The sequence below is a fragment of the Microchirus variegatus genome (genome assembly GCF_963457635.1).
Source record: "Microchirus variegatus genome assembly, chromosome: 8".
Classification (NCBI taxonomy): Eukaryota; Metazoa; Chordata; class Actinopteri; order Pleuronectiformes; family Soleidae; genus Microchirus; species Microchirus variegatus.
The window spans coordinates 7866021-7938109 of NC_139809.1; the positions used below are offsets into that span (position 1 = coordinate 7866021).

Consider the following 72089-nt stretch of genomic DNA (forward strand, 5'->3'; position numbering starts at 1 on the left):
TCATGAATGACATCTACAAAGAACTACTGGTTGCAGTACCATAACATGTCTGCAGGTGGAGCCCAAGAGCAAAAAGGGCTGGAAAACTTTTATTTTTTTGAATTTTTCTATTATTATTATTTTTGGTCCAAAATTTGACAAAAACGGCATACTATACTGTTGTCCAAAATTTGAAAAAAATATTGTACCCAAAATTTGACAAAAACGTCGTACGATACTGTCGTACAAAATTAAAAAAAAAAAAAAAATGTACCCAAAATTTGAAAAAAATGTTTGGTCCAAAATTTGAAAAAAATGTTTGGTCCAAAATTTGAAAAAAATGTTTGGTCCAAAATTTGAAAAAAATGTTTGGTCCAAAATTTGAAAAAAATGTTTGGTCCAAAATTTGAAAAAAATGTTTGGTCCAAAATTTGAAAAAAATGTTTGGTCCAAAATTTGAAAAAAATGTTTGGTCCAAAATTTGAAAAAAATGTTTGGTCCAAAATTTGAAAAAAATGTTTGGTCCAAAATTTGGAAAAAAATGTTTGGTCCAAAATTTGAAAAAAATGTTTGACAAAAAATGTTTGACAAAAAATTTGAAAAAAAATGTTTGACAAAAAATTTGAAAAAAATGTTTGACAAAAAATTTGAAAAAAATGTTTGACAAAAAATTTGAAAAAGATGTTTGACAAAAAATGTGAAAAAAAAATGTTTGACAAAAAATGTGAAAAAAAATGTTTGAAAAAAAATGTGAAAACATTTTGAAAAAAATGTGAAAACATTTTGAAAAAAATGTTTGACAAAAAAATGTTGGTCCAACATTTGACAAAAACGTCCAAAATTTGAATTTTTTTTTACAAATTGAGTATAGCATGTTATAGCAACCTACCTAAGGAAGTGATATCAATGAAAACAAAGTGAGGACCGGCCAAAATGTCCTCACTCCGTAAAAATGACCTCACTTTGTTGGTTAAAAACCCTCACTGGTCCTCGGTATGCCGCAACTACAAGAACACACACACACACACACACACACACACACACACACACACACACACACACACACACACACTCACACAGACACACACACACACACACACACACACACACACACACACACACACACACACACACACACACACACACACACACACACACACACACACACACAGGCAATAGGTCATGTAGAGATGCTGTCAGTGTTTTGGTAATTACTCAGAATTCCTCAGGAGGGCCATAGAAGCGCTTCCCCAGAGCTTTGAGCCACTTAAACAATTGTTAGGGCTGAAAGTTGATTTGGATCCAAAAAAAAAAAAAATTGTGAAGGTTCAATATTGTCTCTCTTCATTTGCCAGAGGCGGAGAGGCGGAGAGAGAGAGAGAGAGAGAGAGAGAGAGAGAGAGAGGAAAACAGTTTGTGATGAGCTTACGAGAAAAGCCATCATAATGTCCACGAGAGGATGATAACGCAGAGTGGATAAAACTCTACAAACACAATTAAACAGGACAAACGGAGGCGGCGGCGGAGAGTTTGTTTGCCGGACGGATCATTTTAATCAGCAGTGGATTCGCTTTTTTATGATTATGTGATTACATTATAACAGTACACACACACACACACACACACACACACACGCGCGCGCGGTACTTTCCAAAATCCACTCAATCATGCATTGGCTCTCCAGATGTGTATATGTGTGTGTGTGTGTGTGTAGAATGAGTGTACATGTCTCTGTATGTTGACCATGTGATAGACTGCTGAACTGTCCACTCATCCTGTCCTCATCACAGCTTCACATGTGACGTGAATGCACCATAATAAAACCACAGCATTCACAGCGACTATAGAGAAGTAGCTTTTTCCCCATTTTTTTCCCCCCACACCTGAATGCAATCTCCACAGCACCCATTACTTCTGTAACCTTGGCGCCTCCTGATCCTCTTTCTAAAAAAAGATAAATGTAATCAGAACATGTTACTCCACTAACTCATTTTACCACTGCAGCTTAGATTTACAACCTTACGCTTATACAGGACAGGGAAAAACACTTAGAGCTGCACAACTGCTGGTCAGAGCGGACAAGTATAGTTTTGGGAAGAAGGTTCAGTTGCTTGCAGTAATGTAAAGTGGCTCCTGAAGAGTGGGGAAGAGCAGCGACTTGAAGCCGAGCCACGGCGGTTATTGATTGGCTATTGAATGAATGGCTGCAGTCGCTTCCAGAGGTATTTGTACAGTAACACCGCTTTTAATCTTTCACTCTCTATCCTCGTTTCTGTTTGTTTGTACGCTGGAAATACTTCAGGACAAACTATGATGTCGTGAGTCATGAGTTGGATCAAATCAGGATTGGTTTGGGGAAATGTCAAATGTCACGATACAAACAGGAAAGCCTTTTTTCATTCAGCGTTTGCACCGTCAATGGGTTTATAAGATTACATTCTGACTGATATGAGCATCTGTGACATAAACATTTAAATATGACTTTTCTAGTTTCTAATTCTTTGTCCTCCCATATAATGATGATGAAACACTATCTCTGTTTTACGGCTATGTTTGCACTTTATACTGTTATTGTGAGCTGCTTTAACAAGTGAATTTCCCCCACTGTGGAATCAATAAAGTAATCTAATGTCAGAAAAGAGCATCATATGCTGTGGCTTTAGTTTTTACTTTAAAACCAACACAATTAGAGTCACACTTTACAATAGTAGTGTGTACAGCGTTTCCTCTGTTGACCGGGACGAGTCATTACGACAGTAAAGTCTCTGATGTGAGATGAGGGAATCACTCCATGCCCACAGCTGTGCTAACCTCTGTTTTTCCTCATGTTACATTGCGGCCTACGTGATTTATTTTTTATTTTTTAATCAAAGAAACCATGTCCATGTCCAGAGTCATGGAGAGTATTGCAGTAGTGCTCGCCCCAATCTCAGATGGGACAGATGGGATTTAATCAGCTAACAACACAGCCACAGCCTTCCAGCTGGCAGAGAAGAATGAAAGTGTGGCTACTGAACATCCACACCTCCGAAACCAACAGTAATGTTCTGTCGCTGACCACACACACACGATATAGCTGAAACAAACTGATACTGCAAAATGTAATTTAAACTGTAAGTTTTACTTACATCTAAGTATAAAGTCCCAATCCACTTCTCGATAACACAAACACAGGCGTGTTCACACGTGGACGAGACAAGCTGCTGAACGTCAAACTGAGGAATGAGATTTAAGTGACTCTGAAACAGCTCGTTTGTTAGTGTCTGACAAGATGATTCGAGTATTTCACAAACTGCTCTGATCTACTTTTCGATTTTCATGAACAACCTTCTCTGAAAGAAGAGAAAAATACCCAGTGAGAGCCAGTTCTTTCACTGGGTGAACATTGCCTTGTTGATGCAAGAGGTCAGAGGAGCACGAGAATCAGATTCTTTTGAAACGATAGGAAAGCAGCAGTTATTCAAGGTACAAAATATTTGAAGGTACAACATGTGAAACCTTGAGGTAAGACATGTTCAGGTTTACATAATACTTAATAAAGCGACTGGTGATTATATAAGAGTCAGAAAATCACTTTTCATACCCCCAATAATTGATGATTCTGACACTATACTCCCAGAATGCATCATATGTATTTCCCCCAAATGCTGAACTATTACTTTAAGCGAATACTTGATAATACAAACAGTTGTATGTGTCGTCAACACGGTTTAGCGCCTGATCATTTCTTGGCTACTCAGCAGCAGAGATACGACTTGTCTTGTAAATCTTTCGTTTACGATTCTCTGACTTGAAGCAACTGTGACAACAGACATTAAACCAAAAATATTGGCAAATCACTGCATTATCTCCTCCGGAAACACAGTATGAGGTGTGATACAATGATGTTTATGTGCGGACGTAAGGGAAGGAACATTCTGAAAATGGCAGCATGCTCGCAGATTTCCTAATGTATTAGTTAGCTTTTCTTCTGAGGGATTTAATCCAAGTTAACACTCATCGTGTGTGTGTGTGTGTGTGTGTGTGTGTGTGTGTGTGTGTGTGTGTGTGTGTGTGTGTGTGTGTGTGTGTGTGTGTGTGTGTGAGAGAGAGACAGACAGGGGAAGTCCATGACAGAGTAAGAAAGAGAGTAGGTGTTAAACGAATGGCTGAGATGATTGTAAGTGCCGGAGGAGGAATTGAATTCTGAGCAGGTCATATTTCAGCTCAGCGAAGAGGCGAGAAAACAGCAACAAACACACACACACACACGCACACACACACACCCACACGCACACACACACATAAAGCTGCCAGCAAAGGGCTCAGAGTGTGATATCATATTAAAATAATTGAATAGTTTGCGGTTTTTAAGTCTCACTCAAGTGTTTTTCTAGATTCTGAATGTTTTTAAAATAACAATTGTGTTTACTTGTTAATTCACGTCTCCTGCTTTTTCACTTGAGCGATAGTCCGGAGGAGCATTGTACCACGCAAACACACCTGATTGTAGACATTCTACATATTTGTGGAATCATTACCTGTGTGGTTTCTATGGGATTAACCAAACAAACAAGCATTTAATCCATATTCTCTGGAAATAAATAGAGGAGTGTCTCCCAATAACTTTTGCTTTTGATGTGAAGAGGTACTTCCTGACTCCTATAGGTGCAACTGATTTAAAATATCACACATTCTGCTTCTGATCTGACGGGACTGCACGATTCTTCTGAGCACTAACCAACACTAGAAGTGACAACATATCTTCTTGAGCATCAGAATGAGGAGGAAAGTTTATAAAGTGAACATGGCACGATTGTTGATGCCAGATGGGCTGATCTGAGCATTTCACAAACACCACTCACCAGAGTTTACAGAGAATGGTGTTAGAAAGAGAGAGAAAAAAAACACATCCAGTGAGTGGCAAAACAATGCCCTGTTGATGCCAGAGAGAAAATGACCAGACATCAAACCTTGAAGCAGATGGGCTACACTCATGTCACTATGATAGGTGTACTATGTATGTAGACATTAAAGCACAATACCCTGATTCAGAATACACACACACACAGTCATTTATCTCAACTTTGCTCAGGACACGTTTGCCACCGAATCGTGCTCTAAATTCACACCACAGTCCAGAAGCTGCTCATCAAACCTGCGCTTACTTTAAATGTTTAAGGCCACAGTTGAGAGCAGGAGTTGAGAGCAGAGTGGTGCTGAACGGACAGCTCCCGCTCCCTGAACCCCCCCCCCCTAGGATTTCCAACTGAAGGCTGAGATTGTGAGCCTCACACAGCCCATAATAACCTGCTGCTGGTTCAGCCTAACACTCACAACCTCATCAGCAGTATTTGGGTGGACAGGGAAAGCTGTGCCAGATTTGAAAAGAGCCTGACATCCTGTCCGCTGAGCTGCATTCACAGGCGCAGCTAATGCCTCACACGCTTTAAATGAATCCTGCCACTGTCAACAAAGAAGCAGAGCAAAGACCATGGGGGGGAGAAAAAAGACGCATGCAAGTCCGTGTTAGTGAATAAAAGACTGCAGGAGCCCGGAGACTGGGGCAGGTGCTCGACGGGGCCAAATGGCCTGAGTGAGCAGCGCATATCTTACCCGGAGTTTTCTTTTGGTGCAGTAGGGAAGAAGGAGGAGGACGAGGAGAAGGAGGAGGAGGAGGAGGAGGAGGAGGAGGAGGGGGGGTAGACCAACTCCACCGCTCTCCCTTCTTCAGTCGCCTCTCTCCATCCAGTGACAGCGGTGCCGGTCCACAGGCTGTGTATCCCGGGAGGAAGAAGAGGGGAGGAGGGAAACGGCGTTGATGATGCACACTCCTCCGGCTTCAGCGCTTTCAGACGTGGCCCGGCTGGAGAGAGGAAGAAGAGGAGCAGAGGGGTGAAGGAGAGGAGGAGGAGGAGGAGGAGGAGGAGGAGGAGCGAGCTGTCCGTCTGATTCTGCTGCTGCTCGCTGGAGTCCGTAAAGCTGCTGCGAGAGGCATTTCTGTGCGAGTCGAAGCTCAGCCACAGCCGGAGCGACTGCAGAAACAAAGTCCCTCCCCTGCAGCGCAACTTCCCCGGGCCGCTCAATAACACGACCACCAACCACCAGCAGCGCCTCCTCCACCCTCTCTGACTGTGGCTCCTGCACTGGAGGAGACACACACACACACACACACACACACTGATGTTAAAGCATGGTTTCATTATGGGGAGGAAGTTGGTGCATTCAGGGACACCCAAACTTTTCTCAAGTCTCCTTCATCCTCCCTCAAACTAACACCCACAGAACCTCCTGCCTGACCCCCAAACTGCAGTGATTCATTCCCAACAACAAACCTCAACTCCTCCTCATCTCCTCCTCAGTTGGGGATGATTCAGTGTCTGCACTCAGGTGGGCTGCAGGGCGCAGTCACAACATCCTCTCATTCCTCTCATCCAGGCTTTCTAGAAGATCAAATTAAAGCTTGGTTAAAGAACTTCTTCCCATCATGCAGTGGAAACTCAACACAGCACACTAAGGACCACATAAACCTCACTAGATCGCCTCCAACTAATTCAGAACACTGCTGCTCGACTCCTGTCTAGATCCCACAAATGTTCCCATATCACCCCTGTATTAGCATCCCTGCACTGGTTACCTATAAGTTTCAGGATCCAATTTAAAATCCTCACTCTGACATATAGAGCCATCAACGGTCAAGCCCCTCCGTATTTAGAAGATCTCCTTTCTCTCTACTAATCTGCAAGGTCACTGCGATCTGTGTGCGATATGTTGGTGTGTTTCTTAAATGTGCTGCTGCTTTTGTTGTTTTTATTCTGTATTTTATTTTTATGATGATTTGTATGATGTATTATTTTTATTGTTCATGTATCTTGTGAAGCACTTTGTGAGTTTCCTCTGTGAAAAGTGCTATAGAAATACAATTTACTTACTTACTTACTTACATAAGGCAACACAAAGACGTTTCATTAATAGTCGCATAATCAGTTATTGACTCTTGATTAAGATAAACAGCAGCCAAAAAGAAGTTCAAACCAAACGTCCCCAATGTCTGTGACATCTTAAAAATGAAATTGTTCTTGGAACCTGAAGTTTACTTCTGTACCAAAGTCCATGGAAAAAATGTTTTTTTGAGCTTGCAGGGACACGAGAGCTGCTGCTGAACCACTGCGTCGTTGTGTAAATTTGTGCGACCTTCAAACACCAAAGTGACAAAACAACACATGAGAAATGATTGATGGAGGCTGCAGCAGTGGATTAACAGCTCCTCTGTGCCTTTAAGTAAAATGGCCGATTTTCTCCATAGAGACTTTGGTGCAGGAGAGTGAGAGGTTTACCAGTCAAAGGCAGTCTAATGGCAAGATATAAGGCTGAACATATAAGTATGGTAGACTTAAGGAGCTGTGGATTCTATCAGATAATGCTTTTGTGAAGTAGTATTTCCTGACTGTGTGTCAGTACCAATCTGAACCATCTCTGAATATGTCATAATGTCTGCAGCTAATAATTAAATAGAACTAGTATATATATATATATATATAGTGGAGTATTATTAAATGACAAAATCAGTGACGAGCAAATACCTCAACATCTTAATGAATTAAGTGCAGTACTCGTGTGATTCCACTTTGCACTAACTACTCCCCTCTCCACTCCCTCCCTGCCTCCTCTGACTATTTCATCCATCATTCATGACAAACATTTACTGCACCTCTGCCGGCGTCTGCATCCCAAACACACACACACACACACACAAACACACACCTCCACAGTCAGTTAACGATTACCTGGAGGACAAGCCGTTGACAGGAATTTAAATGGAAATTGAAAAAACAATTTAAAATGGAAAATCAGCTGTCATCAGCGGGCTGTAATATTCTTTCATCAAAGTCTGTTCAAGGATATTGTTCTTTTGCAGCGTGCACAGAAAAGTAAAAAGGAAAAACCTCTTTGGATTTCCCTGCCAATTTATTTTGATATTATTATTTATTTATTTATTACCTCTGCCAAGGACCTCGTTTGACTATTTTGTTTGTCTGATTTTGAGCAGCATAAGTAAAAAAGAAAAGAGGAAAGGATGGGTTTAGACCAAAATTTCAGGGGATGTAGTTAATGGATTTCGCTGGTGATGTGGACGTGGATCTGGATTCAGGACTTTTTAAAACTCTAGTTTTTGGAAAAAATATACAATTTCAGTACACCTTAAGCTGTGTGAAAAGTGTAGCTTCTTTGACTATATGACTATAAGGAATGACCACTGAGGCTCCCCTGCAGGTCGTCTAACCCCCACTTTGCTCTGACCTCATTCGCCAAGAATATTGATTCAGTAGTTGTTCGATTGCAAAACAGGTAATAAAAGTTATTGGAGCATCACACTGGATCACACAGACCGATGAATGTCATGATTTCAATCTCACACCAGTGTCAGACCTCAGCTACAGCGATGACACTCATGTGGGTGTGGATAAAGACAGAAAAGGTACATGGTTGAAAGGGAGCTGAGAATAACATAACATAGCAATAACATTAACCTCATATTTAAAATGAGGTAAATCTGATGGGACATAATAAAGTTAGTTTTCTATTGCTATAAAGGCACAGAAACAGGTGCTGCTTAATGGCTAATTGTGTTTTATTTTTGTTTTTCCATTTTAAGAGACAACCATTAGTTTGAGATAATCCTTTCTTTTCTGACCCAGAAAAGTCTGTAAGTCTGTTTTTTTTTTGTCTTTTGAATGTCTCCCTCTGGTGGTGGAACTAGAGAAGTGCTACAGGAAGAGAAATAACTTCATTGTCCAATACAATCAGCACACAGAGAACCAACCTTTCTGAGATCAGCCTGTTTTATCTGCTGGACTAAAGACGAACATGACTTTAAAACTCATACTTACCGAAGTTGAAGTCCTGCTTCCTGTTGTGGGCTCTTGGTTAAAATTAAAACATCAACTAATGCAGGGAGAGCAACAATACTCAGATGAAAGGGTTAAGTAATTAAAGTAACAGTAAGTAAGGTACTCTAAGTAATTTCCCACCTACTTTCTGCAGCAGTAGAGGTGCTACAAAAATTATTATTTACATTTTTTTGAGGTATTGCTGGAGTTTAAAAGGAGATTAAGATGATGCTTCAAATCACTGAAATGATTTTCCACTGTAAATTAGTCAAGGATTAATCAACAGTGAAAGGTTTGAGGATTTGCCAACATCACTTCTGGACTGGAAGGTACGGTAACACATAACGTACACACAGCATAACAAAAGACTTGTGCGACAGTGGAATACATTTTAAAAATGGCTAAAATTAGAATAAAACATTTTGCTCTCGTTGAAACTTTGGGAAAAATAAGGAGGTTTGTAGAGCTGCAACTAACGATTATTTTCACCATTAATCGCTTGGTCCATAAAATGTCGGACAATGCTAAAAAAAAACATTGAACAGCGTTTGAATGATTTCTTTAGATCTGGAGCAAAGAAACAAAGAAAATATTTATATTTAAGAAGCTAAAACGATCAGATATCGTGTTTTTATAATGACAAATCCTTCAAAAGTAATCGTTTCAGTGATACAAATCTGTCCAGTTACTTAAGTTACATGAAGCTACATAATAACCTCTCCATAAAAAGTCAAATAAGGCAGAACACAGCACCAATAACAAAGCGGCACAACGTGTATCTATAAAAACATATATTTATTGTTCTGTTACTGTTGGTTAACTCCATCAACAATAAATGGCGGCAGACCAGGAGACATTTTGTACACATTTCAATAGAAAGCCGTTTGGGAGAGAGCTGCTGTTTGAAAAACCAGAGCAAAGAGACAGAGAGAGAAAACACAAAAGCAACATCTTGAACGCTGGGTCTTAATGGTGTGTTCTGAAAAATCATCCTTCAGCCTCTATTCAAAGTGGTTCATCTCCTAAGCAGGTCGATTCTTCTTAAAAGGGGAGAAAAAATATACTGTACATTATTCTGCATATTAATGCAACTGAAGAGTTAGTTGTTTCTTATTTGTTAATATTCATCCTCTTGTTTAGGACAGTGATAACTACTCACCTGAACAACAAGCCACGTTTGAAGAAACTTTAAAAACGAATCAATGATATTTAGACTCCAAAGACAAAAATACAGGTGCTCTGTACTCGACAAAATATTGGGTGGATTAAAATAGATAAAGGTTGTTTATATATTTATACTATATATATATATAAAGACTTAAATCTGTAAATACAAAGACAGCCACCAGTGCCGTCCACACACATTCCTTTAGCACGCAAACCCTTTTTAACGCAGCGATCGCAAACTCACACCTGCTCTGTCTCATTTGCACTCCGTGGACCGTTAAAGAGAAACAAAACACAGGATCCTGATCCCAAAAAATTAAATTTTCACACCTCCAAACAAAAAAAAAAAAGATGAGCTTGAGTTTCAGTTTATGGATATGAAGAAAGAGATAAAAACAAATGTAACTAAAAGCAGATTATTATGTAAACTTCGATGCAGCGTCAGTTTGAGAACATTGTCCGCTTGGAAGCAACCGGAGAGGAAAACTCTCCTGCCCGAAAAGATGTTTTTCAACCACAAATAAACCCACAATGTGCACAAATGATTCAACAGAGAAGTTGTGAAGCTCGTGTTGCCTTCACTGACTCCAGATTGCTATTGATTGATCAATAGTTTGCAGCTCGTCTAGTCAGTCAGGTGAAAAGGCGAGGAGGAGGATGGGGGAAGATGGGGGTAGTTTCTCTTCAAGGCTGCGGCCGATTATCACACAAAAAAACTCTGCATATGTGAGACAAAAGTGGTTCCATTGGAAGCTTGAGCGTTTTCAGAAGTTAGATGAGACCAGGTCCAAGTGTCCATTTCAGTCCAGGCAATTTTTTTTTTTTACATTCCACACACTGCAAAACCAAGTCATCTCCAGCTCCTCATATTCACAGGGACTTGTCTCAGTCTCTCTTGCATCGCCATCATTTTTCATCATGTCTTCAGTCGACTATAGAAGAGCCCCATCGCTCAGACTGAATGTGCAAAAATGTCGTCTGTAACGCAGAACCATTTGAAAAACAACTTGACAACAACAACAACAACAACAACAACAGACATAGAATAACTCTTTTTTTTTTGCAGTCCCCAAAAACATCTCTGTCTCTCTCTTTCCTGTCCACCAGAGGAAGAGCTTTACACTGAAATTCACTTTGTGATAAAAGTCACAGGATTGAACTGAAATGAATCAGTTTATGTGCCACAAAAAAAATAATAAAATAAAAGAGAGAGGATTAGTTAAAACGACGGTATAATGTCACTACCTCCAAAGAAAAATAACAGAACATAAGATAATTGCACAATCTCTAATAATGCAAACACCAAGCCAACAGCCGGGGGGCAGCGTGTCCCATTTTCACTTCAAAGCATCTAAATTGTGTTAGCTCTGACAACTCTGCAAAGCCAAAGTTAGCTCAGTGTTCATCGTCTACCTCTGTCAACATTTAGAAAGTTCTGTGTGTAATTAAGCAGAATTTAAAGATACAGAATGAATTGTAGATTAAATGTTTGAATTTGTGTCTCAGCTGTGCAAACACTGGGACCAACTAATGTACTAAAATCATGTTTTACTGTACTTTGCAATGAACGTCTATGTTGGTAGATCTTTGGCTTTCATGTAAAAACATAATGTCACTATTGCATCAGTCTAAATTCAAAGCAAAACATCTCACTCTGATTACATTTTGAAGTGAGTTTTGACCTTTTTCTTTCCCCCTCGTTGCCTTCATTTCACACATGACCTCTCTTCATTTCTGTTTACTCTCAAATATTTTCAAAATCTTCATCGTTGCTTAAATTTCAAACGCTTTTTTTGCGAAAAAGTCTTCAATAATTGGGATAAAAATGTCTCACACTTCCAAACATCTAAAAGTGGAGTACACCTCACGGTTCTTTAAGAACCTGCAGAGGAAAAGTACATCATCTGCCTCATCAGCTTGCTTCAGGGTTTTCTGTTCGTCTTGGGCTAAAATCGAGCGTCATGCAGCCGCTTCATGAGCGGGACGTGAATATTCCTAAAGATGTTTGATGGTAACAAAGCCTCTCACTGTGTGGACTGATTTGTCCATGAAGATTACAGGTATTACACAACCAGGCAATTAATATAAAGTGAGGCGGCTGCTGCAACAACAACAAGGCTGACTATTAGCTTAGAGGGACCACATGGGAGCAAGTTGGATCAGTTGCCAGGGTAACAGTCAGAAAGAGGAACTCAGAGTGGCTGCGAGTGAGTCAGATGGAAGGCGTGTGCGTGATGCGTTTGAGTTTGGTTCTGTGCTGTGTGCGCCTGCTGGTTCTGCGACTGAGGATGAGGCTGCGGCTGCTGCAGGATGTGCACCACTCGGCTCAGCGTGTCCGTGCTCGCGAAAGCCAAATACTGGCAGCAGAGCCAGTCCTCCAGGCTCACGCCACAAGCCGTGTCGAGCGAACGCTCGGCAAACTTGATCATCATCAGCGTCCGCTTCAGGTCCAGCCAGTTCTGGAGGATGCCGTCGCGCTGGCTTGAAGTGGCCCCGGTCATGGGGCCCGTGCTACTGCAGCCCAGGGCCTGGAATAAGTCCTCCCTCGGCCCCCAGAGGAGGCACTGCAGGCAGGCCCGCGCCTCAGACATCCGGATCCTCTCAGAGGGGTTGACAGTGAGCAGCAGCCTGGCCAGCTGCTGGAGACCCTGTGAATAGAGTGATCTGACAGGCAGCGGCGGCAGGTCGGCCCACGTGTACTCCCTCTCCTTCAGCTCTGGTGCCTCCTCAAAGGGATTGGGCTGGTGCAGCATCTCATAAATGAGAATCCCCGTCTGAAACTCGTCACATTTGCGGTACTGAGTAGCTGTGACGATTTCGGGCGCCAGTCGCGACTGGTCCCGCAGCGTGCTGGGGTCTGTCGCTATGAGAGTGTTCTTCTGCTTCGCTTGGGAGAAGTTACTGATGATGAGGCGGGCGGGGCATGTGGTGTTGGCGGCGGCGCTGGCGCCGGCCGGGGTCGCACCGGCATTGTTGCTGTTGTTGTTGGGCTCAAGTAAGTCCAGGTTCCAGGGGTTGCCAGGTTGGCAGTTGACCAGCAGCAGGTTTTCCAGTCGCAGGTCGCAGTGGGTCACGTGATAAGGTTTCATGTGCTCCAGGCCAGAGCACAGCTGGAGAAGGAGGAGGCAGACCTGACGCTCGTACAGCTCAGGGTTCTGCGTGTGCCGGGCGACGCCTTCTCGGACAAAATCTGCCACCGTCTGGAAGGGGACCTCACGTGTGATGACCACTACTCGGCTCCTCAGGAAATTGCCAGCGTTCACGTGAGATGCTGCTGGCGTTTCATCGAGTTTACCATTCGCAGCTTTGGAGTCTTTTGGCTTGTGTTCAGTTTTAGTTTCTTTCTCTTTCTCCTTCAGCTCATTTACACCTTCTTCTCCTTCCTCATCCTCCTCATCGTCGTCTTCCTCCTCTTCCCAGGGCAGCAGGCGGGTCGGTACATCAGCCAGGAAGTGTCCACAGTCCTGCTGGATGTTGAAGTGCATGGGGAGGCTCTGTCTCACTGCAAGGCTGTGGAAAAACTGCTGCTGGGTCTCCTTCACTTTGCTCCGACAAATCTAAGATGATAAAAGACAGAGAAGAAAGCATTGCTGTCAATGTAAATGTTTGTTTTTCAGCTGAGAAATTCATATATTGTATTATACCGCTGTAGAAAAAAGTTAACTTTGGTTAGCTAATACAAGTATACTGATTTTAAACTTGAGTTATATTTTACTTTTTTTTTTTTTTTTTACTGTTTTACATCTTCAGCAGACACATACAGAGTATCAGTTTTATTTTGTTTGACAGTAACCTTTACATTTTAAAGTCTGATGTTTGTAATTGCCAGTAAGTAAATGAAATAATCTATATGAGAATTAATTCCACTGTTGCATATATTTAATCAAATACATCGACAAATTATGGCTGATGTTAAGAGAGTAAATGTTTTCTGATTTCTGTTATGTTTTGTAAAAGAAACAACTTTGATTTCATCAGTATTGATGCCTTTCATTCTGCTTGTGTATCAAGTTGAGCGACGTCTGATACACACCTGACAGACATACAGTGCACATGGAAAAGACATCATGTTGGACAAACTGTATGTTCTGTTTTGAGAACACAACAATGTTCTGGGTCACAGAACGTCAGTCAGGTGACTGAGGTTGAATTATGATTACAAGTGGCATCATAAACCTGTCCGTCTTATCAGCTAGTTCGACTATCTCTTGCCAAATAAACAGGACTCCTACGTGACGGTTGATCATGAAATACAGCTGTATGTTTTAGGGGAAAAAAAACCCTGAGAGAACGTATTAATGATGCTTGTTTTGCTACCGCCATATTAGTACACAGTTGCCAATGTGCATATGTCTGTATGTGTGTGCACTAATTAATAATAAAAACTAAATTATGGAGCTGAAGATTATAATAATGGAATAAAAATGTCAGTCTTAAAAACACTGGTCTGATCTATATTTTCCACAGACTACATTGCGATCACTGTTAGGAAACTGGCTTTGAATTTTGTGATCTGTGGCATAACTAATGCACAGTTTATTGGACTAAGCAAACTCCCCCCTCCACATACACTATAAAATGTACGAGCATACGTTTTCATTGGGCGTTTGTCGAGACATGTTGGCTCTGAGATTATAAGCTGCCCACTGACTGTTTGTTCTAAGACATACAGGCTTCTGTTCTGACTCAACTGTATTTGTAGACCTGTCACTATTTGGATGCAATTCCGTATGTTGCAAAAGAGCTGCAGGGAATTTCCTGATATTTCTAGGAAACTATGAGGCCTTAAAGCATTTCAAGGCACTTCCTTCGGTTCCTATGATTTAAAAAGTGGAAAAAACAAGTTCATGATTAAAATATAACATAGTATGACATGTCACTGCAGGATGATCAGCGATAGTTATGGGGTTATGGAAGACTTTAGCATAACTAGGCCATAGGAAAACAGAGTTGGGGGAAGTTTAATTGGAACGTTGAGGCCTGTTTCTGTTCTGCTGCTCCTGTTTGCCTTATTTATGGATGAGCGTCAAAAAACAAGACTTCTCTTGAGCTTGCAATTAATATGAAGGCAAAGCTTTGAAGTGTTGTGAAGCGCAGAAAGTTCCTTACTTTGTGAATAATTCAACCTTCCTCCATATCTGCCTTGTATTTAATTTCAGAACTCTTTGGCGAGCTCTGCCAGCCCACTCCCCCGTCTTTCTCTCTTCTCTCTCTCACTCTCCTTCTCAGACACACACACACACACACACACACACACACACACACACACACACACACACACACACGGAGAAACAAATGCTGACAAAACTGCTACCCTCACACACAATTATGCATGCACACACAGGTTTCACGGCAGATTGTGCCCTAAAGGCACAAAGTTTGAGCGCAAATATTTCAGCACGAAGACATTCCTCCACTCCTCCAGTTCAGTGAGTGGGAGGAGATTCTGCCACCCAAAAAGAAAATAATGGGAATACATTATTTAGTTGGACAGCTATCACCACTCTAGATGTATAATAACATCAATCAAAAAACAAAAAATGATGCTGAAAACACAATATTTGTTGAAATATTGTAAATACTGTGGTTTCTTGAGGTGATATCTAGAGTGAGTCGCTGTGTGTGCTTCCAGACAAAGTTAAAGGAGTTTAAATCTAGTATTGCTTTACTCAAACAAACCCGACGTATCATTATGTCAACGCAAACCACAAAATCATAACAGTCTGTGACTCTTAAAGTCAACCAGAGTGGTAAATGAGTCCTTGAATTTTAGATGTATGCAGCAAATCCTTCCAAAAGACAAGATTAGGCTTGAAAAGTTTAATATAATGATGAAAACTTAGTAGTTTATATTTATTATATTTAAAAGTATATATTGAATAACTTAGGACTAAAAGTACTGTATTTGACCTAAATTGAATAATATAAAACCATTAAACCATAGTGTTCTCTAAACCAAAAAAATCACCGAGCACTGATCTATAAACAGAACGTGTCTCACCTTGATGGCATAGCTGACCAGTGGGTCTTTTGCGTAGGAAGCAGTGTAGTAAACCGCGTCGCCTGCCTCGCAACAGGGTTTCCCAGTAGTGAGTCTGAAGAGGGACCAGCTGTCGGTGCCAAATCTCAAGTGATCCTTCTGGCCGGCCATGAAGCGGTCCTCACACTTTGCTGCCAGCTTCCTCAGCGTGTCTGTGTGGAGACCCCTTATCCTCCCCACCACCTCGTCCCAGCTGTCCAGACCCCTGTAAAGAGCAGGCCTCTGGGGTTTTGAGCCTCCACCTCCTCCACCTACAGGTACTCGACCTGCGGCCCGACCCCTACCGGCTAAAGACTCAGTACTTGGGTAGGGCCTCCTCTCTCGGCCGGTGGTGGCACTGGGTGGAGTAAATCCAGCCTGAGGGCCCAAGGAGGACATGCTGTTAGTCGGGTGGTTTTTAGGGGTGGCTGCAGCAGTTGATGGTCTCTCTAGGGAGTCACCACTTTCATGGTTTTGGGCTCGGTGAGGCTCGGAGCTGAGAGAGGAGCTCTGACTCGCCGTCTCCCAGGTGGAGTCTAACTCGTACAAAGGGTTGGCCACGCTGAGGTTGGTGCCCCCAGGTTTTGCCTCAGCCCTAGGTCTCACGGCTCCCTGGACTGCCTCCTTGCCTCCCGGACTGGGTTCAGGAACAGGGCGAGGTACAGACTTCTTAGGTAGCGGCGGTGGCGTTGCCTTCAGGGGTGGCAGGTCAGTCAGGGCATCGAGGTCAAAGGAGGCCAAGGTGTCAGTGGATGCTTTCGTGTTCCGCGGCTGTTTCAGTGGGATCATGTTGGCTCTGGATTGACCTAGAGGAGAGGGGAGATGGCGCCAAGTTTATTGTGTGAAAAGGAAACAAAGAAATGATGTACTAAAGTACTAAAACACTGCACCATTTAAAGCTGAGGCAGCTAAAGTTACTCTTTAACTCAGCACTATGCATGTTGTCTATGCTCAATATTAATTATTATTGTTTGTACTTAAAATAATAAAAAAAAAACATTTGTTACCACATAGTTTAATAATTTTCAAACTTTGCTTTGGTCAAAGAACCAGCAAAACTGTTTTCAGCTGTGCTAACATCATAGCACAAGGGTTTTCAAGGGTTTTCTAATCATCCAATAGCCTTCTAACGCTATTAGCAAACACAATGTACCATTGTAATACACCTATGTACATATTCCATTAAAAACCAGACGTTTGCAGCTAAAATAGTAACAATGTTAGGGTGTATTTCCGATTCATTAAGTGTTATATTCATTGAAAAAAAGTGTTTTTCCTTAAAAAATAAGGACATTTCTAAGTGACCCCAAACTTTTGAACGGTAAAGTATATTAAAAACGGAATAAATATGACTGAACGTGACTGACAATAATCAAACTTATTATCATCTGGAAAGGATAAAAGTGGCATCCAAATTACATCACCGCACACTTTCCCCACAAGCTTCCCTTGATCTACTTGGTTTTTCCTTCCACAGCGTGTTCACCCTCCCACTGGCTCTCTGCCTCTTAGGAAGATGAGAGGGTGACACAGGGCCATGAGGAGAATTCCAGCCAGAGAGCAGCACAGCTGGGCACAGGTCATCCCCCTCCAACCGCTACAGCTGCACGACTCAATCTGCAGCCCAAGTCTGCAGTGAGGCTTTAAGAGGCGGCAGACATGGAGAGCACTTTTACCACTGACATGAAGTGACCTTATTTTTCAGGGATGGCGGTGGGAGGGGAATTGGGAAGATTGAGGGGGTTGATTGAGACTCGTGGACCACAGAGACAGATGGGTCTGAGACAAGTGTCTGATATCATGAGAAGAGCAAAGAAGTCACGAACCTCGTGTTATGGGAATGAAAGAGCCTGATAATTTTAACTAAGTGAGAGTACAAAGGTCACTGACGGCGCTGCTGTGGAAATGTTTCACTCGCTAGGGAACAGCCCCAATTCCTTAGAAGAGTGTGCTCATCCCTACATTATAGAAATCTAACGGAACAAACTCCACTCTTTCTCTAAGTAAGACGGTATGAGTAACTCCTCACATGTGCATTAAGATGCCATCGTCTTATGTAAGCAGTGGGAGCCTTAAGATAGAGCAGCGAGTCTCGTAAATCCTCATTGGAATGAGTGCATTTAATGTGGTCATCCGCCGATCTGCAATAATCCACCCAGGAAAACATTCATCTCTTTTTCTTTCTGTTATTGCAGGACCGAAAGTGTTTGTGACTTAACCATCTCTTCACTTACCATCACAAATAAACCTGAATCTAAATTTGCAAATACTCAGTTTGTGTTGAAGCAGTTTCAGCTGGGGTGACAGCGGTCAAGTGGAGACTAAAAAAGCATAAACGCTTCTCTGTATTATGTAATAGTTCAACAATAGCAGAAACGACACGCTCCAAAATGATCAAACGGCTGAATCAACTCCTCTGTGAAACAGTTTCATCAGCTACTGAACGTTATGACCTTCATGTTTGCACGGGGGAAATTCACATGGACTATTTACTTGATTAACTGATTTATTTTCTCTGTGGTTTCTGTGAAAGAAAATAAGGGTAAGACTTTAATTGAAGGTGCTACAGATGATAGTGTAAATTATGTTTATTTGTGCAAGTGTATAGTGTTGCGGTACAACTATATACTGTTGTGTACTTGACCTATAACCAATGAATGAATGATGAAGGCATCATATTATTTCTGTGTTCTCTGCCCTCATCATTCATTCATTCATCTTCTACTGCTTTATCCTTCACATTTTTTGCTCTCCATTTAAGTCTTCAGGATGCCAATGAGAAGGAAATTAACTTAATCTTTATTCATCTCTTTTTAGACTGAATGAGCTGTAAGATGCTGAAATTAGAAGGTGTGAAATAATGAACTGTCAGTGACATCATGCATATACTGCATCAAACAGTTTCATACTTTACAAATGTAGATGTGTTAATCAGGAGATGAAGGAACTTGTTGCAGTGGCAAAGTGATCACTGATCAGCCATCATGCACAAACGAATGTAATAATGACACCGCAACAACAGGAGGCAGCGCGGAGTAGGCGGGATAGAACAGAGAGGAAGGATGAGGCGAGATGAGTGATGAAAGTGACAAAGAATTAAACTCAATAAGAGACGACGGAGAGATCAAGAGATTCTCTGGTGATATTAAAAGACACTGATACCGAGAGATGATGATGAGGGGAAAAAAAAGACAAGAAAAACAAGCCTACCTCAGTTCCATTCATGCGCCTAAGTTTTTAGGTAAATGTGGTGAAGTGGCAGCTGCACAGGGAGGCAAAGTGGAAAGCTTTTCTCTGCTTCCATCCCTGACCGAGAGTCGGAGCCACTGGTGCCAACACTGGAGCTTTGCTCAGTGAGTGAGGCAGTGAGCGCTCTGCCTCCTACTGCTCTGATCTGATCAAAGCGTGTGCGTACTGTATATATAGTGAGTGTGTGTGTGTGAAAGTGAGAGAGAGAGAAAGACAAAAATTAGAGGGATTCTTTCCTAAAAAAAATTGCAGGCAAAGCTAAATTGCGGACAGTGAGAGAGCGAGAGAGAGAGAGAAAAATCAATACTGAAATACAGACATGCTTAAAAGATATAGGGATATATGTGTAAATGTAAAATATGCTTCACAATCAGCAGCGATGTGTTTATGTTGATGGCCATGCACACTCTTTTAAACAAACATGTCATTCAGCAAAATGTTTTGAAGAAGGACACTCAGCGCTGCCTTGTTCCTCATTAGCAGGATGTAATAAGAGTAAAATTAGACCGCGGGGCAACATCCGGGGAGCCTTTTTCACAGCACATCCGTCCACAGAGACTCACAAAAACACACACATATTATGCAAACACAGCTAATCAGCGCAACACGCGCAGACACAAGGACTCGCACCTTTTTCGACATCACACAACCGTGTGTGTGCAAACACCACAGTGAATCATCTCAAGTTGTGTGTCACCACTTCTTTGTCGCTCGCTCACGCTCACACACACACACACGCACACGCACACGCACACGCACACGCACACACACACACACACGCGCACACGCACGCACACACGCACACACACACACACACACACACACACACACCGCTTTGATCAAAATAAGATTCTTTTCCACACTTCAGCTTCTGCTGCCACGTTTGACAGCTGCTTTGGCTTCAGCTCGTTCCACCGCCACCGAACCTCTGACACAGAGCTGCTCACAAAGTCTCATGATGAAATGGCCGCCATCAATTCACCACAGATGGACTATAAAACTGGGACTTTAACAGGAACGCTATCATCACTGTGTTAGAGGAACAGTGTGTCAGTGTGCAGTAGTATTATGAACTAGAAAGGGGTTTTTGACATTACTTATTGTTTCTATGACCACTCATTAAGGCCACGGAGAGAATCTGCACAAATAATTAGAATAGTTGTTTTTTCATGTATTCAGACTCTGCCTAGACACTAGGTGTCAGGTGCATGTAATAGTATGTCAATACCATCATTAACAGATCTTCTCTCTGTCTTTTTTGTGTGTGATGGAAACCATGCGCCCGTCATGTGTGAATATAGGCGAGGAGGCGCCTGGGCTCAAGAATAGGCGCATTTCTCACACGTGCAGTGTAAACACTCGTTTGTTAACATGGGTGCAGCAATCAAACCACAACGCAGCCGTGACACACGCGACATATCAGTGTGAACCAGCCCTTCGACAATAAATCTACACTCTACAGTCATAGGTATCATATTCAGTCTTTAAAACAAGAACACCGTTTCTATTTTCACACTAAGCTCCTCTCTGCATTTACTCAGTACATTGAAAATAAGTAACACAACGACACAACACAACTCTACATGCTACTCTGACGCAAAGCTGCTTTTATTTTGCTTTAAAGGAGTCATGTGAAGGTGAATCATTATTCAACTGTGGATGTAAGTCCTTCTCGACAGATAGAGAGAGAGAAGACGTTGACCCATATAGCAGAAATGTATTCATTCAATTAAATCTAGATTCACAGACTGTCACAGACGAGAAGTGCGGACGTTTTGAGCTGCAGCTGTTTAGCAGGGAATAAATTTGTACTTTGTGACTTGTCACATGTGGAAGTGTGCTGACGCTGACGGAAAGTTAAAAAAAACAGCTACTTTTGCAGTAAGAGTGAGGAGACCTGCAGATTCAGAGCTCCATATTCTGGAAATATTCATCCACAGGGCCAGAATATCCTTCCAACTAAATTCAGAGACTCTGCTTTCTTTTGACAGAATAATAATACAGAAAAAAAAAATCAGCATTTAAAATTCTTTCTCAAATGCTGCGGATGTTGAGAGGGACTGCATATTTATTCTCCGACTCATTTTTTCTCCTTATCTTTTTCACAAGAAGAATTGTCTACACTGCAAAAGGACTTTGTTCAGTCAAAGTCTGCATAACAAATCAGAGCCTTTTCTGCATGACGAAAACATCCCGTTCCAGTGCGACAATGCATCGAGTTGAAAAACAGTTGGCAGTTAAAGAGTTCTGCGATTCTTTGATGATGAGTCGGTCAAAAATAATCAAACCAATCCGATATGCTTACATACATTAATCAGCTACCACAGACTGAATTCTTTCAGAACTGGACACATAAATAGACAATGATTTAAATCTTGTGGCTGGCACATGCGTGTCATGCTTCTTACCCAGGTTCCCGTACGTGGCACTGCACTGGCTGGAGGCGGGAGAATGCGAATGATGGGAGTGACTCCCATCCTCCTCTGGCTCACCGAGGCTGGCGCTGCCCTCGCTGGCTGAAGCTAGTTTGGCAGCAGGGTTGACATGGCCCTCGTCGTCCTCCCCAAGCACCAGGCCCAGATTTACTTTGGCATTTTTACAGGCGGAGCCGAGCAGCTCCCGATCCTTGACATTGCTGGCACTGGCTGGTACCTGGCTGCACATGACAGATAGAAGCATGGCTCGTTTAGTTGGTGACAATGTCATTTTGTAAATGTAAATCCTTATCGGCAAAACAGGTCAAAATAAAGCAGCAGGTTGACATCAGGGAGCTCTTTATTATAAAGATAGTAGTGGTTATAGATAGGTAAACAAATGAATTAGAGCTTCAATCTGTCTTTGTTTATTTTATCAACGACAGATAATCTACAGTCATAAGATATGAACAGCAACAACAAACATCTGTAGCTGCGAATGGGTGGGGAGTTTGAAGCCAGATGTGCTTTGAAAACATTGCAATGTTGCCTGAGGGAGAATTGGTGGTGTGTGTGATAACGTGTTTTGAAAAGCCATCTGTGCAACTAAGTAGCTATGATTTGAGGTGTTAATGGAGGTGAGATGAATTTCTTCTAAATCTGCAGCAGAGGACTGATGAAAAGGTGTGAAGATAAAGTGGCAGACCAAAATGTGGTTTTGCTTACTGTGACTTTTTTTTCTTGCTTTGTTCAATCAGAAGATTAAGCATTCTGGGTGTACTGGAGTATTGATTTAAACACAATGTGGCTTCAAAAGAAAAGACTAAAGAGGGATTTTCCATTCAAAATGCAAACATTGTTGAACCAGGAAGTTTAACCCAATCCTACACAAAAAAGTATGTACTTTTAATTCAAGATAAATGCATCGAAAACTGTCATCGAGACATCACACAAAAACTGCCACCGTGATTCCTTTCCCTCCACAGTCACCTGGGAAACTGAATCCTCACCAGCTGGTGTTTTTCATCAAGAGCCATCTGCAATCAATCTGAACACTTTGATCTCAGCAAATACGATATTCAAAACAACCCGGTGACTGACCTGTGATCTGATAACACTTCAGCCACAGTTAGTCAGTGTGACCCGTGTGACACATTACACCGTCATCGACTGTGACCACCCAGGTTGGGTGACGTTCTAAGAGAATTCAGGTAATGCCCTCATTGTGATACACAAACCACCTACTGTCGAGCACTAAAGAAACCGACTGGCCCCGCTGCTCTGTTTGAAATAAAGAAACTGTTGTTGCCATATTGTTTACTGCTATTATAAGTATTTCAACACCCTCTGTCAAATACAACATAAAAAAATAGCAGTTAAGTTTTAAGTGAGACACGAAAGGGAACATGTCAGACAAGGTTCAAAGGGCTGTTTTCTGGGTGGGGCAGGTCAGCAGTAATGTTTGTATTACTCTGAATCAGATGTGTCATTTCCTTTGACTGCGGTGTTGAGAGCACATGCTCACGGAATGACAAATGATCTATCACGGACAAAATCCCCAAAGCTCGAGTGACGACACAGTTCACATAAGGACTGTGTCCAGACGAATCTTATTCTTATAGCATAGTGAACGTCATGTGTTGCATAATGTTCTTCAAGGTCTTTTTCTGTTTCTGTTATTCATTCATTTTGGAAACAAGTATCACTGGAAGATCTGGAGGATGACGTGATAGAAAAGCGAGCACTTGAAGAAAAACAAACCACTGTATCCGTCTCCACCCTGAGGGTCTGTGTCTGCAGAAAGTGTCAGATCTGACATGTTTATGGTGCGTCTTTGTAGGACCATTAGCCCTCTGTCTCTTTTAAAAGGTCGATCGATGGCCTCCAAGTTGTCATAGTTTATTACTTTGGCACTTGCCAGCGCCAGACAGTTGATATAAAGGCCTATCGATGTATTCCGAGAGCAATGAGTAAATAAACTGTGAAAAGATTCAGGCACGAGAGAGGACTTACAAACATGTGTGATACAATGGAATATAGAATATATTTTTGAAAATCGGACAGTGGTCTGATTTGTGTTATAACTCAATTACCTCTTTTGCTCTTCCGTGTTCCCTGCTCTGTCTATACAAACAGATTATTGATTATCTATTCATAACCTTAAAGCATCAAATGTGATATTTTTCTGAGAATATTTCTTGCATGTTATCATAGTGGAGGAAAACACCCATCAACGATGCACACCTCTAAAAGGCCCTTGACACAAAAATGCTTTTATGCTTGCTACATGTTTCAGTGTCAGGACCTGACTTGTTCAAACAGCATGCAGCTACCTCAGTGGATTTAACTGGCTCTCAGTCGTCACGATCCAAAACAAAAGTCTCAAATCACAAACCTCTACTCCTTAAGACAACATGGCTTTAAGTTGCCTGTTTGCTCACAGGTATTTACAGAAAGTAAAAAAAAGAAAAAGAAAAAAAAGAATACAGGTACTGGATTTCAAGCTTACCCACTGTATTGGCTCACGCAGCTTCCCATCGAGGAACTCTGAGTACAAGGCAAGGGTGAATTTACATTCTAGCTAATGCTAATTGCACGCTGGCCATTGAAGAATCAAAACGTCCTTCTCTGCATGTGTAATCTTCTCCGTGTCTTTTTTCACTCTCCCTCTCTTTGAATGTTCTTACCTGTCTAAGGTAATGTGCATTTGCCAGCACTGAAGACCACGCCTGCTGTGAGCCAATAAATCTGCTTCCAGTTAACCCCTCGGTTGCCATTTGAAACAGAAACACTGCAGAATGACCTGTGTGACCAGTTTGTGACATGTAATAACTGGGCTGTTAGATTTTAAGGAAGCACACAATACTTCCACAACTAGTTGCATATGTCGGCGGCAGTTGTTAGTGCAACCAAGAGGGAATAACAAATGTGTTATAGAGAAAAGCTAATTTGAATGAAGGTGTTGATTGCACATAATCCAATTTTTTAGACTTAAAACTAATTGAACCTTGCAGTTGAAGAACAGCTTCCAATTCCCTCAAGTCAGTTCCCAAAGCACTGTGAGGAATTTACTGAATTCACATTCCACAAGCACATTCTTTCTGTAGATCATCGTCACATCTTCCTTCATTCACACCACCAAAAAGAAGCTTGAGTATCAAGGGAGATAAGCTATTTTCTGTTTCTCAAGGCCAAGATACAACTTTTTATCAATCACAATATCTACAATGACTAAGTAACTGACTGCCAAGATGCCAAGTGAGAAAATAAGTTACAAATTGACAAGTTCACAGTGAATGCTGTAAACAAAGGTGTCACAAAGGAATGTTTGTAAAGCACAGGTGTGGAGAAAACAGGGTAGACTACACCATCGGTGTGATGTCTGACATTCACTGATGTCCAACACTTATGTTTCATATGAGGAATACAGCAGTTTCAGTGCTGGAACCATCCCTGATGACTGAACTTGGAACTGACCAACACTGAACAGTCATGTGATTGTGTTATAAAGACATTCCAAGATCTGCATTTCATTCATATTTGACTACTAAATGTGAGACCTGAGGATTGTGGACTTTGTCATCATACTTTTGAGTAATATGCACTGGGTACTACAAATAATACAGCACATCCGAAAATAACCTCTTATATTAACAGCAAACGTGGCACATACTTGATTGTATCATATGCTATTAAGTGAGGGTAGAGACAGAATGGGGTCGAAACTCTTGACAGGATAGAAGAGTCAAATATTTCGGTGTTTGCAGTGCTTACGGCTCAAAAGTATAAAAGAAAAAAAAAATGTAGATGGAACAGTAAAAAAAAAAAAATTGACAGAGGAATAACAGTCGAGAGCCAAGCACCAGAAGGCATATAAAGGTGGCAGAGATACAGAGAGAGAAGAAAAAGATAATGGCAGTGTAACAGGAGAGTGAAAATGTAAGAGTTCATGTGAAATGATATAAGAAAAAACCTGAACAAGTTGAACTCACTAAAACTATGACTAACCAACTGCTTGTGCCAGATTCATCAGTTAGTGAGATAAGGAGTTTTCCTTAATTTGGAGAACAAATAAAATGGCTGATATTCTTATTGTTACATAACAGCATTTTTGTTTATTATTTATTTGGGGAAGTGGGGGCAGGTCTTGCGCAGAGCTGCTGAGACGACCATAAATGCTCTTCACCTGCAGAACTGCTTCCCCACTCAATCATGGCTTTGTTACATTCTCTTAGGTATTAAACCTTTTTTGTTTGTGGTGAAGAATTTGAACTTATTCACTTCCCATTTATGTAGTTATTGATTTGCCAATTGTTCATGTTTTATACATCTCTTTTTTAGTGAGGTCAGACTAGGCTTTTGTTTCGAGGAAGAATAGCAATAATGAGGCCTAGTTTTGTTTTGTTCCTTTCCTTAATTTTGACTGTTTTGTTTTACATTAAACATACATTAAAACTTGTTTTTTTGCACCTGGCTTCATTGAGTGTTGTGTGCATCCTTTTTCATGTGTTTGGAAAGGGACATAAAATGAACCCTAGTATCAGGGATAACACATCTTAGATCTAATCTTATATTGGTATTTTCCTATCATCAACAAAGAGTAGTCTTCAATATCGTTTAGGCTGTCCAAATGAATGCAGTGACCTCATAAGAATAGCCACAAACAATGTGTGTGTGGGTGAGAGAAAGAGAGAGAGAGAAGCTAAAGGCAATTATGACATTGCTCAACAGAGTAGTAGCGTAGATGTGATCTGACTGCAACTCAGTGATGTCCACTCCTGGAGGAAGAAACTGTGCATAAAGCTTGCTGTTCACTTCACGTTATAGGTAACATTAGGGAGGAGACAAACTGCAAAGTCTCAGCATGTGGCTGAGCAAGTGGGCGAGCAGACAAGCCAAAAAAAGATCAGACACCTCTAGAATCTGTGATGAGGGATCTGTATGATTAAGGAGAAGCACCCCGGGTATTTTGCAGGGGCAGCTGCAAATGGTTGAGCATTTTCATTTAATGCTGGAGGGGGGGGGGGTGCTCTGAGGGGAATGCTAAGACAGACATTGCATAGAACATCATTCAAGACCAGCACTAGGTGGTGTAGGTAGAATTTTGAATCGCTTACTAAGAAATTTGCTAAAAAGCCTTAAGACAAATGTATGCTAAAACTATTTATGTAAAAGCAATAATTATTTAACAATAAATCACAATGTTTTCACAATTATAGTCTATATTCATTGGAACATCTTTTAATACAGCAGTACCAAGAGGGTGAATAAAACGTCCAAAAAATTGTGAACAAATACCTGAGGTCTTTCCTGATGAGATCAACTCCAGGGCTTTGGCTGTCATCTGATGTCAGTTGTGGAGTTTCCCTGCACTCCTCTACTCGCAGTTCTCCTTCTCCATCACCAGGGGTGCTGCCACCGTCTGGTTTGTAGGTGAATATGATGGTTGGCTTCTGGCTGGGATCCTCTGGTTTGGCCTCAGTGAACCAGTGAGTCTGTTGGATTGGCGGTGGTGGAAGAATGTGAATGACTGTTCCATCAAGCCCGACCAGCTTGCCCTTCTCCTTCTCTTTCTCAGCCTTCTCTTTCTCTACCTTATGTTCGTCCTCATCTTTTCGCCGTCGAAAAAAGCTTCTGAAGGAAATCCAGCGTTTAGGTTTGGAGCTCTCTGTCAAAATACGTCGACCATCTCCACCCGGACTTCTTTCGCCTTCATTTGTTCGTACAGGAGAACTGGAGGCAGAGCTCTTGGTCCAGTTGCTAAAATGTCTTTGGAGGATATTAGAAGCATGGTATGGAGAAGATGTCGACCTAGGAGGGGGGAAGGGGGCACTGGGCTCTGAGCGGGGACTGGAGAGTGGGACAGCAGCAGAGGCACTCTGGGATTTAGACAAAACCTTTGTAGGCGTGTCCATTTTGGGTTTGGAAAGACAACCATCCGTTGCTGAAAAAAGAGACTTGGGCCTGCTGAGAGTCTCCATGGCATCAGGTGGGAGGGCATACAGTTCCTCAGAAATTATGTTTTTGGTTTGTGCTGACGGTGACTCGGGAGGAGATTGGGGAGGCTGGATGGAGGCCACAATCTGTGAAAGTACAGCACTGGCCTCCTCCCTATGACTTACCACTGGCACAGAAGTCATGACTAAGTTTAAATCATGATCTTTAGTGCAGGATGTATCTCCACTTGTCTTGCAAGTGCGTGTGACAGCATTGGCTGTGGGGCTTGGTTTGGGTAGGTTTGCAGTAATTGCAAGAACGGCAGAGGGATTTGTTGCAGTGGGAGAGAGGGCCCCGACTTTGGAGCTTATCACAGTACTTGTCACAGTGCTACAGTCTGTAGTGGTTCTAGGATGCAAATGTGGTGCTTTCATTGCTGCTTCAAGTGGAGATTTTGTGTCTTCAAAAGAGACTCTCTCTGATGTGCCTCTACCAGAGATTGTTTTATCTGTCGAAGTGGACTGGACACTCTCGGAGGATCCAATCTCTTCATATGTATGGCTAGCTACCCTATTACCTACACCTTTTGGCTGTGGTAGTTCCCCACTGAGTCCCAAAAAGCTCTTGTACACTGCTAAGTTGTCATATGCACTTGGATTGATCACAATGGGTACTTTGACTGCATTTTTGGAGCTGCGGGCATAAGTTGGCTCATCTCGAATAATAATAGGAAAAGGGGGCATGCCTGCATTATTAAAACTGTTGAATTTGATTTCTGATAAGTTAGGTGATTTCACAGGTACAGTTCGGGAAGAAGACAGCCCAGTAACAGGAGAAGTAGGAGCTGACTTGTGGTAACAATGTTGAGTAGATACAGAGGGGCCAGGTGTACCACTAACCCCACTATCCACTTTAGCTATCTTCTGACGAGGGCTTGTGCTTGATGTCCATACTTCCTGGTAGCGTGTGCTCCCTGATTTCTTTCGGGGGTTGCCTGACAAAGCAACAGATGTGGGTGATGTTGGCTTCACAGAAGAAGTTGGAGAAATGAGAGAGCCTGGAGACAGTGGCTGACCTAAAGGAGTGCTACAGAATGATGTGGGGCTGGAAGGCATTGACATGTTTTTGGTTTTTGAGGCAGAATCTAGAATATGTTCATCTTTGTTAGCCATAGATGCCGACACATCCACCACAGTATAGGGCTTACAGATAAGTGATTTTTCCAAATTTACTACACGGTATGGTTTTGCTTGCTCCTCTGTGGGGCTAAAACTGATTGTCACTGGTTGACCTGGAAGAGCCTGGGGCATTGGCAGGCCTTCTCTGCCTTCCTGATCTTCCAATCTAATAGCTAGGACAGCCTTGTGTGTTTCAGTCACCCTGAGAGGACTCAGTGCTCTGTGAACAGGCTCCCTTTTTGAAGGAGAAGCAATGGATACAGGTGCCTTAGGTGAAGTGGGAGAATGCAAGGCATTTTGAAAAGCACAGGGGACACTGCTCCCATTACTGGAAGTTGTTCGAGAATCCTCTGGATGTGATGATGATGATTCTGGAGAAGTAGTGGACTCTGAATTTGATAGAAAACCACTGCCGTGCATGTTATCAGAGCCATAAGGAAGTAGAATTCCACTGGAACCCATGGAAGGGTATCCATTTAAGATCTCATCATAGCTATCATCATAGTCCACGGCACATATCCGCTGTAGTGAGCGGTTTCGAAGTGGAACAGTATTCCACTTTTTCCCTGCAGCAAAGGGCACTGGAGACAACGTGGCAGCGCGGAAATTTGCAAAACGTGGTTGGCCTCGCATTCGGATCTCCATCGATAGTAACTCTTCATCACTTTCATCCCAACTTTCATGTTCATCATCCCTTTCTGTATCTTCCTCATCATCATCATCATCTTCTCCTTCACTAGAAAACTCTGGATAGCAAAAACGACCTCCCTCTGTGCTGATGACCTCAGTGCTGTCACTGAGAGATACCCGTTTTTGAGCAGTACCACCACCACCCCCACTACTGCTGCTTCCTAGGGCCAAACAGCTGGAGGCTGGAAGGCCTCTTTCCAAGGACCGTTGGTATGAAGTATTGATTCGTCCCCAAAACGTGTCCTTTGAACATGAAAGGGGTGTGGGACTGAGGCCAGGTCCTAACCCAGCAATCTCTTTTAATACATCCGTCAGTCCGCTATTGTTGTTATTCCCACTAGGGGTCCTTGGACTAAATTGTCCATAGCCCTCAATCTCCTCTGTACCATCCTCTCCTTCATTGTTGTTGCCGAGCCCACTCGGCCTCTTATGGTTCAGTCCATTGCGATTCCACACCGTGAAGGCAGATTCTTTGCTCTGTTCTATTACGTTTGGAGGTGGTTGCAGGTTGCCATCTGAATCCAGCCCTGCAGAGGAACAGGGCAGCATCATAGTCGGCTTAACAGCAATGGTAGGCTTTTTAGCTACTGGTGGACGGAAGTTTCCTGAGCGGGCCGACCCAATACCAGCCCTTTGGGAAATGTTGGTAAGGTTAGGGTTGGTTCTAGCTCCAGCAGTGAGCGGATGGTGTTGCTGGATTGTTGGAAGCTTTTGCTCAGACGGAGGCTTCCCTCCACCACTCTGTGCCAGACAGTGCAGACTTTTGGGTTTAAAGCAGTTCTTGCACTCGCCTGGTTTCCATACGTGTTCGGTGAACGTGCTGCAGGCGGACATGGTTGCTGGTCCAGTGAGGCAGCGTATTGCGTCAATGGACAGGAAACCCCGCCATGGAGCTTAAGATGACGGGAACTGATTGTTGTACAGCAGTGATGATGAGTAAACACTTTAGCCTCGAATGTGAAGGTTAATGGACCTAAAAGAAAAGAAAAAGGGAGAAAGGTCTTGATTAAATTTTGCATTTACTAAGTGAGTGAACAAAATGCATTTGTTTATCTGAAAATGTGGAAGATGAAATGTTAATGAACATAGCAATATTTCTTGAAAATCGTATACTGTAATGGCAAAACCAGTGTCGTCACAAATGTATGGCCAGTTATTTGAGTTGGCAGTTTAAAATAAATAGTTTGAACAATTTTTGTCATCCCAGTTGTCAGTCAACTCCTTAAATCCTCAACAAACACCCGTCATTTCGTTATGGATTGGGTGAATGGATGTTACAAAATCAAAAAATCAAAATTCTGTGAGAAACTTACACATTTGTGCAGGACCATAATACTATCCCTCACATGATAAATTTAATGTCATGGTACAGTTACATTAATGAAGGATAAAGTGGTAAATAATGAATGTATGGATAGACTGAACTGAAGTAAAGAAGGTTTGGATTGCATTGTTACAGTGCCTCCATTAGGTGGCAAACTTTCTCTACTTAGCTCCTTGTTGGTCAGTGATCTCTCTCACAGCCCATAGCTGGAGCAGAAAAAAAGCAAAAGCAGAAAAGGCAGAAGTGAAGAGGATTAAGAGAGCTTATTTCTGAATTGCTGTCCTGTGTTGTATAGTTGGCTGTTTCAGCCAGGCTTAGGTGCTATAAAAGGTACTGATATTGTCACCGAATCAAAAGCTCAAATTCCCTAAATCCTATGAAGTAGTGCAGCTACACGGACAATCGAAAATAAGAAGTGCTGCAGCTGAGCTCACATGTGCTGAAGTCTGATAAATAGCACAGAAACAGCATCTATCACGTTCACATGTTTACAGTTAAGTCTGAAAGTAGAGGAATGAAAAAAAACAAAACCTTTTTGTTGTTGGCTCAACAACCCACCAAAAGTAGACTTGAAATTAAACCACTGAGAGAGGTGTTGTGGGAGGTTATAACCGTTTAAAGCTGTGTAAGACAAGCAGCTCTTTAATGAAAGTGACTATAATTTTAATTAAATTCAGCCGAGGAAAGATTGTAAACATAATGACTCATTTCAATGTGCTCATTAAGCACAAGACACAAAAATGCCAAGTATTGTATTTCAAACACGGTTGAGACAATTAATACAAAAAGGGTTTCAAATGTTAATAAAATAATCAGTGTTGTTTCTAATATTTTTTTATAGGTAATACACAAAACAAATCCCTTGAACAATTATAATTTAATCAGATTTTGTTATGTAACAAAGACTGACATTTCAAAACCGAGGCACAAACATTATCTTGAGTTATCGGCACCAGTGCATACATATCAGATGCATCCTGTTTTCTCACCCTGCCAGGTCATAGTGTAGCACCAGGAAGCCATATTCTTTTGTTTTTCTTTTTAAAAAATTAAACTGCACTCTTCATAAGCACCCTAATCCTTTACACTCAACCTACAGAAACCCTCCCACCCTTACACTGTGCAATCCGTTTTCACATCTCAGCGACAGGTTTAAGGCAAACAGTCTGTCTCACCTTTAATCGACAGACTATGTGGTGACCCACGCCTGTGATTCATCAACTAAAGCTGGAACTGTGGTTAAATATAATATACAGGGATGGGTGAATCAGTTTTCTCATCCATCTGACAAGGTCATGGGTGACAGTTCCTGTGTGGAAGGGTGTTACCATGACAACTCCCCTGCCCAGGGTCAGGGACAATTAAGTAGGAACTACTGAACCAAACTTTGCTGAACATCTTGATGGTCGTCTAACAGTGCATCCTCACATGAAACACAGACTGTAATTCAAATATTGTTTAAAACTTGTCCTCCGAGAAACCGCACAGGACTTCTTTCATTGTTTTTCACAGATGTAATGCAGCTGCTGCATAACTTAGAAAAGGCAGACAACAAAAGGCACTAACACGGTTATTTTGATTTTCTTTTTCCACACAGAGAAAAAGTTAAATAGGTTTTGTTGGAAGCACACCAAACAGACCATCTTTGAAACTACATTATTTCTTCCCTGACGGACAGCAACATTGTGGCAAGTGGAACAGTTTTCTTTTTGAAACCGAGATAAAAGCTTCCTTATTGTGTTTACTCTCTTCTGGGGCAGCAAGATGAAATTATGAAAAGCAGCTTCCCACGGTGCATTCTAATGAGATAATTCAGTCGTTCACACTTTTGTGTTTCCTATCGTGCTTCTGAGATTCAAGCAATAGCCAATACATGTCACAAATGCACAACACCAACAAAAAAAACCCAGTGGTGAATGTGACATTACCATCTTTTCCTTTTCTCTCTCTGCCAATATTGGAATTCTGTTGTCGTTTGATTTCAGTGGGGGCCGATAGGACACCACAACCTCCAGCATCACCCAGAAAAACAAACAACTTATTTACATTTCAGTTTCTTGCAGTAACTGGCAAGTCTCCACGACATAAAAATCTGGGATGACAGATATGCCATGGGGACAACACAATCCCATCTGGCCACCAGTCCTTTTCCTAAACATTGGAGTCCAATATATTTAGGTCACACAGCTCACATATTCAAATTATAATAACCACACAGAAATATGATGAGGATCTCTTTAAAATAAGCACTCGCTCTTGTTCGTGTCATCTCTTTGTCACTTATGAATGATTGTTTGTGTTTGTAGGTGTTCCTACTGCTGTTTTTGTGTTACTTTGATGATGCAACACACCATGGAATGTGAAGAATTACATTACACAAATTGGTTTTTCGATACAAGAATGCAAACACACAAACTATATATTTTTTTCCTGGAGACCGCAACGTCTTTGATGAGAAACACCATAAAGGGAAAACCAAGTATATGGTTAACTTTACGGTAAAGAAAATGTACTTATTCATTGTTAACAATCAAACCATTATTGGTAAGTAAATTCTGCTACTGCTATACTGAGAAACAACAACATTGGGAAATTAATTATAAAAAAACAAGCCACCACTTTGTTTAGTATATAAGTTATTCTTCTCAGTCTTAGTCTGTTTATCACTGGTTTCCCTGTCTTGAATATTTAATGAGGCAGTGAAGCATTAGTGATGACTTTCTGAGGTAAAGGAATGGCTGCTTACCTTATAAGATGTCTATCTTATAAAATACAAATAATATGATTGATTTTTTACACAGAAAAAACAGCTGTGAAAAATGTGGTTTTAGTTGCACAGTGTGTGTGTAATACGTAAAGAAGCTGCATGTATTTTCCCTGTTTTAACGTAATGTTCCCTTCCTTTTCACACTTTTTTTTTCTTATTTTTCATCTGCACTTCTTCTAACCTTATTCTTGTGTTTTCAGTCTTTGTCTTTGTTGCTCGACGTTTCCCACCCGGCTTAAAAATATATTCTAATTCATCTTTGTCTTCACACAGCCAAAAAAAAAACGAAAATAAAAAATGTTATTTAGCCTTTTTCTCACTTTTTGCTCTTTCCTCTGAGATATGCAAATCAGCCCCGTCTTTGCTTCCAACAATACTAAAAGAAAACATCACCACCCAAACTCACCACACACGCCCACCTATGCACACACACACACACACACACACACACACAGAGAGAGTGTGTGTGTGTGTGTGTTAGAGAGAGACCTACTTCTATATCTCAGAGGAAAACATTGTTTGACTGTCTCTAAATATAAATCTGTCATATATCTGAGAGTAAACTAAAATATAAATCAATACGATAAAAAAAGTATGTATGCTTTGTCACTGTTTTGAATGTGACTACATGTCAGCAATAAATTAGAACCCAACGTTGCTCCTTGTGGCTTTAGTTCAGTTCTTTGTGATGTAGCTGTGAGTGAGCAAACATTAATGAGAGGCAAAGTGAAAAGTGCTTTGAAACAAAGCACTATATAAATGCAATCCAGTTCATAATAACAATGTGTATTGATTTCTCAACTTTACAGTTAATATATCTCTTTGGTGCTTTTGCAAAGTGAATGTACTGTACACACCAATTTAACTGAACAATTGTTTATTTTAGGTTAATTATGGTGTTGCAACTACTTATTATTTTCTCAATTCTTTCTTAATGGATGCAATGTTTTGTATAGGAGCCATACAGTATATCAGTTTCTATTTTATTGGTGTCCTCCTGAACACCAGGGGGCGTAATGGTAAAGGCTGAGGCTGGCCAGAAGAAATGTCACTGATCACTGGTGTTACTAATTTTGAGGAAGCAAACAGTTTGTGACTGTTTTTTTGACTGTTGGAAGACGTGTTGGATTTTTATGGTTTCAAGACTTTGTGTGGAAAACTTATTGAAAGTAGCATCGCAACAGTGTGGATAGTGCGCATATAAATGTGTTTTGATTTAGAAAGTTATACGAAGGTTTCGGTATCAGTTTCTCCGAGCTGCGCGTCAGAACAATCTACCTAATCTATCTAATTAGCAATCAGTAGCGGCAGAAATTGGGACTTGGCCACTACATTTTGTGTCAGACAAAACATATAAGGTCCATAGTTACATTATCAGATTAAAAAAATAATAATCCAATTTATCCATCCTTTTTCCACTCTAGTTTTTTCAGTAGAAGTGAGCATTCCCATCTGTACACTCCAATATTCCAATAGGCCACACACAAAGAAATCTTACAGGAAGGACATCTGCAAAAGTGAACGGAAACTATACGTACAATACAATGATGCATGTAAGCACACTCACCCACTTTCTCACTCACCACATCTCTCCATGCCTATATGCATGACTCATAATATATCCCACTTTAATGTGTGCCACGTGTGGCTTTCTGTCAATGACAAATATTAACCAAGAACAAACCAGCAAAGCTTTACGGAAATGAAAAACTAAGATAATCAAACATCTGATCACACTGGGCAGCTTTCTGCACTCGCAGAGTTCGCAGTCAGATGAGATGCAGCATTAGCCCACGACCTGTGACCATCTGCTCCTGGTTTGGTAGCAGCAAACACTGGTCTGATGTTGTGCCATGCAAGATGTTACACAACACCAGCTGCACCCACCACCACACACACACACACACCAGTCCCATGGGACTATAGTGACATCCATGTTTATATAGTACGTGATGGGTCATGGATGGATTAACACACTAATTGGGTGGAATAAAAACTAATTTCAATGTTTCATCATCTATTTTTATGCTTTCTCTAAATAATACTATTAAAACACTGCATTATGTAAAACAGAAAAAACTTCTGTACATACACCGTCCTTTCATCCATCCCATACACCTGAGACTTCCCTCATCACTTCCCCCATAAGTCATAGCTCAGTGTCATGACACACCAGAGAAAAAACTCATTATGAGTGAGATCAAGCATTTGGGATCTGTCAGAGACACACTGCCAAGATGTCGCTGTGCATTTTGCAACCAGTAAGTTTCAGCCAGGGAATAGTGTCACCGCTGTTAGCGCGTCTCTACCTGTTTCCACCAGGATCAATTGATCCTGACACAGGCAGAGCAATGACTAGCTGTTTGTGTGGCTTCACGGAAAAGGAGGGGATTGATTTTAGCGAGATTAACTGAGTTTATAATTAAATAAGACATGAAAAAGTAACATTTTCTGGATCTTCTAAGAGTAATATTACAGTTCTACTTTTAATATACCCACACAACTACTGTCAATCAAATAGTGCCTTAATCCCCTTTTTGCAGTATTTATTTATTTATTATTTATAACTCCAATGTGGTGAATCTGGCATTGCCTTATAATGCCAGGCCATGGAGTACCAGGAAACATCACAGTTTTCCTTTACAACCTCTATTTTGTTCATAGAGGGGAAAGATTTTATGGAGAAAAATGGTCCAATCATTACATAACATCCAGTGGTATCCTTTATTTAAGCAAGTAAAATATCCTTTACAAAAGAGACCTAGGCCAATAACAATGAATCACTCTATTAGCGAGTACAACAAAGAAATGCGTGTGGGGTTTTTTTTCCCCTGTAAAAGTAAACATTAAGGTTTAGTTTCAGATCCACTAAGGCTGCATGAAGGAAGTACAACAATAAGTACCGTCTGCACGGGCAGTTGCTCCAGCATATGGAAGTCACAGACTGAGAAAGCAGCTGTGTGACTTTTTATAATTCTGTGAAACCACAGCAACGTGGGGACTTTACTTACATGCCAACATTGTCTCTGGTTTAATTACAATACTTACAAAGCAACAGCTTTGCACCGTCACGAAGGACAATCACTGAAGCAGAATATTCTGGAACAAGAAATTCAGTGTAAAGAGAAGTTACTGAGAACTACAATTCCAAGCGAACGTGTACAAGAAACGTGACCATTGAAGAAAAAAAAGAGACAGAACTTTTGATCCAAATCCAACAGTCACCTGTCCACAGAAATGCAATGTTTCCCCCCTGACATAAGTCACCGTGTTGAAAAAAATAAGTCAATTTACCACCCGGAGCACGTGTTTAGAGAGTGAGTGGAAGCTCTCTGAGCCTGGTTTATAATGGTGGAGTAACTGAAGCTGACAACTGAAGCCACGAGGAGATGGTATACAGGATTTTCTGCCGCTTTACAGCAGAGGGCTTGAGCGACGATACAGCCGTGTCACTGAGATAGACGAGAGCAGAATAGACAAGAAATGGGAAGAGAAGCCGGGACAGTGGGAAAAAGCTGTGTACTCGGTTGCTTGGTAAGGCAACAACAATCCAGCCTGTCATCACGAGTCAAAAGAATCCACCATCATTTATTCAATAGGTTATTTTTTTTTTATGAAAGCATCTACTTAATAGTATAGTTTTTCTTAGAAGGTGTAGGCATCTATTGCCTGACTGACAAAATATTAGCATTAGACAGTCACCAACCCAACCAAAAACAACACATCCGTTTCCTTTTCTATCTTTTTTTTTTATCAATAAATCAATATTTTCACCAAGTCATTGTAGGGTAACTTACACCCCCCCCCCCCAGCTGCCAGCACAGCAAGTACAACCACAGACTCTAAAGAGATGAGTTTAGCACTTTTGCGAAGGGCATGACGACGGCTGTAAATGAAGCGCAGGTTGCATTTAGTGCCTCCTTTCCTCATATTTGCTCAGCTCATACGGCAATTTACGGCGATGACCTTCAACCATGCCCCCCAGCTTTCCGAGCAGCAGCACCTTCAAGTGTAGCTCGTATATGAGTAACTACACTTCACTTATTGTAACAGGATTCTTTCAGCATTCACTGTAATTGGTTAAACAAAAAAAAAGCAAGATGCCAAGGGACAAGTAATAGGAAATTACATCATCTACAGTAGAGGACAATGGCAGGTTCAGCAAAATCTTTATGAGCTTTGTGTGTCAGCAAAACCTTTCTGAATCATAACCAACTTGCACCGTATAAATTCCAATTTTAACCAACTTTTAGCTTATATCCAGAGAGAGAGAGACGTTTCCACTTGTGTTTCAGGTAAAATCATCTCAGCAGTCATACATTATGTTGCTTTTTTTTATTTGTTATGGACAAATGGACATTAAAATTGAAGTATGAACTCTGTCTGTCTGATAACTTTGTCTTTGTTGAGATTAAAGTGAGCTTATGTATTGAATTTAAGATATAAGAGGCTAGAGTAGCTGAAACAAAGTGTTATTCTACAAATATCAGCTTCTGTCCGAGAGTAAACAGAGGAGCTCCAGGGTGACGTCAGCAGACAATCACCGCTCTCTGGGTTTACGAGGGGTACGAGAGAGGGAAGCCCATGTTCACAAGTATTGATCGAGCCAAGGCCAGTGGAATAAAAGATGGATTCTCACAGGGTGTGATGAATCCTGTTAAAAATGTAAACCCCCCATAGAACAGATCAATACATATGGATTACAAGCAGCCAAGTTCCCAAATAAGATTTAGTCCTGAGATCAATATTTCAGGATGTGCAAATAATACCTGCCATGATATAACATTAACACTTTTTCCACTATTGACTCACTTGGCCAGCAGACCCGTTTTATTGCCCTGCTTTATTTTCAGGTGTGTGTTGACTTGACATTAATAGGCCTTGCTGGGAAAAAAAAAAACTTCTAATAGCATAGATGAAAAAAATATTTATGTGTCCCAATTAGCAGTAGATAGTTACATGGACATGGATATGTTTAAGATGACCCTGCCAGTATAACATGTTTTGGGTAAAAGATGATGAATCCTCTTCATTATTGACCGAATTGGTCAATTAAATGATCCTATTTCAAGTTCTTACAACTACTTTTACTGCACTCATTGGTTATGTCTGACCCCGGAATGATAAGACCAGTTTACATTTGCAAATTAATCTCTTCATTTTGGATTTTAACCACACAAAATATCTTTGTGTGGAACTGAGACCAACCAGAATAACAAAATGTATGACATGCAGGGCTCCAGACTAACCTTTTCTTTTAGGTACATGAACATTTTTCAACAAGCCGCCTTCAGTGCCACAATTTTAGGGGGTTGTCGTCTTTTTTGTTATTTCCCATATACATTCATACTTACGTAAATGATTGTAAACAAGAATATGGTGTAGGTAAATGTTTGTCTTCATTAGAAGCACAAATTGCTTGCACTCTAGAACCTTGGCATTTAAAGCAACCAGCAGAGCTACATGGTAAATTCAACTTTTAGTGTCTCGCTTGTCAAGAAACACACTTTGTTTGTTCTTCTTTTAAAGAAATAATACAACCTCTATTGTTTCTAATTCCTTACAACCACCAGCCTTCTTGAATGTGAACAGAAAATACTATCGTGGCTCCTTTCTGTCTGTGATTGTATTATACTATTGGAATGTTATCCAAAGGCTTGTCCCGAGAGACACTTTTACGGTCCAAACAAATCAGCGAGCTGACAACACGCAGACCACCACAGGGAGCCAGACAAGAGAAAATAAGTGAGTTTCTCAGCTTTCTCTGAACTTTCTCAGCTGCTTCTGGGTACATGCCAAAAAACCAAGATCACAGAAGCAACTCGCACAATCCAACCTTGTGAAATAAGTTAAATCTCATATAGTACAAACAGTAAGCAGCAGCAACTCTGAAAATTCGTTCATGAGTCAAGTGCTCATTCATATTGATGCAACACAAGAAGGACTGGGTGCAATGGAATGAGTTAATGGCTTGGATGGCCACAAAGCCTTTAAATCGTGAGATAAAATCAGGAATAATGCATGTATACATTCTGTACATTAAATGACTAACATATTCCTCCCTTGTGTTTCCTGTACATCTGTGGATTCCTCAAGCCTGAAGATTTTCCAACGTAAACAAACCGAAAACATTGGAGTGTAAAAGCCCCGTTAGTCGCAGTGTTGACAGACTGTGATGAGTAATGTGACAGGCTCATTATAAGCTGACCTCTTGCTAGTTCAGAGACAGATTATATACTTAGAAAAGGCCATTCAAGAACCACTGGAAAAACCATGTCCTCGAGGCAGAAGCGAGGTTCAGCTGTCAGTGTCAGTGGTTTATCAACTCAACATGACTGGCTGTGCAGTTTAGTTTGTTTTAGTTTTTTACATAAAACATGTGCATGTAGGAACATGTGTGTAGGGGACATAGCAAACAACAGCTAATTTGACACTTGGGTTAATGTAAGTTACATAAATAAAACATGTTAAAATGAAGATTTAATCCTCAGTGACAAAAAGACGGTGCACATATCGTGAATGTAAACTTATTATATTCTTATATTGAATTGCATTCCTGTGAACCAGTGAGAAAGTATCACTAGCAGAAACTTAAAGATAAGAGTAAGAGAGGGAGCGCAAGGCTAAAAAAATAGAAAGAAATGAGAGAGCAGCAGCAGCAGCATTCCAGTGCAGTGTTTGGTATTGTGCAAGCTCTGGGAGAGTTGTTGGGAGTCTGGTCTGGGAAAAAGAGCTAGTGTAGGTCTCTGGGGAGACAAACCCACAGCCTAACAGACAAACACCAGCAAAGTGGCAGAGCAGATATAGCCAGATGTGTGGGAGTGCAAACTACACACACAAAAACAACACAAGATATATGACCTTCATTCATTCCTGGCGTTAACACGCATCTTTTGTGATCTGCCCAGGAGTAGAAAGCCGCACGTTTGTCAGTTCACTCGTCAAAAATGCCTCCACACGTGCCACTTGTGGATCATCCCACATGCCTGCTCTAAGGACTCTGAAATTGTATGTATTAGTTGGCACATGTGTACATCCATTTGAGTATGAAATAATAAAAGTAAATGCGTACGAATGGAAATAGCCAATACTGTAAACATGTTCAACTGAAAGTAAACACAAGGCAGTTTTTGCAGAGCTATCAGACAAATTTATGTGCATAACTCCTACTTGATCACATAAATTCTGAACAGGAACAAAATGTTCCTTGTATAACTGGTAAAATCACACTGCATGCCGTCTCGAGCAGAGTTCACAAATTCTTTGTCACTGGAGCAGGTAAAAATGTGCAACATGATCATCGCAGATTAAAAAACTTGGCTCTGTCTTTTTTAAGCTTTCAGGGAACCATTTTTGTAGAGGAAAACAGATCTCAACTTTCCAGAGTTGTACGACATGGTGCAATTATTATCCTGAACACTTACTTTGAAATTCCAGAAACTCAGAAAAGTAGTCTATATCACGAAGCACAAAGAAAACAGTCAGGAGGTGAGGTGATAAACCTCTGCTCTTTGACAGTGTGTAAAAACTTGCTATTCAGTCATGAATGTATGAAAACGTACAAACTGAGACATCTAAACAACTGCAGCAGGTCTCTAATCTGGATTGGGGGGCTATAAATAACAAGCATGTCATTATCAGATTTTTTTTTTTTTATCTCTCTCACATTTTTTTTTTCCGTCTATCTCGCAACCACACGGTGGTATTCAGTCACACGTACGTTCATTCACTCTCACTCCCTCAGGTTCACTTGCTCACGGTCTCCACACTCTAGTGTAAAACTGACACAGAGATAAGCCAGAAGCAGGTTGATGACGAGAGCTCCTGAAGGTTTACTCCCCGCAGACTAACATCTCCACTCGCTCTGCAACCCCCCCACTGAGGAACAGCTCTAAGCTTATCTCGCAACCAGGAAACACTGAAGGTAGCAGCATCACAGTGAGCGCTGGCATGACAGTGATGTGCGCACTGAACGGCGAGCCACTTGGGATCACAGGGAAGTCTTATGACTTCAGAGATTATAACATCACATTCTGTGAAGACTGCGTGCGCGAGTGTATCTAGATTTTCAAGACGAGGCATGCAGCACGCTCACTTCCCTGACAATGCGAAGTTCTATCCTCTATCCGTCAGCTGCTTTGTCAACCTCTTTGTTCTTAGGTATATTTAAGATCTAAAAACTGAAGTGAATTAACAAAAAAAAGTATGTATGGTGGTTACATCAACAAATATTGAAATAAAAGTGGCGCAAAGATATCCTAGAGTGCCCCTGTAGAAGATATCATTAAAATAAAATAGGGTACGCTTGATAATTTTGCACTCAACTTCAGCCTATGCCTGCCTTAATTAGTCTTTCAGAAGTGCAAGCATGAGAAACAGCGTATAGGCAGAATATATAGGGAGCTACAAAAGACAGAAACAGCCCCAAGATAAAACTGAAGCTAGTGGAAAAACTCGTCCTACTTTCTCCGAAGAACAATCGCCTGCTTCTGCTGCTCAAGTGTTCAACTCAAGAGACAAACGAGAAAGGGTGGAGGCAGATTTGATAACAGTTTGCAATTACGACCAAAAGAATGACACTTTTTTTTGTGTGTGTGTAGACATTCTATTCCCTTTCTCATAGTGGCGTTGGACTGTTAGGCCAACAAAAATGGTAATGGGCTGATTTAGCTAATGGTTTAAACATCTCTGCCTGTTAACTGTGCTCTTTGGAGAATTACTATCCCAGACCAAAAACCTGGCTCAAGTTTGAAGATCATTCACAGCTGCCTACTGGTGTTATTGTAATAGGTGATACACTTGATTGATGGGAAAGAAGACAGAATTATATATATGAAATCAACACTTTTACTAATTAATCAATTGGATTGACTGACTTTTTGATACACTAAAAAAACATGATTTTTCAGCTTCCTATGGTGCTTTTGGTGCGCACCAAATGACGGTTCGGTTCTTTTGCGTAGGTGTGAATGTAATCTCGGTCCTTTGGTGCGCACCAAATCAACCGATCCGAGACCTGCCTGACGGGGTGGTCTCGGACCTCTTTATCCACCCTACTTTGGTACGGTTCCTCTGGTGTGAAAGCAACCAAACCAAATGGGACTAAATGGTCTAGTTTAATGCATTATGGGTATGAGATACGGGATTACCCCTGATTTCCACTCAGCAGCATGGTTTTGCGCCGTTCTCTGCCCAGCTTCAGTCCCCACCGGGCCATCAGCACAGCGCAGCCTTGCAAGCCAGCCATATTCACACAAGAAGCCGCGGCGTGCCCGGTGGAGATGTTCACATTGATTAGAGTGGCAGCAATCTGCTCTGGTGACCGCGGCGCTTACGTTCTGCAGCGGTGACACACCCGGTGGAAATCGGGGGTTAGTCTGGTTCTGGTGCCGATGGTCTTCGCGGCCTATTGTTTAGTTTAGAATTATGCATATGCGAAAGCAAAACGTACCCACGTCTGTTTGATACATTGTAACATTTTTCTGACTGGTGCGGACCAAAGCAATCTATAGGTGAAAAACTATAGGTGTGAAAAGTACCCTTAGATGCCAGTATTTCCAAGACATTGGAGAACATCATTTCAAGTTTTGGGAAACACCAATGACTATTTTCTAATATACTGTATATACTGTTCATGACAGTAGTGCTTGAAGAGGAAAGACACCAGTTTCAATGTGAAATCTGTCAGGAAAGAAGATTTTAGTAACACAAAAGAAGTATCCCCATTGAGTCCATTGTGTTTTTTTTATTAATGGATTTTTTTGTTTTAAATAGAAAGAAAGAACTTCTATTTTTACAAAACGAGCAATTGGAGAGGTGCAATCCAAGAAAGATGATACTGCCACCCTATACCACTGCTGCTTTCAGGAGGAATGCAAAGGCAGTGAAGGTTTGAAAGCAGCAGATTCGAGCTCTTTGTGCAACAACTCACACAAGGTAAAGTTAGACTTTTTTTTGCAACTGCTCTAAAACTAGTAAAGTGTCATTAAAAAAAGAATGTTTCTACATTTAGGTTTGTAGGGTTCAGGGAGAGATTTAATAAAAGTACATTATTTGACACAAATATTTTTCAGTCAGAAAGTCAGAAACGTGAAATTATAGATACTTTGAATGAGTCTCTAAATAATAAGAATAAAAAAGGCATTATTTCCACACAAAAAAAGACTGTCCCTCGTGTGTGAGTATATTCACGGTCTCAATGACGTAATTAAAGACAGGGTAGTTCTCTGCAGTTCCTGTCCAGTGCAGGGCATTAATCTACATCGTCATAACCCAAACACAGATGTTACATCTGTGGCGGAGGCTGAGCACATGTTAACAGCGCAGGACACAAACCCGCCGAGACAAAACAACACAGATGGCTGCTTTCTCACGAGCTCACACTCAGGCATATGGATCATTAGCAAGACAATAAATGAATGACAGTTTCCTCCACAAGCAAATGTCAGTACCTCTGGGAAAGAGAATCATTTTTAGAAGGTATTGTTGCCCATTTTGATCGACATTTTTGAGTTGTAAATGGCAAAATAACTACATGAGAAAGAATTATCACACAACTTAGCTGCTGTGTAATTTGGGGTTAAGGTTGGGTTGTGGTCATTGTTTTGATTTATGGCCACTTCACTTTTCTGCTTCCATCTCACTGCTCTCTCCTCAGAGCTCTTTAGGAATCCATTCAATTTCTTCATGACAGAGCAGTTTGACCTTTAGGGCCCGATGTTCACGACCAGTGTAAACAGCTCTCTGATTGCTTGGTAATTTCCTCACTATGACACTGACTTAAGGTGCATCTGTACAGGATTTAGGTATAAAAACATGTTTACAGTATCTGTTGTCCACAGCTGCTTCACACTGAATGTCAAAACCTTCTCTGTGTGGTCATAAATTACAGCCGCCTTCTAAAGGCAGCAAGAGAAATAATATGCTCATCAATCTGTGATCAACCGCAAGTAGTGTCATAATGTACGGATGACCACCGACATCAAATTATATGCAGATGACACTCAAACAGAGTGGAAGATGCTGAGCAGGCTCATCAATCCAGTTCATCATTGCCTCCTTTCTAATGTTCTATCAATCAAAAGTAGCACTTTTTTATAATTTATTATGACAATACGAAACAGCTGTCACATGATATAATGCGACCGTTGTGATGTCACGTACAGTAAAAAATTAAATTGAAATAGTGTCAACAATGGAGCGTCCATATAAAAGCTGTCGTTTTGCACCGCTGATGATGATGATCAGTGTTTATACTAATACTTATACTAATACAAATTAGAATTTAGACAAACAATTTATATTGTGAATCAAATCAGCAGGTGGGCATGGAGACAACCTGCTGTTTTGAGCTTTGTCTGGTTTTGTCTGATTTTTCTGCTTCTTCATATCTAAATTATTTTTCCCATGTTTATTTGCTCCATATAACAAAGAAAACAATTAAAACTGAATAATTTTGTTTTGTGGGCAACACAACATTAGAGAACATCATCACTGGAAAACAATCAGCATTTTATGGACCCAAAAACCTATAAATAAATAAAATATCCACAGATTAATCGAATTGAACAATAATTGTTATTTCTAGCCCTACTATTTTGTCAAAAATATTGTTTTTTATAGTTTAAGTCAGTTTCGTCATACTAACACCTGCATGTAATGGGGGCAGTGAATAAACAAACAACAGAATAATTAACACAGCACCAGTGACTAATCACTGGTCCATGGGGAGTTGCCTTTGCTCACTTCACATCCACTTTTGGAGTCACAAAAATGATGCTGCAAATAAAGCCACAGAACGGCATTTACTGCACATCATAAACAGATGAATTGGTTAAAGTCATTACTTCAAGTTTTGCTTGCTGCATGTGCAAACTGAACAACCATTAACAGCTTGTGAAGACATGAGAGAAACGCAGATGGAGAAACATACATACATGCACACAAAGAGAGAGTATACTCACACCAATGAATCAAGCAGCAGCAGCAGCAGCAGCATGAGCAGGAGCAGCCATGGAGTCCAAGCTTATGAAGCAGAGAAAACCTACTGCTGAAACCTACAGAGAGAGAGAGGGAGGAAGAGGGAGAGAAGAGGGAGAGTTAATTTAGTTTGCCTGACAAAGATCATTTAACAATGTGTCTCATTTTTAGAGCAAGTCCTTGTTATGGCATGGCGTCATAGAATAGATACTAGATGTATTGGTGCATTTAGCACTCCGGCTATGAACACGGAAAAACATGGGCACATCATTACACTAATGGGCACCACTTGATGCTTTTGAATCCATCTGTGGCCTTGGGGTGCATCTATAAGACCAAACTAGTGGGGGGCAATGGAGGGGTGGCAAGAATAATTCTAGAAAGAAAGATATACATTTGAAATAAATAACCATTCAAACAATAAATAAATATCATTAGCTATCTACCCCTGAAAGGATTCTGATTCTGACATTTCTTCCATCTGGGTGAAACAGCGCTGCATGTCATTTCTGAAGGTCTGTAATGATTAAAATGACACAGTGGAGATTTCAAAAAATGTTACATCATTATATGAATATAGGACAAAGACCCATCTATGGTTTCATCTTCAGACACAATGACAACGAATGACGCAGGCATTGCATCTTTTCGTTAACCTGGGTGGTTTGGTTTGATGTCTGAAGTCGTTGCTGACAGGATTTGGCACCATTTGTCTATCCATCTAGAAAATTTTAAAAATGATGGACTGACAATCTGTCCTAGGTATACACCACCTTTCGCCTTACGTCAGCTGAGATTGGTACAGCACTCAGCATGACCCACATGTGGAGGATAAAGCGTTAGAATAAGGATGGATGGATACCGGAAAGCAGCGAAATAGAGCTTTGCGCCCATATACTTGTCATTACGGTAGCCCTCAAGACTTCCGCGGAACGACCGTCCAATCACAGACAAGATTCACCAGCGTGTCAGTGCCGTAATTGCTAAATGGTTGAATAACTGCCAGATATCGAAAGTGAAAGTTATGTACAGCCATAAAATCAACATAAATCCAGGCGGCCTCATTATCATGATGGTCATGAGAGGTTCTAACTGTCACGATCATGATTATTTTACTGTTCATGAACATATATGACAATATTAAGGATCCTGTAAAGCAAATCCAGCATTGTATGTCTTCACACATTGTATATGTTACAAAATAGTGGCTGAGAACATGTCAAGGAAATGTATTGAGTAAAGAATTTTCAAATTTTCAGGCACCATTTAACGGCCCTCTCCCCCGCTCACTCGTGACTCACTGTTCCTGCTTCTTTTTCCAGCTAACTGAGATGTCCTTGTCCTGCAAACGTGTCTTACCTGAAGGTAAAAGCGAACAGAAACGCTCTGAGACTTTATCTAAAATTCCTAAAGATGAGAAAATTAAGTAGAGAAGAACAGAAAGAGGAGCAGACTCCTGCTGTGAAGCTGCAGGTGCTGCTGATAAAGAGAGAGAGAGAGCGCAAAAGAGAGAGGGTGGACTGCTGCTAAATTAGCTCTCCAATTTAATTTTTAAACACTTTGCAACTAATCACTCAAATTTGGTTACTAACACAGTTTCCTGTGAGGTGACAAAGTCAGAAGTCATCATTTGTAATCACTTTACCGGGACTTTAAGTTATGTAGTTTTCAATACTGTATTTGTAATCAATTTTATCTTAACATAGACACACAAGCACAAAATGCTGGGTTTAGGAACACTCAAGCCAGCGATCGATCCCTGGCATCCTGCATCCTGAAAATAAACTCCTTATCTTGTTGGTAAATGTAATCTCAGCTGTGAGGGGAGCAGCATATTTTCTAGCAGTGTGCAGAAATTACTCAGCAGCTCATTTGCAAATTCAATTTCTCGCTCGCTCTGCTGTAGGGCTTTGTTCAAGGTGTTCGGTGCTGTATTTGGAGAAATTATTGTGAATCCCTCAGTGTTGCAGTGAAACCAAGAAAAAAAGCTACACAATAAGGGAAAAACCATTAAAAAGGATAGAAAATAAAATATTTATTGATATAGCTGATTTTAGCTTTTCAATGTGAGCTTCTAACCCGGTTTTAGTTCATCTCTGTAAGATGATGAACTCATTTCTTTGACCTCACACAATATCGCTTAACTCCTGGTTAGGAAGAACACATAATTATTTGGCAGTGAAGACACAACCACACTGGAATAATTCACAGCAGTGATCATGTTAACATCTTATGTAACCTTCATTGCTATGCAGTACATTATCAACCAACCCCCACAGCTTTGATGACACCTAATAAACATCTCCAGCAACTCTCAGGCACAAGCCACCAAAGGCTTAGCTTGCTCATTGTCAGTGTGCGTGCTGGTTAGAGGAAAATAGATTTTCTTCTCAACCTAAACCCTGCTTATTTCTTCTCTGAACATTATTACAATAAATTATCATTACATTTTCCCCACACCAATTTCATTTTAGAGATCTCAGGCTATGCCACTGTCGCTATTACAGGGTCCTGATGATTAAACAAGCCATACATCAACATACTTATTAAGGGGGTGTTGAGAATTATTGTTTCTAAGATGCATCGCAATGCAACCGTCTATGCATTGACATCACATAATCTATTACAGTCACGTTAAACTGCTTGTTGGCTGTCCACTACTAGAAGCTGCAGCTGCATTTCTTATGTGATGGAACATTTCAATTTCATGTTTTAACTAATGTTTAATATAATATTTATCTGGCTACATTCACTGATGAAGTACAAGTAACAGAGAAAAATAAAAAAATAAAAGGTGAGCAAGGTAGTAATTATTCGACTCTCACAAGACAAAATATATGACAGTAATGCAGTTTCTGAAACCAGGTTGTTGTTGTTTCTAGGTTTATTCATTAATAGTATCATCAAAATTTCAATTTACAGCTGCTCTTCAAAGGCTCTACTGCTCCAGCATCACTGTAAGATTTTGTTTTGTACATTACATCATATTTTAAGTGCGCCACTGCACGCATGTCCCTGCCTCTATGAACAAAGCCAACTGCAATCCCTACATCATACATAGTAAACAACAGCTGGTTCAAATAGCCGTTCTGAGACCTGTAAATTCCCTTCCATAGGACTCATAACCCAAGCATACTATTGTGTGCGAGTTGCTGCTTTGACTATAATAACAGTTTGAATTCTCACCTTGCGTCACCCAGTATTACAGCTCAGTCCTGTGGATCATATCTGCACAGTATGTTCAATGTCTACTGCGTATGACCATGAGCCTAAGTTACTTAAGTGCCAAAAAGCTGCTAAACGTCCTTATAGTATGTCACAACCACAGAATTATCAAATGATGCTTGAAAATCAGTCTTATTAATTCTGTATTTTCTTAGAACGAACATTTTGAGTGTCTTTAACCGTTTTAACCCGGTGTCTGAATAATTTCCATCTGACCGCACAGTCCCCTTTTATCCTCCACAGCACATTATCTGGTCAGCATAGTTTGCTCACTCACTTTTAATAATGCCGACTGCAAAGAGTCAGCGCTAACAAGCTTACAATTTAGTCATTTGGCAGACAATTGTATACAAAGCGACAAAAAAAGTGATCAACATATCAAGGTTACATTAAAAACTTCAACACAATCGAGACATTCATTCGCGTTACAGCTCAGTGAGAGACCGTAAGTAGAAAATAAGTAGTAAGTTCAAGAAGGAATGTGCAGGAGAGCAGTGATCAAGACAGCTTTTGATTAGTTAGTGGTATTAAGAGATTTCAGAAAAGGTGTATTCTCGGCAGATATGAGTCTTCGAGGGTTTCTTGAAGATAAAGAGGAATTCTACTGCTCTGATACCATTTGGAAGTTTGTTCCACTAACGAGGAACAACAAATCGCTGGCTTCACAGATGGGCATTAAAGGAAGATGAAAGTCCAAAGTGTAGAAATGTAGAAAATGTTCGGTGCATGGTGAAAAAAAGTCCACATATATACGTTGGCTTGTATTCTTTGGAAGTTACTCTATAGATTATCAACTTAATCATCATCAGTAGCACCCAATGGCTAAACGCCAACAAAAGTACAAAACTGCTTTCCACATTCCAGCTCCACTACACACTGTAATGCTATCCCGTCTTAAAATGTCAGACCCATGTTTTTCTTAAATATGGCATGTTGGATATATCCTAAGTCTGTGGTTCAGAATGAAGACACTACGCGAAGTTTTTACACAACAACAGGGTTCAGTGGAAGACCACAGACAAATCATCACTTCAAATCCCAAGCTTAGCGGCAGAGTCAAGGCTACACAGACAAAGACATTGACACTATCACTATCAGACGTAACTTAGGCGTAACACATTCATTATTGTTGAATAGGATTGTTTTTAATGTGATAGTCAGTCAAGTCTCAGGAATCAGAGTGGGTGCTATGATGTTCCCTCTATATCATCTTCTCCCTTGTTTCCTGGCTTCACCTTGTCCTTGTCTCCATAACGACTCAGGAATTCTTTCAGTCACAGTCTGTGTACTGCTGGAAGTGAGTGAGGCTGCACTCTGCACCGTGACAACTGTGTGACTCCAACTTTAATTGACAGAGAGTCAGACAAGTGAGTTGAGTGAGGAAATCAGAAAACTGCAGCAGCCCACTTGTGGAAACTAGTGCTCGCTTCTGCTATACTTCAAAATAGTCTTGATCTTTTTAGACTAATCCTCTGTAAAAGTACTTTAAAAGTAAAAAGGAACTTTTTTTGCTGCAGTGGTGCAGCTCTCAAATGGTTAAAGGTAGGACATGTAGAATGGACTATTGTAAATGCAGGTTTTCTGTTTAAAAATACCTCAGAACAGGCCCCGTGGTTGCTCCAACCAATGGTCAATTCAACGTTTCCCTTTAATTCACTTGATTGCGGTGGCCTGCACTTGCTTAATTCATCCCACCACAATGTCCTAATCCAATTGTTGTTGTTTTTTATTCTACTTATAGCAAAAACATTTTTCCATGTTGCTTTAGTGTAGAGCTAAATGCAGGAGCACTATGTCGTCGTACTTTCAACCTTTCATAGTAAAACTGGTCATCGCAGCAGTGGGAGAAACTATGGTGATTTTTATATTGGACTCCACATTTGGCCGATGAGGGTTCTGAAATATTTGTTTACCAGTTCATGCACGTTGTCATAACCTGCGCTCAGTCAGTATTTTTGCACATGGGAAGAATGAGGTTGAAGTTATTGAACTATGACAGCGTAAGTGTCTAAGGCATTTTTAAAAGAGAATTGTTTATCCCTCAGATAATGTGCTAATATTAAATTAGGTTAAATCTTGGCACAATATCTGTAAAAGTAAAACGTTCTTCTGTATGAAAGGTCTCTGTCTGTCCTGACCTTGGTGCATCATTAAAACACGTTTTGGTTTGGCATCATAAACTTTAATTCACTTGAAAGTCAACTGATTCATTTGAGGTTTAAATGCTCTTGAAGCAAACATATGGACTGTAATTAAAGCAGGATGGAGTCATAACCAAAATGGAACACAAACCATCAACTATTCCAATTAATTAACACTTGCTTCTTCATGATATTAAAAGTTATAAATGAGAAATGTGTGGGGGTGTATTCCAAAATACATCCAGTTTATGTTTTCACGCTCAGCATGTAATCAAATGCTAAATGGGTTAGCAAGCCATTGCCAATTTCAAACTTAATTTATATTTCACTTTTTGGTTTCCATAACAGTGAGGTATAATCCCGTGAAACATCCCATTATTATGGTTAGGATTTCTGAGCAGACTGAAGAGGATTGCAGAGTATAGAGTCAGGGTGCAAACACAAACAGTCCATGTAAGCAGATGAATCCTTTCTTTAAATTATTTTCTTGAGCTGAGAAAGCTGCTCAAACAAATTCAATATTCACACAAAGTAGAGGAAGAAGGAGCACGTGGCAGATAGCATGTCGTATAAAAGGCTAGGAGGGGACAAACAAACTTAAGCATCAATCTTTGGGTCAAAAAGGTCAAATTACAAGAACAGACACACGCGAGCATTTTTGGACAATGCATCACAGCTATTTGTCTCAAAACCCTGAACTATGAAGCAGTTACTTAAGTGTAAACAGAGCTCTCATTAAAATGTAAGGCAGTCTGTTCGAAGGCACACATCCTGTTTAATTAGAGGGTGTCCTGTCAGAGCCAAAAGTCCCCTCTCTGAACATTAAAGACCTGACACAGAAGGTGTTAATAATGATACAGACTATGGAGCGTGTGCTGCCCTGTCTTACATTGCTCCTTGACTTTACTTTATCTAATAAGTCCGTATTCAAAACCTCTTTGTTGGTGATCTCCTGAATACTATGACAAATAGGATAGAGGATAGAGGATAACTATGACACCACTCCTGTCCATCTGTGTTTCTGTCAGTATGCTAGCAATCCTCTGCCACGCTGATGAGGCAGCAACAGTTGGACCCTCAAAGAGCAGGACGAGGAGTGAGGTGACAAATTAAAAATAAAAAAAAATAAAAACTCAGCTTACTACTTACAAAGCACTGGTGTGTATTCGATCCATTGCCTAGCAGATGAGTGAGCGAGAGAGCCACATGATATTGTCGAGATGCAGCCAGTGTATGAATGAAAGGCAGAGAGGGAGGCAGGAAGAGCTCAAGCACTGTGCGAGGAGGGAGGGAGGGAACACGTATGACAGTGGTTGATGATGAGGAAGCCAAAATACAACTGAGCAAGAGAGAAAGATGAGCAATAGCAAGGATGAGTATTGGGAGCAAAAATCTAAACAACTTGGTTTCTCACATGACAGAAAACCGAGTCTTAACAAAAATAATTCATGTTGAGTCACTGTGTATGAAAAGCTCCTACAATAGTCCAGGCATCAAAGCCCATTACGAAGTCTTCGTGTTGTTCCGAGAGAATAAAAAAAGAAGAAATGAGAGAATAAGGTTGAGCTGAATCCTCCCCGTAGGGACCAATTCCCAAAGAGACCTATCACTTTCATAATGCCTTTTAACCATACATCTTGCCAGGCAGAGTAAGAGTAGAGCAGCTGCCAACTTCGGCGGATATGGATCCCCACACACAAGCAGCCTCAAGTACAAATTTAGTAGATGTGTCAGTGGCTTAATGTTTTGTAAAGTGGCCGAGTCTAGACAGAGGAGGACATCAAGTGCCATTAACGATATGAGGACAGGACCAGTGAAGCAGATCAGGAGTACAGAATGTCTTGTTTTTTTCTGCAAATTTGCTTAATAAAAGCATTTGAATCTGTGTCACGCAGGAGATTAATCATTAATAGCTCATGAAAATTCACACCTCAGAGGTTGACATACATCAATTATCCATGACAAGCAAAAAAGTTTATTTTATGAAGGTCAATGTGTATATAAAAGTGACATCTAACTTAAAAGCATTCATTGCTAACTAAAAAAATATTCAATATGGTGGTCATCAACTTGAATGCAGCTCATGATCCAGTCCAGTCTGAACATCTGAGTTTCCACATCTAATACGCTTAGTTTCCAGTGCTGAAAAAATTAAGTGGGTGGTCTGGTGACAATTTCACAAAGAAAACCAATCTGAGGCATTCGAGTTCAAGTTTTTTTATGTGGCATTTCTAAAGACGAGGACAGAGACGGTTGATGACTGCAGGCTTTTTCCAGTGTTTAGTCTCGGTAGCACTGAGCAGTTTTAAGAGGCAATTTCTCACTGACCAAAAAGGCACTCTGCATGCAGATGTCAGTGCAGTTGGCAGATGACGTGGTGAAGTCCAAGTGACCCCATCCTCTGTGCTGACATGTGGACCATATGTCTTCTACACAGGAGAAACCAGGGCCCAGATTTTCAAAAAATAAAAACAGGGAAGTGGAGGTGGAATTTGTCTAAGGAGCCATGCACAAGAGCGGCGGTTATAAAGAGAGACAGGAGCTGGTAGGAAGAGGAAACCATTAATTGTGGCGTTTATGAGGGGTTGCTGTACACTATGCATGAGATTGAAGTTACCTGTGAAATATGCACTTTACAGCATGTAATTCCTGTCATGAATAAGCTATAAACTGATAAAAGGGAGGGGAAAAAGGCAGGAAATGAAGCAAAACTTTACCATGCCATTTTTAGACCCTTAGCTGAGAATATTATGTGAAAGTATAGTGTGCAGAACTGGGAAAAGGAAGAACAGATAAAGTCAGGGATGAGAAGCCAGTGAGATATAAATAAAGAAAGAAAGATGGAAAAGGGAAGTCAAAAGCCTTTGTGTTCACTGATGGTCTTTTATCTCAGGGATCTGATAAGCATTGCATAGTATTCTGCTAAAAAGTGTATTCTTTACTCTCAACACCTAATCACAAGGGTTATGCTACATTTCAGATGTAAATGTGAAACAATTAGGGGAAAATTAAGGACCTGGCATGTTCCTATGACAAAATATTGCCTATTAACTACAGATTTAAGGATTTATTCCCTTTTTTTTGGGACAAGGTTGCCTGCAAATTCTATAACTTAAGCGACTTTTAAATCCCATGAGTTAAATGTTACAAACTTGTCAGTGACCACACTTAATCTCAGACGTCTTCCAAGGAAAATGCCTGTGGTTGCCATTATGTATAGTCAACATGTTATTAAGGTTTACCAGCCTTGATCTGTGCATGTGGGCTACATGCATGTTTGCATGTGAGGTGCTACTGCTTGCATAAACATGGCTGTTATGTGTGCGTTTGCACACGCAAACACCAACAGCAGCTGTAATTTCAGCCCTCACACACATGTTGGCACATCCCTCTGCTTTGTCATCACCATCCATTCCCGTGTTTATCAGAGTGGCATAAACCCTCGCTCCTATTTTTTATTTTCTCAACCCGGAGTGACGGCGAGCACAACAGCATCATCAATCCTTCCGTCCTTCACTATCACCTGCCCGACCGAGAGATGGGAGGATCCAGGAAATCACAGCTTTATCACTATAATGACTTCCTCTTACATGTTGTTTCTGCAGCAATAAAGTGAGTGAAGGATGTAAGTCTGCACCCATTCTTCTACCTCAATGACAATTTACCAAGAACCTCAATAAATCTGCTTTTCTTTATTGAGCCCTGCAGTGATAAACGTCTATTTTAAAGACATTTATGAAGTAGAAACAAGAGTAAGCGATCAATCAGTAAGTTCAAACACTAATGATGCATTCAGGAAGTGAAACTTAGCTTACAATTGATGTAAGGGGTTAGGTAGGTTAGGTTTTCCCGTCATTGAGTGTACTTCAGTTACATCTCAGTAATCCCTTGACATTCAAATACAAATCCCCTTGATGGTAAGAAACGAAGGGGCGGACGTTGGCAATCACTCCTATTTATATTTGATATTTCCGTGCTTGCCCAAGTCACAAGTTAATGGGATTAATGTAACCACTCGTGTAAGCCAGACGCTGCTCAAAATTCACAAATTGCACAGTGGGATGTGACTGTGCTGATGTGGAAGACCACGTTTCCCACTGCATTACAGCCTGAAACACCAAGAATTGTCAGCGGAAATATGACGAGACCCTTAAGTTTTGTGATCGTCATGCCAGAGGGAACGAGGCCCATATAAGCTGCAGTATCTATGCAGCGATGCAAGGATGTCATAGTAGTGTTTCTCGAATCCCAGCAGAGAGAAAAGGATGGAGAAACAGTTAAGCTACTTGGCTCTGTTTTGCCCCCCCAACCAATGTTTAGCGGTTTGACCTTGCCAACAAACCAATGGGGGAAGTTGATTACATTTTTTTTAGAGAAAGAAAGTGTGATGTATTTGAATACATAGCAACATAACGGCACATTTTTCCATCAGCGTTCAGGCAAAGAAAATATGGGCAGGTATGTTGTCCTTTGGCACATACGGACAGCTTCATATTAGGCCTCGATTTCATTCTTTACCTTTTCACAGAGGAAATGTCTGGAATGGATGACACAAGTTTGTGGAAACTCCCACAACAACAAAAGGCTTTATGCTGTCACTATCAGGGCATGGCTGCTTCTTCAATATGTCCTCCTTCTTCAGCTGCATAGCAAATGATTATTAAGAGGATCAAAGCATTTGAAAGGGCTTCTGCTTTGGTGAGATTGAGCGTGGGGGAAGTGGCTGACTGAAAGTGATAATGGCAGAACAGGGAAGTATTTCCCCCCCATATGTAACACTGGAGTGTCTGAACTTAACATTGGTTAAGTTGGGGAGGTGTCTAAATTATCCTTGGCTCAATCAATTTTCTGTGGTGCATCCAAGCTATTTTACAGATTTTCAACTAATATGTGGAGGATATAGTGGTAGACGATGGATGGATAGAAGCAGTTCACTTACCGACAGCAACCCACTGAGAATCAATTTGCCTTGTCATATTCAATCAATGAGTCAAAAGTGAACTGTGATTTTAGCGAGGCAATATGGAAAGGACTGAAATAATTCCTAATATGAAAATAAAACAGCCAGAGGCAGGTGAAAATAGTAGAGCTGCAAATAATGATTATTTTTCATAATTGGTTAATCTTCTGATTATTTCCCCAAATAATCGAGTACTTGTTTGGTCCGTAAAATATCAGGAAATGTTGAAAAACGTCAATAAGGTGGTCAAAGTGTTCCAAAAGTGGATGATGATGTTCTCAAATGTCTTGTTTTGTTCACAAACCAAATTGATTCAGTTTTAATGGTTTCTTGGTTATATGGCGCAAAGAAACCAGAAAATATTCACATTTAAGAAGCTGAAATATCGGAAAGGTTGTAATAATTATTGAAAAAACGCTCAAACCAATTAATCGATTGTCAAAATATTTGATGATTGATTTATAATCGAACAAACGTTGAAGCCCTATATAGAAGTGTATCTTGGATAGGATTGGTCATGTTCTACCAGCTGATTTACAAGTGGAAGTAGACCAGTTAATAAATGTTATTAGGTACACCAGAGCATGTGCCCTGTAAGCAGTGTACAGGCTAAAAGGTTAGTGACATGCTAAACCACTGTCTAGTGCCCACATACTAAGATGCCGTTCACTCAGTGGAAGGCTTCCTTATAAAACTGAGTGGAGAATGATGAAAACACATTCCACAATAACATTGTAAAGCACAGTACATGAATGACAGTTAGACAGGCTTTGAGTCAATCACAGAGAAATACCTATATCAAGTCGGAATATACTGCCGGCAACACTTGCACAATCAAGACCACACACTTTAATTTCACCTACTGCAACTTTCTTTTAAATAAGCTTGCCTAAAATTACAGCCCGACTTTGTGGTTCAGGAAAGACTGATCAAACACAGGAAGCCCTGAAATAACATTAAAGATAGTTATTTCAGAATAATGGGACATGTTATCATTAATGCAGTGTTTCCCTTTAATTGCCCAGACAATAGACCTGTCAATCTTATTTGTCCAAGCCAGAGTCAGAATTGTGTGATTTTTTCTAAAAATATTACTCAGCGTTTCTGACGCAATGTAAACAGTGATAAGGACCGATTGAGTTTCTTTTTTTATTATTAAGCTTTATTTATACAGGTAAAATCTCATTGAGACCCAGGGAGTTTCTACTTGTTTAAGAATTTTAAATGAATAAAATCTCATTTTATTGTAGAGCTTTTTGGATTAGGTTGCTGACACAATGTGTATATTTTTATATGTGCAATGGAATATCCATATACATAATACATTATTTAGTACTTCAAAAGCCAGCCCCATATACCCAACCAGAAACTTCAACAAACATAATTTAGTTCTAGTCATAATATTGGCATAGTTAAGAAGCTATAATGATACAGATGTTGCAGCCTTGTGACTTTAACTCTTGTTTAATGAGAGTTAACTACAAACATTATCCGGTTAATTGACATTAAATTGGTCGTTTCGTTTGCATTTTTAATTTGATTGTTTTAATGCCATTACAACAAAATGAATTTGTAAACTGAATTATGCTCTAATGAGATTTGTATATGCGAGTGTGATTGATTTTTTTTCTTCCCTCTCCTTAACTAGAGATAGATGTTACAATACATTAGACGTATGTCACCACTTTAACTCACAAAGTGATATAAAACGAAACAGATGTTTTACTACACAAGAGCAAATCAAATTGAAAACGAAAACCTTGAGCGACAGTGTTACTGAAGAATAAGAAAAAGACACCTGAGGCAGTGCCATTCACAAACAATTAACAGTATGTGTCAGTGGCCTAAAGTTAGCATGATGTCTGCACAACAGCAGACCATAGTGTCTTCTCCGTCTATGACAAAAATGTTGATATCACATACAGTATGTAATCGGAACGGTGCAACTAAGCACGGTCTAAAATAACGGATTTAAGCAGCTGATAAAACCAACTGACCCTCGTCACCAATTCCCTGGTCGTAAATATTTATCTCGGACAGTTCTTTCCCTGCTCTATATGGACATGCAGAGACAGAGTTGAAGCAGAGCTGCGAAGTGTGTCATACTTCGCTTCCACGTCAATATCAGTCTATGACTGTAAAATAGTGAGTCACAGTTGAAGTACCCATGTGGAAAAGCTCAAAAACTCATCATCTAACAGGGCAGGCCTGCTTTATGAGAAAATGTGAGAGCTCCAAGGGGTCCAGTATAAATTAAAAGAGGTCGATGTGGAGGGACAGTTTGGGAATAGTTTATATTCAATTTCATGCATGGTGTGCACAAATAATGTACTCTCAATTGTGTTTCTCATCACCTATGGTTTCAGCTCCCTCTGTGCTTAAATAATCTAAAATTGAATTCCCTGGAATCTTATCTGATGATGGGCAGAATAAACTTTATCATCGGAATGGATTCTACAAGTAAATGAAAACGGATATCAGTTGGTATAGATCATTGGTTCTCAAAGTGCGGCCCGGGGGCCAATGGCGGCCCGCAGAAACATTTCTGTAGGCCCGTGGTGAATTACAGTTGATAGTTTTAATCCAGGAGGTACTAAGCTTGTTATATGTTTATTGGACATTATTGGATACAGACCAATAACTGTAAACAAAAATACTGGGTATTTACCTGGTTTCTATATGGTGAATTTTAGTGTATTATTGGGTTATAAGCGGGTAATAAGCAGGTAGCTACAGCCCCCAATTTCTATTTACCCAGTAAATATATGGTAACAGAAATGTGTTACTTGGTTACCTGTAATTAGAAGGTAAGAACAATGGCCAAAATACTGGGTAATTACCCAGTAAATTATAAAGCGTTATTATATTAATGCTTAAATTACATTATATTAACACTTATATTACTTAACGCTAAACTGTAGAACTGCAATCTGGTCATTAAAATTATTACAAATGGGATTTATTTCTTTTTTTTTTCCATTGGCGGCCCTCAGTCCAATGTTGGGTTCCTAAATTGGCCCTCAGGTATCAAAACTTTAAGAACCCCTGGTATAGATGATAAGAATGTGTGAAATTATATTTTGGTATTACATGATGCAGGTCGTCTATGAGATATGTGTGCCATGTGTTCTACAGTGTATGGTTATACTGTATATTTGCAAATGACTGTATCTTTAATTACCTGCCACGAAAAAAGGACTGGTAACACTTTCACCTGGTGAAACCTATACTTATATCCAGTTTTAAGTACTTTTGCATGGATGGATGTTTTTTGCACACTAACTGAGCACGCTGTATCATCCTACGCAACCTGTAATCACAGGGAACAAATCTCTGATCCTGCATTCACTGGAAATGAATACACTTTCCGGATCATCTTTCCTTACGAGGTCACATCCGGAACGAAATGCATACCTCAGGAAAAGACAATGGGTTTCTTTACATTAGTGAGTTAGGAGAGACGAACAGACAAAGAGCAAGAGATGGCAGGCAAGAAGAGAAGAGTGTCATGATTGTTAAATACAGAATAAAAATAATATCCTTTGCATCGCCTATTTGATTTGACTTTCCGCTCCGGGCCGATCGTATTCATTGTGTACACATGCAACTTTCTGTATAGATCATCAGACAGGCAGCGCTGCTCTTTAAGATACTGTATGTGTATCAGTTGAACGATGTGTCAGTGAATGTCAGTATAGCCTTTCCTCTGGTGTGTGATTTCAAATAGAAAATCAATGAGAGTGAATGTATCTGTAATCAGTGAGGTTGTAGTGTACAGTACATCCATATCTGCCATAAGACTATAAAAGTCTATTCAGTTTATTCTCTTATATAACTAGTCCAAATTTGAATTGAATGAATAAATGGATACATAAATAAACAAATAAACCCTCAAGGCTTTACTGGGATATTCACGAGAAAAGGCACTACTTCAACATAAAGCCTCCTGCCACGGCTGTCACCAGAGCCAAGGCTTCACAAAAGCTGCAGGTGTTATGACTAATCTCACGTGCCACAGCATCTACATGTTTCATTATTAGTGCAATATTTTCTATTTAAAAAAAAAAAAATTATCAAAAAATAACAGCTGCATGACTACATTTCATCATTCATCATCTGTCTTTCTGAATACTCAGTAGAAAGGTGCACGGCTGCCCTTGAGCAGAGCACTACAACCTTTTACGGTGAGAAAAGGTGTTGAGAAACCTTCAAGTGAATTAAGTCATCAAAATCCACCAGCAGTGCCCTTGGTGCGCTGAAATGAAGTCATCAGGACAGTGAGCAAAGTCAATCATTGCTGCATTTTACAGTCTGTGTCACTCTGCTCTATTTATAGAATATGCTGGTCCAAATTGGCTCTTTGAAGTGTAATTCATATTCACTGGGTAGCATGTAATGATGAAAGTCAATGGTTGCTGTGCTGTGGGTCACTATTAAAGCAAGATCATAAATTGGAGCAGCACTTTGCATAAAGTCCATCATGGCGGTGTGGAAAATGAAGTTGAGCCTGCAAACTCACAGGTCAAAAATACATACAAACACTCACTAACATCTGCTGTGGACATGCTCAGCATTTGTATTAGTAATATGTTTTATGTAATGTACATTGTATTATAAAGTATATATTGAGTTTATTTCACAATTTCAGGAGCAACGGAAGAAATTTGCCATCACTTAGATTAGAACGTTTTTTATTAGCTTTAATCAGTGGTGATTAGGACGGTTGAACGAGCCACAAAAATGAAGCACAGCGGGAGAAGCGAGACCACCACAAAGGATCACTTCCACAACCACACATGACATCACCTCATATTCCAACCAGTTCAGACAGAAACAATGGCAGCTGCACAGGTGGCAGGTGTGGTGTGGCCCTTTAAGGGAAGCCAAGAGCGACAAGTCTGTGTCACTTTGTGATATCACTGTTGCGACGTGGTAAATGTTGCTCTATACAACTCGAACAATGTTTAATTCATACCAGAACTCACCCAGTGTTAGCAACACTCTCAATAACTCACTGTGTGAAGCATATTTTCTCATATCATGGTTACCACAGCCCAGGCTTTTAGCCAGCAGGGCGTCCGGGCGTCCTGGGGACTGCTGTGAATTCTTTACTCTGTACAATGTCAATAATGAGCTCACACACGTGTAGTTTATCAGGTGACAAGAGAACAACACCAACGGAAGATGAATCTGACTTTCTTTCATACGAGAATTGCAAAAAAACAATCTCCATTGCAACTGAAACAACTAAAAACACTTCAATTTGATGCATTGCTCGGACTCAAGTAGCTTTTTCACTTTAATGGGACAGTAAATTAGTTATTATTCCATTTTTTTTTTTTTTAACTCTGCCCTATTTTTCTCTCCTAAAATAGTTTCCATTTTTTCTTGTCCCCCCCACTAAGCCCTGTAAAATCTCATTGCATAGTGGCCATTTGGCATATGAAGACAGATTTGGCTCTGTGGGCTTTCTGGCAAGCAGTAACGCAGCATTTCCAAGAAAAAGACAGACAATCAATCCGTGGACAGAAAGTCATTATCCGGTGACATTGCACAGAAACAATCACAATTTTAACTTTAAGCACACATCTCAGGGGCTTGCATTACATTTTTTACATACCACCTCTCATCTTTCTACAGGCAAATCATTCCTTGGATTCCTTTTCTCGCAAAGCCTTTATCATTGTTTCTAGCCACAAAGTAAGACAAGTTAAAATACATTCACATTCATTTGAATGATCTCACCTGCCTCCAGGCATTCACTCAAGATTGTGACAATTAACTTGGGTGTGCTGGTATAAGCTGCAGATATTATCTTCACCACTGACAGCTACCTTTATGGAGGGAATGCAAACTAATGACACCGTGTAAGCTGTGAATTACAGGGTTTCAGGTGCGGTATCTAATGTCCGCACTGTTCCTTTAGTGTATGTGTTGTATAAAAGTAGTGGGGGTGGAGCGATGAAGCTCTACTTGACAATTTTAGTTCATTAACAACAAATTAACTTGTTTATATGATCATGGTATTCTGTTTGGATTGCTTAGGGCAGGTCATTTTCTCATGACTGCAAAGGGGTGACGGCAGAGAAGGATGGTTGCATCAGAACAATTAGAATATTGAACAACAATTATGATAATTTAACATGGTTAAATTCATTAATTCATTCATCGTCTACTGCTTTGTCCTCAACACGAGAGTCGCAGGGAGCTGGAGCCAATCCCAGCTGACACAGGGCAAAATGTGGGACAGGTCACCAGGCCATTGCAGAGCAAACATACAGGCGAACGCCAATATCATATTAGGTGTCCAATTACCTTATCGCCAATCTGCATGCTATGGGACAGTGGGAGAAAGTCGAAGTACCCAGAGAGAACAACGCACACAAGGGGAGAACACGGATAGGCTCTCGGTCAAGCCAGGATTCAAACTGGTGCCCTCCTTCAATTTGTCATTACTAAAAACAAAGTACGAAAAAGTCATAACTGATTAAAAAAATCCTAAATAACAGAGCATAAGAGTATGATGAAGGCCAAGAATTACTCATTAAACATTAGCTTAGTGGATCCTTTTTCCTTAAGCCATCAATAACACATGTGCATATGCTTTACTTCTGTGTTTAACACTCTTAGAAATAAGGGTTCCAAAAGGGTTCTTCAATGAGGGCTGTGGTTCTACCTGGAAACATTTGCTTCTGAAAAACCCTTTCCCGAAGAAAGAGTTTTTCAAGGGTTCTTGGTAACACTAATGGTTCCAGTAAGAACCATTTTGATCCGGAGAACCCTTTAAAACCCCTGTCCTGAATAAAGGGTTTGTAAAGGGTTCTTGGTGGAACCCTCCAAAAGGGTTCCAGGTGGAACCTGGAGCCAAAAAGGGTTATTCTATGAGGACAAGCCGAAGAACCTTCTATGGTTCGACTTAGCATTTTATTTCTAAGAGTGTAATGATGGACTGGTTCTACATAGGTGAAATTATTTTAATATATTAGGCCATCATAGGAAATACAACATGACTACATAACTGAACCAGGGCATTTATCAAACTTCTGATATGAAAGCCTCGAAGACCAGAAAAAACGGATAAATGTTTTTCTATAGCATTCATGCAAGCTAGTATTTATGTCTGTAATGGGTATAGACAAACACGAATGATGATGTGTTCTGACAGATGTCAGAAGTCTCGTATATATAGAGGAAGGCATTCACCCCACCCTTCTGATTTCAGAGGACTAGCATGTAAACACAGCTGAAAAAACACAGTAGAGGGTGGTTGGATGAGCAGGGTCTGGCTGCGTGTCCAGGAGCCAAAACATGGCAAGATTAAAAATGGAGCAACAACTCTAAAGCCTCAAACATCCACCTTGACGACGCTGGTTTTAAACCAGTATTTTCACGAGCCAAAGGTTAAATAACATTGTGACATGGTATAGTATGGTACCTAGCACTACTTGAAACTGTTGAATATAGTGATGTAACTATTTGGTCATACCAGCCAACACTAATTCAACTGGATAGCTAGTGGGTTGTGGACAAACCTAATGGAATCAATCAAAAAAGGGAATGGCAAAATATTACAGTCGTTTTTCCATGCAAGCAAAATGCAATCTTAAAGGCATAATGCTTAACTTATTCAAGCTCTGTTTCAAACTCTGACTGCATTGATAAACTAACTCAAAGGATTTTCTTTTTGGAAAACAGTGATACTTTCAGATACATTCAGCTTTTTAGCCTAAAGGTCAACCCCAAAGCATGCAATGCAATTTCTTATTCAATTTTCAAAGCGCAAACCACACGGGGGGCAGGGGCCAAACAGCTGAAACCCCAGCCTGTTTGAAGAGTCAGGCAAGACAAGGTTGACTAAACCGTGAAACAATAGGAGGTCAGACTGAAGGCCTTGGAGCAGATCAAGTTGAAAGTCTCTGGGTTGACTCCTGGCCAATAAATCTGAAACGCATATTACATAGCAACGAGTAAAGTAACAGATATCCATTTTCAAACGTCTGGGAGTTTCCCCCTGTGCGATACTCCTGTAGTGCTGACTTGAAGTTTGAAGACAGCTTAAAATAAAGCATTCAACTATTGTCTATTTTATTTTTTTGGACATTTTAATCAAGCTAATTTGCATAAAACTCATTATCTGATCCTTCACTGTGACCAAGCAGTAGCCTTGGTCAGTCAATTAAATAAGTAAACAAATACAGAAATGTAAAAGGAGATTATTGGATGTACAAGAACAGAACATATATCCAAAACTCTTCGCTCTCTAAACTGCAAACGCAACATTCAACTATGGATTCTTTATCAATGAATGTTTATTTCCCCAGTAGGGACAATGATTAATGATGATATAATCGGTATCCTCAATAGCCTGATTACTCAGAGCATCTCACCAGAGTAAATTGACTCCAGCTTCTAATCCCACAAGATAGAAAAATAATTACCAGGCCATTTAGAGGTTAAGATTCATGTGGGAAAGCACCTTCACATACATTTTTGCAATTACAGTGTAATACACTGGGGAAAGTTTGGAGGAATTTTGAAAGAGCAGTATTCATACGGTTCTGAGTGAGTCACAAGGTCAAGATCTGGTCAAATGTAAGATCAGAGTAATAAATAGTGCAGTGCTGCTATAGAACATCGAACACCGATCTGACCAGAAACCAGCCGTTCATTTACTTATTTAGTTATAAGGGTAAGTAGAGCTTCATGTGCGAGGGAAAGATACGTCAATATTTCGGCAGTCTTGACCATGACAGGCCATGAAGAGTGATGACCTCTTCTCATGCAATGGTGCATTCCTGTCATAATTAAGTTGGAACAGGCCTGGGATAACTACAGCAGTGAGGAAGTAATGGGGTAACAGCATGAAGGACTTCAGGGGGAAACTGTCACCCACCCTCTCAAACTGGCCATGAACAAAGGTTCAAAAGGTCAAACTGACATTATTTTATAGCTCGACCTTTGTTGCACCAGTAGATGATGGCATAAGAATTATGGTCAGTGGGGGGGGCACACAGTTGGTCTAGTGGTTAGCACTCTTGCCTTTGCAGCAAGTGGGTTTTCTCCGGGTTCTTAAGCTTCCTCCCACAGTCCAAAAACATGCAGATTTGGGAATTTTAGGCAAAGTAGACACTCTTAATTGACCTTAGGTGTGAGTGTGAGTGTGAGAGTGTTTTTCTCTATATGTGTCCCTGTGAATGACTGGTGACCTGTCCAGGGTGTAGCCCCGCCTTTCGCTCTATGTCAGCTGGGATTGGCACCCACACATGATTTCATATTGATGTGTCAGCCTGCTGTGGTGCCCTTAGTGAAATTCACTTTCCCTCTCTGAGGTGCTCTGATGGGAACTCCAACAGCTGCTGGTTTCCACAGTCCACTTAGTGGAGCCCTCAGGGAAAGTCTGAGGGATTAAGAGAGTGAATGAGAGAGAGAGAGGGATAGGGAGAGAGGAGGGGGCTGAACAAGAGTGTAATACATTTTCTAGACACCCACTCTGTTTATTGATCTCCACTGACCTTGGCTAAAGGACAGAGCACAGCTTTATCTTTTTGCCTCTTTCACACTACATTTCCTGGAAGTGAGACACTTAATTGATTTAAACCTTATCAACGTGGTCCTAATGGGAAAACTTTACATAGTTGACTGTTGGAGCGAGATACTTAGGGCACTCTCAGCGAGCATTGGTGAAGTGGTAAATCTACAGGCACATCCTGATCCATTAATCAGGCACAATTACAGCAGGGGAAATGCAACAATCAATAAGTAGAGCAACTTAAAGAGCTTCCATGCATCAACAGTATGTATTCTTGATGGATCTATGCACATACAAGATACACATCAATAAGCCTGCTCAGTAAATCCACTGGGTATAAAAACACTACACTTGGCCTCTGAATCAAGGTCAGAAAGGAAGGCATGAACACATTTGTCTTCCTCTTTAGATTCAAGTCATTTCTACTACTACACCTCCGTATATAATGTATACCAAACGTAAAAGAAGCCCAATATTTTTGTTGCTCCAATGTTTAAGATGAAATAACAGACTTAAAACAAACATGAATGAATGAATGAATGAATGAATGAATGAACAAATACAGAATGGTGGCTGCACAGGTGTTGCTTGGTCTAGTCACAGTACAAACATGTCCAATTTGATAAAACATCACACAGATGATGTCAGCACACTGATTTTATTTACTGAGCAAAAGATGAGTTGGGAGCGTAAACCACAGTGGTTTACAAAAATAAATAACTATTAAATTTCAGGGCTCTGGACTAACGTTGGTTTGCCTTCTGTGCCACAATTTTAAGGACTGGCTTTTTGTCATTTCCTATATACATTCGAGTTTATGTAAATGACTTCTAACAACAAAAAGGTACAGGAAATTGTTTGTCTTTAGTGGAAGCACAATGGTCTACTATAGTATTGTCATCCAGCGCTGCTCTGCATTCACAAACACAGAGTCCAACATTTTTTGCAATACACAGAAACCAAAGCTTAGTAGTGGGTACACAGTCTATACCTGGTACATCACATAGACTACACCACTGCTACAGGCCTACTTCACATTATCTTGAATCACCGTCTTTGTTCTTAGTGATGTTGCCCAGAGAAAACCAAGAGGAGAAGTGGATCCCACATTCTTGTTCCATCTTGAGCAAATTAAAGTTAATGACCGAGCTATCAGTGAATCAGCATTTAGCAGATAATCATGTAAAAAAACACCCCCCCTCCTGATCCTACATATGACTAAAGAGCCTTTCTGTGGGAACATGTGAACTGACAGCTACAGTACGTGTGGTGATGTGCCTGGAGTCAAGAGTTCCAACAAAAAAAGATCCAACTATTCTCAAATTAACTATAAGTCAAATGAGGGGTTTTATGATGGACTGGGGATCACAACAGACCTCACAATGAATATTGGCAGGTATAGACAGTTAAGACACTGTCATATTGTAGGGAAGGAGGAAAACAGCATCAACTTGGCTGGCATTAAATGCACAGTGACTTACTGAGACAACACGACATGAAAGTAGGCGAAGTACTGACTACCAAAACAGAACAAAAGCAAAACATGTCCAGAAATAGAATCTGTGTTTTGTAGGCAGCGTGATCATTTAAAAATACTTTGGTCATGAAGTCAGAAAAGATGAAATATTTTCCCACAGACAAACAATGATTATATACCAACAGAAAATGTTCCATATACACTGCAATTTTTATGTTTAAACTTGGTTTGACATAAACTCCAAGAGCATTATCTTTAACTTGAAGGACTTGAAAGATATAGGGTAAAAAAACAACAGACTTCTTGCTTACTATGGACACTTAACAACATGACGCATTGTAGGGTTCTCAATATGAGCTGGCCTGTGGTTGTCTCTTCTTTGTAGTGATTCCAGAGTGGAATATTAATAAACAGAGAGGCACAAAGGCAAAGAACTGACAAACCAGCAGTTAGGATAGGCAGCAGGGTCAGAAAATGAAACACACAATGTGGCCTTGTACTATCCATAGACAAATGCTTACTAAACCTTTGTATCACATGCAGCCTTGTGGTGCCGGTGCTTGAATACCATACATTCTGGTTTGTAATGTTGGTGCTGCAGTTTATTTGTACGTCCAAATCCTAGTCTCAAATGTCTCAATGGACCTTTACAGGCCCACAACAGGAACATTTTCCCACCCCAGCCACAACCCTTAAACAACAAGAAAAAAAGAGAAACACTCCACCAACCACAAAACAGTGTGGCGTGAAATAGGCTTTTCATTTTCTGATGTACAGTAGCTTAAAAAAGTTAGATTAGTGCAACAGCTCAAGTGCTATCATGTACACAGAGAAAGCACAGCTGGACCACAATGGATTTTGCAACCCTTATACAGATTATAATCAGAAAATAAAAGTTTTAACTTGGCTTACCTACCAGACTATGCTGCTCCCAATATTATTTGTCTGAAAGGACCAAACACCCGCTGATTCACATCAAGTCACAGGGCATCGTAACATTGCAGCCAGCCTTCCTGCAGACAATGGAAGCAAGAGATGAGAGGGCAGATCAGTGCGGCACAGAATCATCAAGCGCTGCAGGTAAGCACTCACTTCTGAGAAGGCACAGAAAGAGAATCATTACAATTTAATTAGAATTGACACCAACCTTTTGACATTAACGATACAGAACAAGTTTCCTTTCATTTTGTGCACGTCTGAAACACAGAAAGCCGCAAGTCCATTTTGGTTTATCATCTCCTGTGTGAATGTAAATGCTTCCATCTCTAATTCAAACAGACCATAACGGAACTGTACACACTGTTGCATGAATCAAGAGAGCGACCCTGAGGCAACTTTGATTTTGTAGAAGTACCTGCATACTGTAAATAAGAAGCAGAGAAAAATTATGATTTGCCCATATTAGCAGACAATTATTACATTTCATGATTGGTGATCACCAAGGCTGGGATGAGGGATGGCAGAGTTAATGTTGGGGTCAAATTTAGGGGTGCCAATAGACTAAGCTTCTTAGTTAGTCTTAAATTATTCATCCATCTTCTACCACATCATATGGCTTCATCAGTTCATCTCTGTGTGCTTCATGCTGAGGCCAGTCAAGAAGGACAGCTCGAATATGGGCAATAATTCACAATATAATCTTCTTCAACATCAATAAAACATAACGTTTTAATATTTATCAACATATTTATGCACTGTGCAAACACACTGAGGCACAACACATATTCACTATGAATGCCATGCCTCAGATGAGTTTTTTTGTCCCTTTGATTATCTGATATTTTAATTGTGAAAATGATCAATACTGGTTGATTTTAATCTTTTTAAAAAGATGTTTTGGGCCATATCGCCAAGCCCTGCAAAAACCTCCTCAAACACAACACATTCAACAAAAGCAACACATAATAAATTGAAATGATTTAATAAAAGTTTAAATTTAGTATTGGCCTACTACAAGGTACCAAGCTGGGAAATAGAAAAAAATTCAAACTGCTCCAACTTGATCTAATAAAATCACAAATATTTATTTCAAGCCAAAAACTGACGGTGCATTAATAATACCATAAGACAGACAAATATTCCAAATTCATTCTCCAAAACACATTCACATACCAATACTCATTAAAAGCATGAGCCAACAGAAACCACTCCCTGGCCTAAATTCATCCCTGCTGGCAGGGCATTCTTTCACTGTAGTCTTCTCAGGCAAGAAACCAACCTATATAAGGAATTGTTAGTGTAAGAGCACGACTAGTGGCTCTTAATGATTACAACCAATGGTTTAGATGTGGGGAGACTGTTTATGCAGAAAGTCTTTCGATTTTTTTTTGTTTTGTTTCAAGAGTGTCCACTTGCAAAACATGACTCAGATTTTAATGTGGAATCCAACACTAATATTAGCAGCCAGTGGGCAAAGGAAGGTGTTACAGTGTGAACATGTCCATATTTGGGTAAATAACCATGTATTTTGTAAAGGTGTAGGTTTTGAAATACAAAATATGTGTAATCTAGTGGTGGGACAAAATATCGATAAAGCAATAGATCTTTGTTCCAACTGGTGAGATACTTATTGATACACACATAACATTCTAATTTCCAAAAACAAGCCACTCTAATCAGTTGTATCACCAATTTTGATTACAAGCATGACTAACTCACAATACTGTTCAGTGGTGCTTATCAAAGTAATGTGAATGTATTTTTTATGGGGGCAAAGAGAAAATTGACAGCAGGGTAATGGCAGAGCGGTAAAAAAAGCACCTAAATTTGAAGGGGCATTTCGGTTTGACAGATATCTTACATATTATGCTTATGTGATTGTTGCATATTGCATTGAATGTTACCCAGCTTTTCACACACCTAATAATATCTAATAACATATTACTGTGATTTGTTTTGAAACAGAGGTTTGGCCTTTGTCAAATAATTGGTAATAATTGGAGAGCTATAACACTTTCTGAACTGCAATAAAAATTAACATTATATCATGGGCTTTGCTCTGATCCCATTGTAGCCATGACTTGTCTCTAATTGACAGTGAAGCACAGCTTTTCAACAGAGGCAGTTAGCTTAACAGCTCTATGTGTCATGTAATGGCAATGGTAATCAGGACAGATATAGAGCCGAGCACTCCAGACGACTGCTAATGTGATGCAAACAGTTTTTATTGCACCCGAGCAGCATTACTACGACTCACAGAGCACTGGTGGATGATTGTGTGGTGTAGTCTGGGCAAAATCACCTGGTGCTGAATGTGGGCAAGACCAGATAAATGGTGATGGAACTTCAAGAGGAGCCTGTCAACACCAACAGTGGACTGAACTGGAGTGTCAACAGCATGGCTGTAATACAGGAAGGCCATGTGTGCAGCAAGATGCTGGAAAGGTTCGACCACTGTTCTTCACTGTAGTCTGCTACAGACTCTATTACTGGCTGCAAACAGGAGACAGACAGAAGCCATAGTGAAGAGTAGGACAATAACAAACCACCCTCTCCATCACTCACTGGACAGACAGTGAGGCACCTTCTCAAACAGGCTCTTACAGCTCCACTGTCAAAACAAGTCATGGTGGAGAAAATTCTTCCTAATTCCTATTTCTACCAAATGCAATGAATCTGCTTTGTCTGACAGACAAATACCTGCTCTATGTCTTGTATTAATTTCCCAGTTTTGGGATCACTTAAGTACATCTATCTATATCTCTATCTCGCAACCAACTTCTTTACAAGCATTGTCTGTATTATAATGCCACCACAGGTGTTCTTGGTTAATAAGCTGCTCTTATGATATCATCACAGACAGGCTTCAAGCATTAGGCTTGTTCTTTTTTTTCTTTTTCTAAGACCAAATATAAAGTGTGGATTGAAAGATGTGAGAGGTTATAATTAAAGCCTTGGACAATGTACATACACCAGGCTGGTTATCTTTGACTCAAGCTCACAGTAAGAGCTCCCAATGGGAAGGAACCTGATCAACACATTGTCACACTTGGCACAGATCAGAGGAATCCTTTTTTTTCCATACCTCTAAATCACTCATGATAAATTGAAGGAAAACCTGAAAACCTTTTTACACACAATTATGTAAGATGACTGTGGACACATGCTGCCTATACAAATAATAAATAATCAGTGTGGTCCTAAACATTAACATTTACAAAAGTCCCAGTGTCTGCATGAAGCCAAGTGCTAACATTGGTTGTGCAGACTTCCTGGGTTGGAAGGCCTCAAGAGGAGGCAGCTGACTGTTTGCAATGGTCCATAGAGCATGTCCTCACGTTCCCAAGACAACAACCACTAAGAGTTTACCATGACCTTTACAGGAGTCTGAAAAGTCAGGCATTCTAGATAAGAAGAAGAAGGTTTGTGAGATGATAGAGCTGCAACATCAGTAGTAGAGAAATCTGTCTTCAATATGTGTTCAATAATCCAACATCAATACAGATCAGCATAAGGTAAAAGGTTTTGTAATTCTAACACACCAAAACTATGGCAAAAGACCCTTAACAACCCTAACCCAACATAAGACAGCTATTCTGTCTCCATGGTTAAGGGATTACGCCACAAATATCTTTTCAAGAGGGCACTGGATGGGTACCTCAATAGAAGTGACTGAGTAGAATATGTATGTCAGCCAAATGATCAGACAAACAATTGGAATACTGGGCAATCCAGTGGTGTATGAACCATGATGTCAACACTGTACATCTTGGAGCCAGGGCAAAAAAAAAAAAAAACAGATGCTGAGCCAAGAGCAGAGGACTTGCATCACATTCAGATGGCATTACATTCTATATTTAAATATGATTCTGCAGGAAGACAAAAAAGGTCTGAGAGTCTGACATCTCCTGGAAATAAGTTACTTCACAGGACCCTCTTTAATCACAGTCTTTACAAGGATTGTTTCTCTTTAGCTATTAAAATATAGACACCATCCACGCTCCTATGAACTCCCAAACTTTCTCTTCTCCTCTCTCTATATGGTAGGTCCACTGTGTAGCTCCCAGGGCGGGCAGCTGGCTCTTTATCAGACAAAAGGGAAACTCCAGATTGTCGTGGTAAGGGCAGCCACCCATGGCAATGCTCTGTGGTATTCCGGTTGTTTATAGCTGGTACTAATTACAGATTGACATCCTAACCAGACTCAAGAATCTTGGGTTGGTACAAAGAAAACAGAGACTGCAG

The 72089-nt window shown here is 40.5% G+C and overlaps 1 protein-coding gene across 1 annotated transcript; it reads right to left on the reverse strand.

The window, feature by feature from the left end:
• Positions 1–9693: 9693 nt before the first annotated feature.
• On the reverse strand, positions 9694–30337 carry peak1 (pseudopodium-enriched atypical kinase 1; the record flags this gene model as incomplete). The annotated part of the gene is made up of 4 exons (XM_083893588.1): positions 9694–13573; positions 16018–16841; positions 21693–21940; positions 26997–30337. The coding sequence occupies 4 exons, from the start codon at positions 30335–30337 to the stop codon at positions 12209–12211; spliced, it is 5778 nt and encodes a 1925-aa protein (XP_083749714.1). The 3' UTR covers positions 9694–12208.
• Positions 30338–72089: the final 41752 nt, after the last annotated feature.